This window comes from Tachysurus fulvidraco, chromosome 23 (genome assembly GCF_022655615.1).
Source record: "Tachysurus fulvidraco isolate hzauxx_2018 chromosome 23, HZAU_PFXX_2.0, whole genome shotgun sequence".
NCBI classification, from domain to species: Eukaryota; Metazoa; Chordata; class Actinopteri; order Siluriformes; family Bagridae; genus Tachysurus; species Tachysurus fulvidraco.
The window spans coordinates 17307608-17376283 of NC_062540.1; the positions used below are offsets into that span (position 1 = coordinate 17307608).

At 37.5% G+C, this 68676-nt stretch overlaps 4 protein-coding genes and 1 pseudogene across 10 annotated transcripts; 4 read left to right on the top strand and 1 right to left on the bottom strand.

Annotated features, from left to right (window-relative positions):
- Positions 1 to 784: 784 nt before the first annotated feature.
- LOC113658274 (polymeric immunoglobulin receptor-like) lies at positions 785 to 10939 on the top strand. Of its 5 annotated transcripts, XR_007139215.1 has the most exons (9): positions 785 to 934; positions 1048 to 1350; positions 1539 to 1868; positions 1975 to 2012; positions 8501 to 8597; positions 9903 to 9972; positions 10107 to 10202; positions 10400 to 10729; positions 10871 to 10939. XR_007139215.1 is itself a non-coding variant. In XM_047806830.1 (5 exons), the coding sequence occupies exons 1-5, from the start codon at positions 898 to 900 to the stop codon at positions 8501 to 8503; spliced, it is 711 nt and encodes a 236-aa protein (XP_047662786.1). In that variant the 5' UTR covers positions 785 to 897; the 3' UTR covers positions 8504 to 9212. The 5 variants fall into 5 exon arrangements, 2 of the variants coding, with proteins under 2 accessions (XP_047662786.1, XP_047662785.1); XR_007139213.1 differs by lacking the exons at positions 10107 to 10202; positions 10400 to 10729; positions 10871 to 10939 and having other exon boundaries at positions 9903 to 10075; XR_007139214.1 differs by lacking the exons at positions 9903 to 9972; positions 10107 to 10202; positions 10400 to 10729; positions 10871 to 10939 and adding an exon at positions 8921 to 9212.
- Positions 10940 to 21464: 10525 nt separating this feature from the next.
- Positions 21465 to 24387, top strand: LOC113658320 (polymeric immunoglobulin receptor-like). 3 transcript variants are annotated; one of them, XM_027170678.2, is made up of 7 exons: positions 21465 to 21625; positions 21739 to 22041; positions 22232 to 22561; positions 22703 to 22822; positions 23254 to 23361; positions 23490 to 23527; positions 23773 to 24387. In XM_027170678.2, the coding sequence occupies exons 1-7, from the start codon at positions 21586 to 21588 to the stop codon at positions 23836 to 23838; spliced, it is 1005 nt and encodes a 334-aa protein (XP_027026479.2). In that variant the 5' UTR covers positions 21465 to 21585; the 3' UTR covers positions 23839 to 24387. The 3 variants fall into 3 exon arrangements, with proteins under 3 accessions (XP_027026479.2, XP_027026480.2, XP_047662780.1); XM_027170679.2 differs by lacking the exon at positions 23490 to 23527; XM_047806824.1 differs by lacking the exon at positions 21739 to 22041 and having other exon boundaries at positions 21493 to 21625.
- Positions 24388 to 26755: 2368 nt separating this feature from the next.
- On the top strand, positions 26756 to 41879 carry LOC113658322 (annotated as a pseudogene).
- Positions 41880 to 49810: 7931 nt separating this feature from the next.
- On the bottom strand, positions 49811 to 54137 carry LOC113658272 (DNA fragmentation factor subunit alpha-like). Its single transcript, XM_027170613.2, is given in 6 exon segments — positions 49811 to 50239; positions 52090 to 52217; positions 52443 to 52629; positions 52992 to 53146; positions 53226 to 53381; positions 54131 to 54137. Coding segments are annotated over 6 exon segments (843 nt in total). The 3' UTR covers positions 49811 to 50029.
- Positions 54138 to 61730: 7593 nt separating this feature from the next.
- LOC113658321 lies at positions 61731 to 64999 on the top strand. The gene is made up of 7 exons (XM_027170680.2): positions 61731 to 61891; positions 62005 to 62307; positions 62571 to 62900; positions 63042 to 63149; positions 63567 to 63674; positions 63825 to 63862; positions 64428 to 64999. Exons 1-7 carry the CDS (start codon positions 61852 to 61854, stop codon positions 64491 to 64493), a joined length of 993 nt encoding a protein of 330 aa, XP_027026481.1. The 5' UTR covers positions 61731 to 61851; the 3' UTR covers positions 64494 to 64999.
- Positions 65000 to 68676: the final 3677 nt, after the last annotated feature.

Below are 68676 nucleotides of genomic sequence, written 5' to 3' on the forward strand. Positions count from 1 at the left end.
AGAACATCATAGTACACATTTGTCAGTTTTTAGTTGATATTGTCATCAGGCTCAGCTATCCAGACAAATACAGGAAAAACCAACAATACTAATAATAAATAAAAAAAAAAAACTCAAACAACAAAACAGTAACAAACAGCCCTTATATCAACTTAAACAATCCAAAAAGATCAAAATAATTTCAATCAAAACTGAAAAAAAATGGTGTTAACAATTAAGGCCACAGCTGCATCTGTGTGCTGGCTCATGGCTGCACTTTTTTATTATGAAGAATTTCATGTTCGGGGTTCGATTCCCGCCTCCGCCTTGTGTGTGTGGAGTTTGCATGTTCTCCCCGTGCCTTGGGGGTTTCCTCCAGGTACTCTAGTTTCCTCCCTCGGTCCAAAGACATGCATGGTAGGTTGATTGGCATCTCTGTAAAATTGTCCATAGTGTGTGATTGCGTGAGTGAATGAGAGTGTGTGTGTGCCCTGCGATTGGATGGCACTCCGTCCAGGGTGTATCCTGCCTTGATGCCCAAAGATGCCTGAGATAGGCACAGGCTCCTCGTGACCCGAGAAGTTCGGATAAAACGGTAGAAAATGAATGAATGAATGAATGAATGAATAAAGATATATTATAAAGATAAAGATTATAAAATATAGATTAGAGAAAGACAGATATGACCACCATTACATAATACAGTCATGTGTATAACAGGTCATTAAGAACTTTGGGTGGGTTTCATGCAGATCTGTGTGAAAAGAGGAAACGACTTACTGTAACAAGACAGAATTATAAAAGCAGAAAGACATCAGAGCACAAAGTAGAAGTGAGGATCAGTAGAACTTAACACAGTGACATAGACAGAGCAGAAGAAAAGAAGCAGAAGTGAAGTGAAGCTGAATTTTATCCAGGATGAAGATCCTCGTCATCATCCTCTACCTGATCTCAGGTCAGATATTCATCTGTAGTAAACTGTATGTGATGTTATTTATCCTGGATTATGAGATTATTAAAGGCTCAGTGAGGTTACTGTCATAAGTGTGATTTTTGTTTGATTGACAGGTCCAGTAGACTGCTCTGATGTGATTGGTTACTCAGGTGGAAGTGTCATTGTGTTCTCTGATATAAACAGGTACAAACACAATAGTAAATATATCTGCAAAGTGAATGAAAAAGACTGCACTGATATAATACGTGTTGACACCAAACGCCACAAAGTTCAAGAAGGAAGATTCCTGTTGTATTCAAACACAAACAACTTCTTCTTAGTATTGATCATAAAGCTGATGCCACAAGATGCTGGAATGTATAGATTTGGACTGGGGGATCAGAGCAACTTGACCATGAACCTAAACATTTATAATTGTGAGTAAAAACGTGTTTACTAGTAACTGTCTAACCACTCACACAAATTCAAAAGCATTAATATTAATTTATTTAGATATATAGAGCTACTGCTTTTATGAAATGTGCAGGATAATACACATCTATAAAGCTTTAAACTAAAAATTATGTATTTTTTTATACAGTATATGTTTTTGTTTAATTGACAGCTACATCTTCTGGGTTGCCAACAATAATAAACGCTTATCTTGGGCAGAATATTACCATCACCTGTAACTATCCAGGGGAGTATGAGAGAAACACCAAATTAGACAACACAGTGAATGATGACATTAAAATTAATCGAATTCTTAATACTAACACAAAATTTCAGAACGGCAGATTCTCCATTTCTGATGACAGAAGTGCTAAAGTTTTCAGTGTGAACATCAGCGACGTGAGAGAAACTGATGAAGTATTTTATTTATTTTGGGTGTGGAATGGACACGGATCAGTCAGATATTGGACCTACTTTACAGAGGTGTGGCTACATGTTACAGGTGAGCATTTTTTTTTTTGACAAATCACTCAGACTCAAACTCAACCTGTGTACAAACAGGCACACAGACACAGCTACTAAAATGTTATGTCTGTGTACAATTACAGATTATACACTTTCATTCAAGACTAAAGAGAACAAACAAGTGAGTAATTGTGTCTGTGTTTGTGAGTGAGTGAGTGAGTGAGTGAGTGAGTGAGTGAGTGAGTGAGTGAGTGAGTGATGTCTGTGTTTGTGAGTGAGTGAGTGAGTGATTGAGTGAGTGAGTGAGTGAGTGAGTGAGTGAGTGAGTGAGTGAGTGAGTGAGTGAGTGAGTGAGTGTAAATGTGTAGGAGTGTGAGTGTGAATGAGTGAGTGAGTGTGAGTGAGTGAGTGAGTGAGTATAGATGTGTGAGAGCGTGAGTGTGAATGAGTGAGTAAGTGTGAGTGAGTGAGTGAGTGAGTGAGTGAGTGAGTGAGTGAGTGAGTGAGTGAGTGAGTGAGTGAGTAAGTGTGAGTGTGAGTGAGTGAGTAAGTGTGAGTGAGTGAGAGTGAGTGAGTTAGTAAGTAAGTGTGAGTGAGTGAGAGTGAGTGTAAATGTGTGAGAGTGTGAGTGTGAGTGAGTGAGTGAGTGAGTGAGTAAGTAAGTAAGTAAAGGTTATTTATATAGCACCTTTCACAGATAAAATCACAAAGTGCTTTACAAAATATAACAATAAAACAAAAGTACAATAAAACAATCTTAGAAAGTAGAAAGAGAAATTTTTAGAGATAATAAAACACACTACACCAGAGATGAAACCATAAAAGCCCAGTCAGCTAAAAGCTTGTCTAAATAAGAGTGTCTTCAGTTGCTTTTTAAAGGAATCAGCAGATTCAGCCACACGCAGAGACAGGGGCAACACGTGCCACAGTCTGGGGGCCACAGACTGAAAAGAAAGATCCCCCCGAGTTTTAAAATGGGTTTTAGGGACCACAAGCAGATTTTGACCTATGACCTCAATGCTCTCGAAGAGCCATAAGGGGTCAACAGGTAAAAAATGTACCCAGGAGCCTTCCCATGAAGGGCTCTATAAGTGAGGACCAAAATTTTAAAATCAATTCTATATTTGATTGGTAACCAGTGAAGAGAGTATAAAACTGGTGTGATGTGAGATCTTCTGCTGGTTCCAGTTAAAAGCCTCGCTGCTGAATTCTGAACAATCTGAAGATGATTTAAAACACGTTTGCTAAGACAAGTAAAAAGTGAATTACAATAGTCCAAACGTGAAGAGATAAAAGCATGTATAATCATCTCTAGGTCTACAATGGACAACATTTTCCTCATTTTAGAAACATTCCGTAAGTGATAAAAACAGCTTTTAACCAACTGTCCTGAATGTTGATCTAAAGACATAGATTTATCAAATACAACACCGAGGTTCCTGAGGCTTGACTGAACAGAAGAGCCCAAAGAACCAAGATGTTGCCTGATCTGTGGAATTTTCTTATCTGGGGCAATGATCAAAGTTTCTGTCTTTTTCGGATTTAGTTAAAGGTAGTTACTGCCCAACCACTCCTTAATACAAGACAGCCACTCCAACAGGCTAGACAGCAAGTGAAACTCAGACTCCCTGAAAGAACAGTATAACTGAATATCATGAGCATATAAGTGATACGACACATGCTTAAAACACTGCATTTTCTGAGCAAGAGGTGTCATATACAGTAAAAACAGCAAAGGACCTAATACTGATCCCTGTGGTACTCCACATGAGAGAGGCACAGTGTCAGACATGATCTGATTTATCACAACAGAAAAAGTTCTATCAGTAAGATAAGAAGAAAACCACTGAAGTACAGACCCAGATAAATCAATAACATTTTGCAAACAATTTAGCAAAATTTTATGGTCAACTGTGTCAAACGCTGAGGTTAGATCCAGTAGAACCAACACTTTGTACTGGCCCGCGTCTGCTGCCATCAAAATGTCACTTGACACTTTAAGAAGAGCTGTCTCAGTTGAGTGCACTTATGTGGAAACCTGATTGAAACTTGTCCAAGATTTGATGGTAATGCAGATAAGTGGAAAGTTGATTAGCTACCACTTTTTCTAAAATTTTGGAGATGAACGGCAATTTAGATATGGGCCGGTAGTTTAAAGGGTCAGCAGGATCCAGGTTTGGCTTTTTTAAAGTGGGGTTCACTACAGCTTGTTTAAAAAAGGAGGGAACCGTGCCAGTAGAAAGAGACAAGTTTATCATATTTACCAGACAGGGAGCAAGCGTATCAGTAGCGTTTAACAGTAGAGTCGTTGGGACAATGTCAGCAGGGCTAGAAGAAGGTTTCATCTTTTTTAATAAAACCTTAATGTCCTGTAGACTGACAGGGGAAAAACAGTCCCAAGAGTGGAGAGTAGAACCTCTATTATAGGTGTGCGAGGAAGGAGAAATACTGTCCTTAATGACCTGCACTTTACTGACAAAGAAATGTAAAAATCTGTTACAGTCAGCTGATGAGTATACAGATACTTGTGGAGCTGGGGGTGAAACAATATTTTTAAAAGTGTCAAACAGGACTTTCGGATTTTACTTATCAACAGCAACTTGATTTATAATACGTCGTTGAGTGCTCACTTTAGATGGATTTGACTCCAAATAAAAAGAAAGATTAAAGAAAATACAACTGTGATCACTCACTTTAATATCGTTAATAGATATTTGATCCACACACAGGCCCAAACTAAAAACCAAGTCCAATGTATGGCCCTTTGTGTGTGTGGGAACAGAGACATGTCGTGTAAAGTTAAAAGACTCGGTCAAAGATAATAATTCTAATGTCGTGTTACAGGAAGCGTCATCTATGTGAATGTTAAAATCACCAACTATTAACATGGACTCCAATTTAATAATATTAGATAAAAACTCAGCAAACTCATCTAAAAACACATGCGCAGGGCCAGGAGGTCTGTGAATTAAAACACAATAGAAAGATTTTGTAGTGCCAACCTTAGACATTTGGTGTTCAAACGAGCTGAAGGAATCCTGACTCAGTTGCCTACAAGAGAAACAGTCACGGTGCACAATGGCAAGTCCACCTCCACGACCTGTTTTGCGGGCTGTACCAAACACAGAACAGTCCGGAGGACGGAGTTCATTCAGATGGACGTAATCCGACCCGCGCTGCCAGGTCTCGGTCAGGCACATAATGTCTAAACATTCCTTGATAAAAACATCATTCAATATAAACGCTTTATTCGCTATAGAGCGAGCGTTCAGCAAGGCAACCCGAATCCGGTTTCCGTTAACTCCAGCTAACTGGGGCGTATGGGCAATAGGTTCCGCTCCATTTCTTTCCCCACACAGAGACACGGGGCGCAGAACCCGCTCCCGTAAGCCCGGTATCTGGGCCTGTCGATTTGGAAAAGCTCGGCTATAGTGTGCATCGTAGAGAGGTGGCGTGACTACGACTACACCATATCCTGATGCGCTAATTGGAACCTGCAGCAGGCACCGCTCTACCTGTTCCAGTCCGGACCCACTCGGGGTAAACCTAGATGCCCGGTATCTCCTCAACCTCGTCTGAACACCCGCTCTGGAGCCTTGCTTTTTCCTCTGGCCACGTCCCTTAGACAGCAATAAATACTCCGGCGACGTCAACGAGCACTCAAAGACAGGCGAAAAAATCGGTTTGTACCGGGTCCAATTTCCATAGTCCTCCATAATAAGGTCTCTGATATGAAACAACGTGTGCCGATCATACTTAATAGCAGCCGACACACAATAGTTAGCTGACAGGGCTGATACAGCAACAAATAATACAAGTACAATCACAAATATACGAGAAAACAGAAACAAAAAAGGAGCGACAGCAGAAAACAGGCGCAATCTTGTCGTACGACATCTTGACAAGTGAGTGAGTGAGTGAGTAAGTGTGAGTGAGTGAGTGAGAGTGAGTGTAAATGTGTGAGAGTGTGTGTGAGTGAGTGTGTGAGTGAGTGAGTGAGTGAGTGTGTGAGAGTGAGTGAGTGAGTGAGAGTGTGAGTGAGTGAGTTAGTGAGTGAGAGTGAGTGTAAATGTGTGAGAGTGTGTGTGAGTGAGTGTGTGAGTGTGTGAGTGAGTGAGTGTGTGAGAGTGAGTGAGTGAGTGAGAGTGTGAGTGAGTGAGTTAGTGAGTGAGTGAGTGAGAGTGAGTGAGTGTGTGAGAGTGTGAGTGAGTGAGTTAGTGAGTGAGAGTGAGTGTAAATATGTGAGAGTGTGAGTGAGTGAGTGAGTGTAGCATTATTTTCTGAAGCTAGTTTTGTGAATATAATAGAATTCTATAATGTGATTTATTGACACATTTTATTGTGAATAGAACATAAATTTCCTCATTGATATAAAAACACATGACGATGTTAAAGTGAACACTGAAGTCATTACGGTGAGAGGATTTAAACGACTATCTTTTTTTTTCTGCTTTCAGCTTATGCCTGATTATAATGCTTATTCTGCATCTGGGTATGAAAACATTAAAACTAGCTCAATGTAAAACTGCTGAAGAGAAAGAATCAGTCAGAACTTGCTTGAGCTGCTAAAGGAAATTCTCCTTTACTGTATTTACAAATCTTTATCAATAAAAACACACTAACAACCTGTGTATTAAACACTGCATTCATTTCTCAACATTCGAAAAGATGTTTTTTCATTCTTGTTATATAAATACATTGTTTTTAATAAAAAGAGAACATATATTCAATGATAAACAATTATTAATGCATTAAGGTGACTTACGCTCTGTATTTTGGGTATTTATAAAGGTAGAGTTTGTCATTTATACCTCCATTAATCAGCTGTGCTGTGAAAATACGTGACAAATTATTTGTACTTGGGTAACCTGCGTACTCGGGTAACCTGCTTACTTGGGTAACCTGCGTTTTTTGTACAGCGTCTTGAAAAAGTATGAACTCTTTCTTAAATGGTTCCACATTTGTGTAGTTTAATGACCTGTGAAAGTAAAAAAAAGGGTATAAATATATTTGTTATGTTTGAATCTGCTTGTAAATTTAAATAAGTATGTTCTGCAAAAGCATTTAACACTCATCTGTATTAAAAGGCTAATGAGGCCATAATATTTATGCTTATGTATAGTAATGAAATCTAAACAAATAAGATAAAATAATCTGTTTCTGGATAATTGTCAGGTCGTCATCTCTACCTTTTGAACGTAAGAAAGTATGTTGGTGTTTGCTGTTTAATTCATACTTATGGGAATTCTGGTGTCTTTCAGTAAGTCAGATCTGTCGGTCAATAGTTTAAAAGTGAAGGGAGGGTGGGGGATGGAGGGGTGTAGCAGTCTATTACCACTACTTTACAGAGATTCAGCTTTGTATAACAGATATCACCTTTTAATTTTGCCATTTTACAACCTTTTGTCAGTTTACTTGAAAAACCTTCACTATTACGCACTTTAGCCTAATCCCCCATGAATATATATGTAAATATACACTGTAAATCTTTTCATTTTAAATTTACAGTAAAATACTAGCAGTACTGGTTTCCAGACACCTTTTTACACTTTATTTTTATCTGGGTTGCCAGATTTGTACAGGTTTCCTACTGAACAACATTTACAGTGCAGTACTGTTATTACCAAATACAGTATCCTAAATTTTTACTGTTTAAAACTGTGTTTGTCTACAGAAATAAAGAGTATTTGTCAGGACTTAGCCCAGTCTTTTGACCATGTGCTTCTGCTTATGTTCCGGGTCACGTGTCTGCCCCGCCCTTGTTTACTCCTCCCCGTCTCTGCACACCTGTTAATTACTATGTGTTAATTGTCAAGTCTATGTAATCGTGCACGTTCTTCCTCGTCCTTTGTCCTGTCTATTTTTAGCTCCATGTTCCTGTTTAGTGTATTTCAGTTATTAAACACCATTTATTTAAACTATCCTGCATCTTTCTCCTCCCGGTGTGACAGTATTTAAGTTGACATATATTTTTTCTTTTAGTTGTTGAATCAGGTTGCAAGAAATGCAACGATTATTCACATTTCTTGCCATTGTCTATCAAAATATACTGTAGAACTAATGTACCTCTATATCAGTTTCAGGATGCTCCCCAACACCCACAACTGGTTAGGGGTCATACTACCCTCTGTTCATATTGGGTGATAGTCTCAGGTGGTGCGAAAAAGGTTGAGATCATCACTAAATACATAGTGGTCACAGAACAGATGAGTCATGTCAGAAATATAAAGGGTGTCCGGCTTTTTCTGAATCATGCAGAACATCATAGTACACATTTGTCAGTTTTTAGTTGATATTGTCATCAGGCTCAGCTATCCAAACAAATACAGGAAAAACCAACAATAATAATAAAAAATATAAAAAAAAACTCAAACAACAAAACAGTAACAAACAGCACTTAAATCAACTTAAACAATCCAAAAAGATAAAAATAATTTCAATCAAAACTGAAAAAAAAAATGGTGTTAACAATTAAGGCCACAGCTGCATCTGTGTGCTGGCTCGTGGCTGCACTTTTTTATTATGAAGAATTTCATAATTTTTTTCCAGACAAAAATATCACAAATCTTGCAAACGCAGAGCTAACATGCAATTTACTGTCACAGTGAACAAAGACCATGGGTCAAAATGCGCTTGTCTATCAACATCACATGTTTCTGTCTTGTGCAGTAAATAAACAGCTCGAGAGTACTGGAAAGGTGATGATGCTGTTACATCTGACCTACCCAGAGCGAAGACATGTACAGTATACAAGGATCTCAGAGATGTAAGTTACCACCAATTAGATTTAATGACCACTTGGAAAATGGCAACAGATGAATCAGTACCACAAGAGGGAGGCAAATATACCAAACCTTGCTATATTTCCCCTAAGTGATATAATGTAAATAATGTATTCCCACTTCACACCCAGTGTTCCCAGTATAGGCTCCAGATCCACACATTCCTGAAGAGGATAAATCCTTTACTGAAGCAGGATTAATAAATTAGTAAATAAAATGAATTAATACAATAATGAAAGATAAAGATTTCAAACATACTGATGTGTAATTTTTTTCCAAAAATAAGTGGGCTTCCATTCCTAAACAGGAGGAACCTGCCTGGATTCAGACACGCTTGTGCAGCTTTTATTGCACATGAAGAAATGTTAAGTATAGAATAGAGAGACAGATATGACCGCCATTACATAATACAGTGAAGTGTATAACAGGTCATTAAGAACGTTGGGTGGGTTTCATGCAGATCTACATCTACAGATCTACCAGCTCCAGTTGGACTCTATAATACCAAGAGGAAAGCTGAACTCTATGTGATCTTTACACCAATTCAACACTTGTTTGACTGTATATTTGTAATCACACCCCCAGTGTCACCCATATGAGGATGGGTTCCCCTTTGAGTCTGGTTCCTTTTAGGGTTTCTTCCTTACCAATTTAAGGGAGTTTTTCCTTGCCACTGCTGCCAGAGTCACCTCAGACTTGCTCATTGAGGATAAATACATACATACATACATACATACATACATACATACATACATACATACATACATACATACATACATACATACACACACACTGTGAACTATATATATATCTTAATTTTTTACTATATTAATTCTTTTTTCTCCTCATGTTTAACTTCTGTTCTATGTTTATGTTCTGTAAAGCTGCTTTGAGACGAAGCCCATTGTAAAAAGCGCTATACAAATAAACTTGAATTGAATTGAATGCAGATCTGTATTGCTGATGAATAAAATATTGTGTGAAAAGAGGAAACCACTTACTGTAACAAGACAGAATTATAAAAGCAGAAAGACATCAGAGCACAAAGTAGAAGTGAGGATCAGTAGAACTTAACACAGTGAGATAGACAGAGCAGAAGAAAAGAAGCAGAAGTGAAGTGAAGCTAAATTTTATCCAGGATGAAGATCCTCGTCATCATCCTCTACCTGATCTCAGGTCAGATATTCATCTGTAGCAAACTGTATGTGGTGTTATTTATCCTGGATAATGAGATTATTAAAGGCTCAGTGAGGTTACTGACATAAGTGTGATTTTTGTTTGATTGACAGGTCCAGTAGACTGCTCTGATGTGATTGGTTACTCAGGTGGAAGTGTCCTTGTGTTCTCTGATATAAACAGGTACAAACACAATAGTAAATATATCTGCAAAGTGAATGAAAAAGACTGCACTGATATAATATGTGCTGACACCAAATGCCACAAAGTTCAAGAAGGAAGATTCCTGTTGTATTCAAACACAAACTTCTTCTTAGTATTGATTAGAAAGCTGAAGCCACAAGATGCTGGAATGTATAGATTTGGACTGGGGGATCAGAGCAACTTGACCATGAACCTAAACATTTATAATGGTGAGTAAAAACGTGTTTACTAGTAACTGTCTAAACACTCACACAAATTCAAAGCATTAATATTAATTAATTAAGATATATAGAGCTAGTGCTTTTATGAAATGTGCAGGATAATACACATCTATAATGCTTTAAACTAAAAATGATGTATTTTTGTTTATATATATTGTTTGTTTGTTTGTTTGTTTAATTGACAGATACATCTTCCGGGTTGCCCAAAATAATAAACGCTTATCTTGGGCAGAATATTACCATCACCTGTAACTATACTGGGGAGTATGAGAGAAACACCAAATTAGTCAACATAGTGGATGATGACATTAACATTAATCGAATTCTGGATACTAACACAAAATTTCAGAACGGCAGATTCTCCATTTCTGATGACAGAAGTGCTAAAGTTCTTAGTATGAACATCAGTGACGTGAGAGAAACTGATGAAGTATTTTATTTATTTGGTGTGTATTATGGAGACGGATCAGTCAGATATAGCTCCTACTTTACACAGGTGTGGCTACATGTTACAGGTGAGCATTTTATTTTTGACAAATCACGCAGTCTCGAACTAAACCTGTGTGTACAAAAAGCATTAGAGTCTTGTCTTAGTCATGGTCTTGTAAAAGTTATATAGCTAATGTTTCCATGATTTTATTCAATCTCATATTTAGAACTGAGCACAAAAATTTCCCCAACAACAATAACAACAAAAACGACAACAGACACCTACCTGATGACCTGAAAGTGGAAGAAATCACAACTTGATGCAGATCTTGATTTTTACCGAACACTTCTTGTCAAGTTCTCCTCAGATGTGACTTCTGCCAAGACTTCCTTCTACAAGGAATTCAATTCAATTCAATTCAAGTTTATTTGTATAGCGCTTTTTACAATAGACATTGTCTCAAAGCAGCTTTACAGAACATAAACATAGAGCAGAAGGTAAACATAATTAATGATAAAGGAATTAACGAATAATAAAAGATAAGAATTAACAGAATAAAAATTCTAGATTATTATTAGATGTATATAGTTCACAGTGTGTATGTATTTATTCCCCTATGAGCAAGTCTGAGATGACTCAGGCAGCAGTGGCAAGGAAAAACTCCCTTAAATTGGTAAAGGAAGAAACCTTGAGAGGAACCGGACTCAAGGGGGGACCCATCCTCATATGGGTGACACTGGGGGTGTGATTGTAATATACAGTCAAACAAATGTTGTATTGGTGTGAGGTTCAAGGACTTCTGATCTTCTGAGTACCACAGAGTCTAACTGGAGATGTCTCAGGATTCTTAGAGTCGGCCTCGGCTCAGTGGATGTCCAAAGGCTTCGTCCCACAAAGGACGATGGGAGCTGGTACAGTGTCTGGATGCCTCGGGATGGGTACAAAGAGAAAAGCAGTGGAAAGGGATTAACATATCTGCCGTTCATAAAAATGTGCTGGTCTGATGTACTGGTGCATGCTATTATGGGATGTATTATGTGTACGCCTGACTGAAGAGATGAGTTTTTAATCTACATTTAAACTGGGAAAGTGTGTCTGAGCCCCGAACACTATCAGGAAGACTATTCCAAAGTTTGGGAGCTAAATAAGAAAATGCTCTACCACCTTTAGTAGACTTAGATATTCTGGGAACTACCAAAAGCCCTGAGTTTTGTGATCTCAGAGAGCGTGAAGGATTGTAACGTGTTAGAAGACTAGTTAGATACATGGGAGCTAAACCATTAAGAGCCTTGTACGTAAGTAGCAGCAGTTTGTAGTCAATTCTATACCTAACAGGTAGCCAGTGTAGAGATGATAAAATTGGGGTTATATGGTCATACTTTCTTGTCCTAGTGAGAACTCTGGCAGCTGCATTTTGGACTAACTGTAACCTATTTATTAAAGATGCAGGACAACCACCTAGTAATGCATTGCAATAGTCCAGTCTAGAGGTCATGAACGCATGAACTAGCTTCTCAGCATCAGATACAGACAGGATGTTTCTCAGCTTGGCAATGTTTCTAAGGTGGAAGAAGGCTGTTTTGGTAGTATGGGTGATATGATTTTTAAAGGACAAGTTACTGTCTAGTATAACACCGAGGTCTTTCACTGTCGAGCTACTTGTAATAGTACATCCCTCTAAATGGGAGTTAAGTTGTGAGAGTTTATGTGCACTGGTTTTTGGACCTATGAGTAGTATTTCAGTCTTATCGGAGTTTAACAATAGAAGGTTGCAGCTCATCCAGTCTTTTATCTCTCTAAGGCACTGAGTTAATTTGGACACTGTGGCTATTTCATCTGGTTTTGATGAGATATATAACTGTGTGTCATCAGCATAACAATGGAAACTAATCCCATGTCTTCTAATAATGTTCCCTAATGGAAGCATGTATATAGAGAAAAGCAGAGGTCCTAGAACTGATCCTTGAGGGACCCCATAATTAACTGGTAGTAAACTGGAGGATTCACCATTTAATTCTACAAAATGGTATCGGTCAGACAGGTAGGATCTAAACCAGCTTAAAGCCTGACCATGAATACCTGTGTAATATTGTAAGCGATCTAGAAGAATGTTGTGATCTATAGTGTCGAATGCAGCACTAAGGTCAAGTAGAACTAATAGTGACATACAGTCTTGGTCCGAAGCTAAGAACAAGTCTTTTGTAACTTTAACAAGTGCAGTTTCTGTGCTATGATGGGGCCTGAAACCTGACTGAAACTCTTCAAGGAGAAAAGCTTGAAGCTTCCTCACATGACCCTTGGAAATTCCACAACATCATCTTTTCTCTGCTCAACCCCCCGGCTCCACCTTCTTCATCCTCCCTGACTGCAGAAGACTTTGCTTCTTTCTACCAGGAGAAGATTGAGGAAATCTGCCGGACCTTCACTTCAGCCCCGACTGCACTTACATCTCAGAGTATGCATTCCCCTACACCTTCGTTGTCACATTTCTCAACTGTGATAGCAGAAGAGATTTTACAACTCAGCCAGTCCTGCAATCCTACCACCTGCCCATTGGATCCGCTCCCTACCACTATGCTCCAGACCATCTCGCAAGACCTTTTGCCCTTCATTTCCACTATCGTCAATAGATCCATAGCATCTGGTCAAGTACCAAATACTTTCAAGAGAGCAAGGGTTATTCCCATCCTAAAGAAACCTGCTCTGGATCCATCAGACATCAGTGACTACAGACCGGTATCACTTCTCTCATTTCTTTCAAAAATTCTTGAACGCATTGTCTATAATCAACTGTCTGTCTATCTCTCACAGAACAACCTCCAAGACCCCAACCAGTCTGGCTTTAAAGCAGCTCACTCTACAGAGACAGCCCTTTTGGATGTCTCTGAGAAGCTACATGCTGCTAGATCAGCCAAACTGTCATCCATCCTTATCCTCCTTGACCTTTCAGCAGCGTTTGATACGGTCAACCACAAGACTCACTTATCCACTCTCAAGAGTCTTGGGATTTGTGGATCAGCTTGGGAATGGTTTGCTTCCTACCTGGAACTACGCTCATATCAGGTAACATGGAGGGGAGTGACATCTGCTCCACGCAGACTCTCCACTGGCGTCCCACAGGGCTCAGAAGAGACTTGGTCCTCTTCTTTTCTCCCTGTATACTCACTCTCTTGGTGAAGTTATTTCATCACATGGGTTCTCTTACCACTGCAATGCTGATGATACACAACTTATCTTTTCTTTCCCACCCTCAGATGCCACAACCTCTGACCAGATCTCAGCATGTTTGGCAGAAATTTCATCATGGATGACTGCTCATCAGTTAAAGCTCAATCCTAGCAAAACTGAACTGCTGTTCATCCCAGGTGATTCATCCCCAGGTCATGAGCTTGCTATATCCCTGCACTACGATCTGATTTCTCCTTCAGCCACAGCTCGCAACCTTGGGGTAACCATGGTATCAACTGTCCTTTTCCTCTCATGTTGCAAATGTGACTCGCTCTTGTCGGTTTCTTCTCTACAACATTAGAGGGATTCGGCCATTTTTGTCCACACAGACTGCTCAGGTACTTGTTCAGTCTCTTGTCATTTCTAGACTGGATTACTGCAAGGCACTGCTGGCAGGTCTACCTATGAACACAATCCGTCCTCTGCAAATGATCCAAAATGCAGCTGCCCGGTTTGTTTTCAACCTGCCAAAGTTCTCGCATACCACCCCGCTGCTGCGATCCCTCCACATACTTCCGGTAGCTGCACGTATCCGATTCAAAACACTGATGCTGGCCTACAAAGCCAAAAATGGACCAGCTCACTCTTACCTCAAAGCCCTCATCATTCCTCGCACTGCACCACGCAACCTCCGATCTACCAGCATTGCTCGACTGGTTCCACCATCTCTCAGGGTAAGAGGCAAGTATACTACAAAACTCTTCTCTGTTCTGGCACCAAGGTGGTGGAATGAACTTCCCCTAGAGGTCCGGACAGCTGAGTCACTGGCTAATTTCAAGCGGCGGTTGAAAACCTACTTATTCAGGAAACACTTCAACTAGCACTTCTTTCCTTATCTTTTGCATTAAAAAAAAAAAAAAAAAAAAAAAATTGACACTTTTTTTTTTTGACTCATTGTAACTTTGAACAAATGTTTTAAACTCATGGTATCTTAAGTATGTAACCTAGTGAACCAGCTTTAATGTATTCAATGTTAGAGATTTAAGCACTTATGTACGTCGCTCTGGATAAGGGAGTCTGCCAAATGCTGTAAATGTAAATTTAAATGAGTATCTGTTTTTCTGCTTTCAGCTTACTCCTGATTATAACGCTTCTTGTTATAATTATTCTGCTTCTGGGTATGAAAACATTAAAACCAGCTCAATGTAAAACTGCTGAAGAGAAAGAATCAGTCAGAACTTCCTGCTTGAGCTGCTGAGTTGTTGAAGGACTGCCGTATGTATGTGTATGTGTTTATGTATAAAGATGATGTATAAAGACAAATCATGATGTTTGTCATTTCTATATAAAGACAAAATCATGACGTTTCTCATCTACTGTACAATCAGCCACAGCCTCAAGTCTTCATACCATTTTACATATTTATTTTATGACCTTTGGTAATGCTACTGTACTTCATACCTCAAAAATCCAAAATAATCCACCTTAAGACATTTACCGACAAATTCAACATTCTTTTCTATTCAACATGTAATCTCTGTTTATATACAAAACACTGTTTTTTTTTATTCATTTGTGTTTTTTTATTGCTTTTTCTTTGTTTTCTGCTTGTGCTTAAGATTGATCCTTTTGGTTTGACATCATCATGACATAGATGACCTGACATCATTCAAACATGGAACTCAGTAAATTCTGCTACTTCTGCTGCTATAAAGTGTAGAGCATAAATATACATTATATATATATATATATATATATATATATATATATATATATATATATATATATATATATATATATATATATATATATATATATATATATATATAGTGTGTCACTCCTGATCCACATTAAGACATTAAGGACAAAAAAAATCATCTCAACATGCCAAAGTCGGATGACCTACAACGGCACACAGACTTCATTGGACACATTTCACTCCTGTTAGCTAAAATCTTCAATCTGAGGCTTCAGTTGGTCCACAAGCTCTTCTGATGCAGTTATTCTTCCTTTTTGTGCAAAAAGAGCTCTCTACACGGCTGTGGGGGGTCATTACTTTTGCACGTTTTGTGCTGCTACAGCATAGATATCATGAACTCATTTCAATATTCTTAAATTCTTAATAAAAATGCAAAAATAGATTTGTGTTAAAGATTCTTTTGATATTTATCTCTTATAACAAAATGATTTTTAAAGACCAAAAATGGCTATATCTGTATTTACCTGGCTGCAAGGTGTGAATTATCCACTAGGTGACAGGAGAGCCATTTAAATCAAAGAGCCTTGAGCATTTGGATTGAACAAGACCTTATATTTCTGAGTATTTCAAAACACTTAGTTAAGATCAAGAATTCAGGCCATCTAATGTTTAAACTTCTTGGTGATCCTGTTGCAGTGTCCTGCAACCTCATCACTGTGGGCTGGGTTCGATTCCCAAGCAGGAGGATAACCCAGCCACTGGAGAGCTAAATCGTGCTGGTCACAAGTCCAGGTAAAATTATAGGGTTGTGTCAGGAAGGACATCTGGGGTATAAACCTGTGATAAATCAAGTGCGTGAACCAGATGAACCACTGTGGTGACCCCAGAAATGGAGCAGACAAAAGAACAACAACTGTGTGATGCTTATTATATTAGAATATTCTATTTGTATTAGAAAGCATATGTTTAAAGACAATTAATCATTGGAGCTGGTTTAAAGACATTCATTCATTTAACAGGAGCAATACACCTTAAGACCTTTACTTTTAGACCTTCAGTGAGAAGAGGCCAACCATGTGAGGATCCAGAGGAATCTAGAGATGTACCAGCTCCAGTTGGATTCTGCTTCATAAGAATTCAAACATACAAAAGAGTACTGTAGAGTATCTGACTGCAAGGACATTATTCATAATAACACTCTCTGGTGTTTATAACAGTTTATAATCATACCCTCCAGAGTCAGCCATATGAGGATGAGGTTCACTTTTGAGTCTGGTTCCTCTCAAGGTTTCTTCCTCTTCCATCTAAGGGAGTTTTTCCTCACCACAGTCACCTTAGTCACCTAAGGCTTTTCATTAGGGATAAATACAAACACATTTAAATGTAAGACTATTATTAATCTTGGATTTTTGTATATTAATCTTTGTATAATAAACTTTCTGTACCATATTTCTTCTGTTTTTTTAAAGCTGCTTTGAGACAATATCCATTGTTAAAAGTGCTATACAAATAAAATTGATTTGATTTGAATAATTAATGTGTTATGGTGATGTATTATAATCACATCATGATGCAGGGCATAAACATGACATGATGTTATCAAATCTTATGATTTTTTGTTGATGTCAATTTTATTTTAATTGAAATGAACAACTCCAGGGTTGGGGGTTCGATTCCCGCATCCGCCTTGTGTGTGTGGAGTTTGCATGTTCTCCCTGTGCCTCGGGGGTTTCCTCCGGGTACTCCGGTTTCCTCCCCCTGTCCAAAGACATGCATGGTAGGTTGATTGGCATCTCTGGAAAATTGTCCGTAGTGTGTGTGTGCCCTGAAATGGGTTGGCACTCCGTCCAGGGTGTATCCTGCCTCGATGCCAGATGACGCCTGAGATAGGCACAGGCTCCCCGTGACACGAGAATTTCGGATAAATGGTAGAAAATGAAATGAATGTTTATATCCATCTAGGTTTAAATACATTAGCAAAGAAAATGTCTGTCAGATGTCATTTGCTCAGTGATAACAAATTAAATATGACGTGTTAAAGGGAAGAAAGTGAAAGAGTCAGTTGTCGGTTACAAACTAAATGCCATTCTTTTCCAGCTCTAATACATTTCTTCATGAGTGTTGATTTTGAATATTATAGTGGTCTGGGAAACACCAGCTGAAAAAAAGGCAAAAAATGTTGTTGTTTTTTTTTCATACTTGGAGTAAATCACCAGAATGATGTGTATATATTTTATTTAATTTTTCATCTTGCCTGTCATTCTATAAAGACCATGTTGGATATGGACAACAGATGTCAAACAGCTTGCCAGCTAAACATGATTTCTTCATGCACTGAACGTCAGGCTTTGATCAAGACGTAGGACATAAAGCCTGAATCAAATGAAGTGAAATGGGCCTAAGCCTGATCAGTTCAGTTAGTAATCACATACTGGCTGTTAACACGTCCGTGGTGCTTCTCATCCAGTCAGAATAAAACCTCAAAAGCAAATTTCTCCTTTTTCACTTGTGGGTGAAAATAAAATGCTTTACTTACGGTTAAGAAATATGTTAACAAATATAGCAGTGCAACAATACATCGAACAGTCATATTTCTGCATATTACAAGTATACACACATGGCTCCAAAGATCCTGAATCTGGAAGAACAGCATCAGCAGTATATATTCCCCAATTCAAAGTCAAAATATACAAACGCATTTCAGAACATGTATCGGTTTTTACTAACAGCAATATTTCTAGCACTCCAGTGGATAGAGGAAGTACAGCGAACAAAAACAGTCATTTGTACAGATTCCCTTTCAGTTTTGAATAGCTTGCTAAGTGGAACATCAACAGCCAGACAAGATATGATCATTGAAGTGATGCAGAGTCTATTTAGAATAAGACAATATGGAATTATGGTAAAATTTCTGTGGATACCATCACATATGGGTGTGGAAAGAAATGAGGAGGTAGACCATCTGGCTAAACAGGCCTTAAAGCATGCACAAATTGACATTAAAATGTCAATGAGTAAAACAGAGGTAAAAGGGATAATTGCAAAAGAAACAAGAAAGAAACGGCAGAAGGAGTGGGATAGTGGAACAAAAGGTAGACACCTTCATCATGTTCATGAGAACGTAGGGCTAGAAAGAAGAAAGTTTGGCAACAGGAAAGAAGATGTTTTAATGTCAAGAATGCGTCTCGGACATTGTGCATTAAATCAGGGTCTATATAAAATGGGTAAACATGAAAATGGAAATTGTGATAAGTGTGGTCAGGCAGAATCAGTAAAGCATGTACTTATAGAGTGTGATGCATATGCAGGAGCAAGAAATAAATTAATTCAAGCTCTACGATCGTTTGGTATAAATGATTTCTCCCTTCGGGTTCAATTAGGAAACGAATCAAAGCAGTTTAGGCTATTCCAGGAATTAGTTATTTTCTTAGAACAAACAAAACTGATCAATAGAATTTAACATACAGTTGTATTATTAATTTTTATTTTATTTCTTTATTTCTTTTTTTATCCAAACCATTATGCGCTCCACACTCCAGTCCAGTAGATGGCGGTAAATGCACCTAAAGTTGGTTTGCCATTCGCCAATAAAAATGAGAAGAAGAAGAAGAAGAAGAAGAAGAAGAAGAAGAAGATCGCCACCTGCTGCTTCTCCGCTTCACCAGCAGATGGCGCAAGCGGGGGGTTAACGAAGACCAAAGAACGGCAATGATGATAACAGATTAGCTAAAATGGAGCAACGTTTAAGTTAGGCTTTAAAAAAGCTCATTATAAGACGAAATCATAGTTACATTTATTGACGTGTATAAGCAGGTTACACCACTTATAAAACGTTTAATTTTATGAATTCATTTCACGATGTGTAATATTTGCTGCTGTGCGTAAATCTATAATATGCTGAGATAGAGTGTGTTGTTGTGTATGTTCTTGCGCCTTAGAATCGATTGAGTGTATGTAATAAACATATATACATAAATAAATGTAATCGTTTTGTGACTTCATAATTTCATTTCAGCAGACAAAGAGGCCAACCTCAGGGTCAATCACCTATTCATACAGAAATCACTGCCTTTATGGACTTTATGAAATTAATTATTCTTATGTTTTTGTTGTTGTTGTTTGTTTTACAATTTTGTACCCCTTTGAAACCTAATAGCATGGAATTCATTCTATCTATCTATCTATCTATCTATCTATCTATCTATCTATCTATCTATCTATCTATCTATCTATCTATCTATCTATCTATCTATCTATTAGAAATTTATGAGAGAAAATAATCAGTATCTTACAGTTGTCTCTTTTAAAGCCTTAACTTGCTCCCAGACCTCACAATCTATACTGTATACTATAGGGGTGAGGTTAAAGTAGGAACTGTAGGGGTGTTTAATGTTATTGCCCCTTAAAGCTATTGTCCCACTTTCACCTTTACTTTCATTCACTTATTTATTTATTATAATTTTTTCCTCTGTGAGTTGAGCATGTGTGTCCGTATGATCAGAAGATACTATATTGTAATTAGTCTTGCCCATTGTTGAGTCAAGTGGATTTTATATTATAAAAATGAGCACATCAGTGAATGAAAATTGATTTAAATTATCCGACTTCTCCACTCTGGGAATTTCACCCAGGGAATTAACATGCACAGGTTCGAATCACCAGTAATGGTGATGTGAGTAATGGTCAGAGACATTGGCCACCATAGAAAAATAGACAGACAATTCTCAAATAAAAGCACCATTAAAATAAATGAACACATGTTTCTTTCCCACCCGCCCGCTAAGAGTCAACAACAAAGAGAAGGAAGGGAACTTGATCCTACAAACAGAGGTGGAAGGACAGAATAAACTGTCCAAGCATAACTTCATTATACACACAAACACACACACACACACACACACACACACACACACACACACACACACACACACACACACACACACACACACACACACACACACAAAGACTTGTGAAAGTGAAGAGCACAACAGCACTAATGAAGGAGCAGTCTTCTATCCCCAGTGCTCAGACAACAACAAGCACATCAGGGAGAAGAACAATGGAATAAATTTTTAGTTGATATTGTGTTATCCAAACAAATACAGGAAAAACCCACAATACTAATAAAGAAAACAATAAGAAACAGCAGTTATATCAACTTAAACAATCCAAATCCTTAATCATTCATTCAGCTGTTGTAGTAAATATACAGCTCAGAGAGGACTGGATTGTGGTGATGCTGTTACATCTGACCTACCCAGAGCCAAAGACATGTATATTAGGAGCCCAGAGATGTAAGTTACCATCAATCAGATTTAATGACCACTTGGAAAATGGCAACAGACGAATCAGTACCAAAGTGGGAGGCAAATATACTTAACCTTGCTATATTTCCCCTAAGTGATATAATGTAAATAATGTATTCCCACTTCACACCCAGTGTTTCTAGTATAGGCTCCAGACCCACACAGACCTGACCAGGATAAATCCTTTACTGAAGCAGGATTAAGAAATAAATTCATTCATTCATTCATTTACTACCGCTTATCCAAACTTCTCGGGTCACGGGGAGCCTGTGCCTATCTCAGGCGTCATTGGGCATCGAGGCAGGATACACCCTGGACGGAGTGCCAACCTATCACAGGGCACACACACACTCTCATTCACTCACACACTATGGACAATTTTCCAGAGATGCCAATCAACCTACCATGCATGTCTTTGGACCGGGGGAGGAAAGACATTATATTAATATAATTAAATGAATAAAGATACATTATAAAGATAAAGATTATAAAGTATAGATTAGAAAGACAGATATGACCACCATTACATAATACAGTGAAGTGTATAACAGGTCATTAAGAACTTTGTGTGGGTTTCATGCAGATCTGTATTGCTGATGAATAGAATATTGTGTGAAAAGAGGAAATGACTTAACAAGACAGAATTATAAAAGCAGAAAAACATCAGAGCACAAAGTAGAAGTGAAGATCAGTAGAACTTAACACAGTGACATAGACAGAGCAGAAGAAAAGAAGCAGAAGTAAAGTGAAGCTGAATTTTATTCCAGGATGAAGATCCTCCTCCTCGTCATCCTCTACCTGATCTCAGGTGAGATATTCATCTTTAGTAAACTGTATGTGATGTTATTTATCCTGTATAATGAGAATATTAAAAGCTCAGTGAGGTTACTGATATGAGTGTGATTTTGATTTGATTGACAGGTCCAGTAGACTGCTTTGATGTGATTGGTTACTCAGGTGGAAGTGTCATTGTTATCTCTGATATAAACTGGTACAAACACAATAGTAAATATATCTGCAAAGTGAATGAAAAAGACTGCACTGATATAATACGTGTTGACACCAAACAAAACAAAGTTCAAGAAGGAAGATTCCTGTTGTATTCAAACTCAGACAAAAAATTCTTGGTATTGATCAGAAAGCTGAAGCCACAAGATGATGGAATGTATAGATTTGGACTGGGGGATCAGAGCAACTTGACCATGAACCTAAAAATTTATAATAGTGAGTAAAAACGTGTTTACTAGTAACTGTCTATCCACTCACACAAATTCAAAGCATTAATAATAATTAATTAAGATATATAGAGCTAGTGCTTTTATGAACTGTGCAGGATAATACACATCTATAAAGCTTTAAACTAAAAATGATGTATTTTTGTTTATATATATTATTTTGTTTGTTTAATTGACAGATACATCTTCTGGCTTGCCCAAAATAATAAACGCTTATCTTGGGCAGAATATTACCATCACCTGTAACTATACTGGGGAGTATGAGAGAAACACCAAATATATCAACACAGTGAATGATGACATTAACATTAATCGAATTCTGGATACTAACACAAAATTTCAGAACGGCAGATTCTCCATTTCTGATGACAGAAGTGCTAAAGTTCTCAGTGTGAACATCAGCGACGTGAGAGAAACTGATGAAGTATTTTATTTATTTGGTGTGTGGAATGGAGACGGATCAGTCAGATATTACACCTACTTTACACAGGTGTGGCTACATGTTACAGGTGAGCATTTTATTTTTGACAAATCACTCAGACTCGAACTAAACCTGTGTGTACAGACAGCATTAGAGTCTTGTCTTAGTCATGGTCTTGTAAAAGTTATATAGCTAATGTTTCCATGATTTTATTCAATCTCATATTTAGAACTGAGCACAAAAATTTCCCCAACAACAACAACAACAACAACAATAACAATAACAACAACAGACACTGACCTGATGACCTCAGCAGCACTGATAGAAACTCCATCTGCAGTGTGTTTCAGTAAGAACTCTTTACTCTTTATACATAACTCACTCTTTCATTGTGTTTTTGTCTTCTTTCGACTACTTTTGGGTTCTCTGATATTACGGCTTCTGTTGTCTTTTTCTGCAACATGACAGCGTTAGACCAGCTACTACTAATAATTGTTTCATTTATCTATCATATGCTCTGATGTTTAAAGTTTAAATATGAACCTAATGACAACACTAAACTAGGAACACACACACACACACACACACACACACGCACACACACACACACACACACACACACACACACACACACACACACACACACACACACACACTATATTGTAATATGTGTTTATACTCATGTATGAAGTTTATATGTTTGGTCTGTTCCTGTTCTGTATTGTGTCAGTATATGTGTATGTTCTGTATTGTGTCAGTATATATCTGTATTGTGTCCAGCTTCCTCTGTTATCATCATCATCATCAGTGTGTGTGTCTGTGTGACTCTGCTGCTGATCGGAGGATGTGGGCTAATGATCCACAAAGTGAGACAGAAGAGAACACAAGGTGAGTTTTACACACACACACACACACACACACACACACACACACACACACACACACACACACACACACACACACACACACACACACACACACAGCTACTAAAATGTTATGTCTGTGTACAATTACAGATTATACACTTTCATTCAAGAGTAAAGAGAATAAACAAGTGAGTAATTGTGTGTGAGTGAGTGAGTGAGTGAGTGAGTGAGTGAGAGTGTGTTAAAGTGAGTGTAGCATTATTTTCTGAAGCTTGTTGTGTGAATATAATAGAATTCTATAATGTGATTTATTGACACATTTTATTGTGAATAGAACAGAAATTGATATAAAAACACATGACGGTGTTAAAGTGAACACCGAAGTCATTACTGTGAGAGGATTTAAATGACTATATTTTTTTTCTGCTTTCAGCTTATGCCTGATTATAACGCTTATTCTGCTTCTGGGTATGAAAACATTAAAACCAGCTCAATGTAAAACTGCTGAAGAGAAAGAATCAGTCAGAACTTCCTGCTTGAGCTGCTGAGTTTTTGAAGGACTGCTAGCCAGATGTGTGTGTATGTGTTTAGTGTTAGTTTTGTTTAATATAAAGTTAGAAATACAAATTATCTGTATGATGTATAATGACAAATCATTATGATGATGATGATGATGATGAAGATAAATTGCTTCTAATTTTATAGAGATTAATTAATTGTTTCTTATCCATGTATCCATCTTATGCTCTGATGTTACTGTGCTTAATTCTGCTTTGTGCTCTGATTAATAGAAGTAATATTAACACAGTTTAAATATGAACCTGTGTCATGAATCTAGCTGATAACAGGAAAGACCTTTGTCATATCATCTCATTCACATCGAACATTTTCTTTTGGTTATGCTGTTGATGCTTGAGAAGCAGATCTACAGTCTATATAATCGTGTATCCTTGCTACATGTCAAGGAAATTCTCCTTTACTGTATTTACAAATCTTTATCAATAAAAACACACTAACAACCTGTGCATTAAACACTGCATTCATTTTACTAAGCATTCGAAAAGAAGTTTTTTCATTCTTGTTATATAAATCCATTGTTTATAATAAAAAGAGAACATATATTCAATGATAAACAATTATTAATGCATTAAGGTGACTGATGCTCTGTATATTGGGTATTTATAAAAGGTAGAGTTTGTCATTTATACCTTCATTAATCAGCTGTGCTGTGAAAAAACGTGACAAATTATTTGTACTTGGGTAATCTGCGTACTCGGGTAACTTGCGTTGTGTACAGCGTCTTGAAAAAGTATGAACTCTTTCTTAAATGGTTCCACATTTGTGTGGTTTAATGACCTGTGAAAGTAAAAAAAAAGGGAATAAATATATCTGTTATGTTTAAATCTGCTTGTAAATTTAATTAAGCATGTTCTGCAAAAGCATTTAACACTCATCTGTATTAAAAGGCTAATGAGGCCATAATAATTATGCTTATGTATAGCAATGAAATCTAAAGAAATAGGATAAAATAATCTGTTTCTGGATAATTGTCAGGTCGTCAGCTCTACCTTTTGAACGTAAGAAAGTATGTTGGTGTTTGCTGTTTAATTCATACTTATGGGAATTCTGGTGTCTTTCAGTAAGTCAGATCTGTTGGGTCAATAGTTTAAAAGTGGAGAGAGGGTGGGGGATGGAGAGGTGTAGCAGTCTATTACCACTTTACAGAGATTCAGCTTTGTATAACAGATATCACCTTTTAATTTTGCCATTTTACAACCTTTTGTCAGTTTACTTGAAAAACCTTCACTATTACGCACTTTAGCCTAATCCCCCATGAATATATATGTAAATATACACTGTAAATCTTTTCATTTTAAATTTACAGTAAAATGCTAGCAGTACTGGTTTCTAGACACCTTTTTACACTTTATTTTTATCTGGGTTGCCAGATTTGTACAGGTTTCCTACTGAACAACATTTACAGTGCAGTACTGTTATTACCAAATACAGTATCCTAAATTTTTACTGTTTAAAACTGTGTTTGTCTACAGAAATAAAGAGTATTTGTCAGGACTTAGCCCAGACTTTTGACCATGTGCTTCTGCTTATGTTCCGGGTCACGTGTCTGCCCCGCCCTTGTTTACTCCTCCCCGTCTCTGCACACCTGTTAATTACTATGTGTTAATTGTCAAGTCTATGTAATCGTGCACGTTCTTCCTCGTCCTTTGTCCTGTCTATTTTTAGCTCCATGTTCCTGTTTAGTGTATTTCAGTTATTAAACACCATTTATTTAAACTATCCTGCATCTTTCTCCTCCCGGTGTGACAGAATTTAAGTTGACATTCAGGTTGCAAGAAATGCAACGATTATTAACATTTCTTGCCATTGTCTATCAAAATATACTGTAGAACTAATGTACCTCTATATCAGTTTCAGGATGCTCCCCAACACCCACAACTGGTTAGGGGTCATACTACCCTCTGTTCATATTGGGTGATAGTCTCAGGCGGTGCGAAAAAGGTTGAGATCATCACTAAATACATAGTGGTCACAGAACAGATGAGTCAGGTCAGAAATATAAAGGGTGTCCGGCTTTTTCCGAATCATGCAGAACACCATAGTACACATTTGTCAGTTTTTAGTTGATATTGTCATCGGGCTCAGCTATCCAAACAAATACAGGAAAAACACACAATACTAATAAAAAAACTCAAACAACAAAACAGTAACAAACAGCCCTTATATCAACTTAACAAAAAGATCAAAATAATTTCAATCAAAACTGAAAAAAAAATGGTGTTAACAATTAAGGCCACAGCTGCATCTGTGTGCTGGCTCGTGGCTGCACTTTTTTATTATGAAGAATTTCATGTTCGGGGTTCGATTCCCGCCTCCGCCTTGAGTGTGTGGAGTTTGCATGTACTCCCCGTGCCTCGGGGGTTTCCTCCGGGTACTCTAGTTTCCTCCCCCGGTCGAAAGACATGCATGGTAGGTTGATTGGCATCTCTGTAAAATTGTCCATAGTGTGTGTGTGTGTGAGTGAATGAGAGTGTGTGTGCCCTGCGATTGGTTGGCACTCCGTCCAGGGTGTATCCTGCCTTGATGCCCAAAGATGCCTGAGATAGGCACAGGCTCCCCGTGACCCGAGAAGTTCGGATAAAATGGTAGAAAATGAATGAATGAATGAATTAAATGAATAAAGATATATTATAAAGATAAAGATTATAAAGTATGGATTAGAGAAAGACAGATATGACCGCCATTACATAATACAGTCATGTGTATAACAGGTCATTAAGAACTATGTGTGGGTTTCATGCAGATCTGTATTTCTGATGAATAAAATATTGTGTGAAAAGAGGAAATGACTTACTGTAACAAGACAGAATTATAAAAGCAGAAAGACATCAGAGCACAAAGTAGAAGTGAGGATCAGTATAACTTAACACAGTGACATAGACAGAGCAGAAAAAAAGAAGCAGAAGTGAAGTGAAGCTGAATTTTATCCAGGATGAAGATCCTCGTCATCATCCTCTACCTGATCTCAGGTCAGATATTCATCTGTAGCAAACTGTATGTGATGTTATTTATCCTGGATTATGAGATTATTAAAGGCTCAGTGAGGTTACTGACATAAGTGTGATTTTTGTTTGATTGACAGGTCCAGTAGTCTGCTCTGATGTGATTGGTTACTCAGGTGGAAGTGTCCTTGTGTTCTCTGATATAAACTGGTACAAACACAATAGTAAATATATCTGCAAAGTGAATGAAAAAGACTGCACTGATATAATACGTGTTGACACCAAACGCCACCAAGTTCAAGAAGGAATATTCCTGTTGTATGCAAACACAAACAACAACTTCTTAGTTGATCAGAAAGCTGAAGCCACAAGATTCTGGAATGTATAGATTTGGACTGGGTGATCAGAGCAACTTCACCATGAGCCTAGAAATTTGTAATAGTGAGTAAAAACATGTTTACTGTCTATCCACTCACACAAATTCAAAGCATAATAATAATTAATAAAATATATAGAGCTAGTGCTTTTATGAAATGTGCAGGATAATACACATCTATAATGCTTTTAACTAAAAATTATGTATTTTGTTTCATTGACAGATACATCTTCCGGGTTGCCAACAATAATAAACGCTTATCTTGGGCAGAATATTACCATCACCTGTAACTATCCAGGGGAGTATGAGAGAAACACCAAATTAGTCAACACAGTGGATGATGACATTAAAATTAATCGAATTCTTGATACTAACACAAAATTTCAGAACGGCAGATTCTCCATTTCTGATGACAGAAGTGCTAAAGTTTTCAGTGTGAACATCAGCGACGTGAGAGAAACTGATGAAGTATTTTATTTATTTGGTGTGTGGAATGGAGACGGATCAGTCAGATATTGGACCTACTTTACAGAGGTGTGGCTACATGTTACATGTGAGCATTTTATTTTTGACAAATCACTCAGACTCAAAGTCAACCTGTGTACAATTAGAGTCTTGTCTCAGTCATGGTCTTGTAAAAGTTATATTTTATTCAATCTCTTATTTAGAACTGAGTACAAAAACTCCTCCCACAACAACAACAACAACGACAACAGACACCTACCTGATGACCCCAGCAGCACTGATAGAAACTCCATCTGCAGTGTGTTTCAGTAAGAACTCTTTAGTCTTTATACATAAGTCACTTTTTCATTGTGTTTTTGTCTTCTTTCAACTAATTTTTGGTTCTCTGATGTTACGGCTTCTGTTGTCTTTTTCTGCAACATGACAGCGTTAGACCAGCTACTACTAATAATTGTAATTGTTTCATTTAAGTTTAAATATGAATCTAATGACAACACTAAACTATGAACACACACACACACACACACACACACACACACACACACACACACACACACACACACACACACACACACACACACACACACACACACATACACAGCTACTATATTGTAATATGTGTTTATACTCATGTATGAAGTTCATATGTTCGGTGTGTTCCTGTTCTGTATTGTGTCAGTATATGTGTATGTTCTGTATTGTGTCCAGCTTCCTCTGTTATCATCATCATCATCATCATCATCATCAATGTGTGTATCTGTTTGACTTTGCTGCTGATCGGACGATGTGGGCTAATGATCTACAAAGTGAGACAGAAGAGAACACAAGGTGAGTTTTACACACACACGCACACACACACACACTGTCAGGCACACAGACACATGTAGCGATTTGGCTCGCGAAGCCACTTAAATATTTATAAGCAACTATAACGTGTTATAGTGACCTCTAAATATTTTAACCTAAGTTGAAATTAACGGTACTGGAATTAAAGTTACGCTATTTGGTCTGTTCGTCCGCCGAACAGGACGTGTAATCTTTATTAATTATGTGTAGTTCAGACCAGATATTGCAGGTACCTTAATTTGTGAGCGATACTCAGAGACAAATCACCTGTGGCTCAAAATTATGACATTTAATGAATGAGACAAACACAACATAAAACTAACTACACAAACAAACAAAAAGAAATAGGGAAAACGAAAATGAAATAAAATAAAACAAAAGAAATTAAAATTGGTGAAAGGGAGGGAAGAGACTGGAAAGAAGAAACTAGAGAAAGGAAGGAAAGGAATGGCAAGCTTAGACTCAAAAAATTAATCACACCCTAACCGGGAAATTGTCACAGAAACTTAAATTCACCTTATGATTCAATGAAAGATTCCTACTTAAAATTACGCATCTAAATTGGTTGGTAAAGGAAACGGTTACTTGCATTGGCTTACTGCACAAGAGTCCGGATGCAACAGAGAAATCTCTGAAGAGTCAGTTAGGGTGGGGCCAGACGTTCTTCCAAGTTCTCCTGAAGATCAGAGCAGTTGTCGTTCTTGGAAGTGAAGCTTGCTGGAACTTCTTTGAAGATAGATGGAGTCGTCTTGTAGCTGTTCCGAAAGTCTGACCACGGATTAGTGGTGTTTGTGACAATTTAAAGGTCGCGAACTCCACCCATCTTTGGGGAGATGACCAATACTTCGGTCAGGATTTTGGCGGGAAAAACTCCCTTTGTTTCAGGTGTCTGTGGGTGTGGTTTAACTATCAAACTTTTAGATGACTTTAAAGTTTGATCCAGGGTGTATTAAGACGGTATGGCGCCTTTCGTGCTCAAATAAAATACACTAGTGCTTGAAAAAATGAGTAACCGATAATTTTGTGGTCATTTGGATACTAAACATGAAGGGTAATGACGGTATAAAGGCAGCAGTACATTATATACACAGATCAGTAATTAGAGTATAACTTATTTTAAAATACAATGTTGTTTTCTGACACATGAATAAAATACACCTTTGTCAGGAAATTAAGGAGCAAATAATTTTAAGTCAGGCAAGCCTTAAAAGAAGAACACATTACAAAAAGGGTTATAAGAATGAGAACCTTAGAGTACATTATCATCGGGTTTTATTAGTAAAAGGAATGTCTCATTGTGTGTGTGTGTGTGTGTGTGTGTGTGTGTGTGTGTGTGTGTGTGTGTGTGTGTGTGTGTGTGTGTGTGTGTGTGTGTGTATGTGTGTGTTCTGGTTTAGGGCCCCTATGAGTAGTTTAGGGCCGCATGGGGTTATCTGGTCTTTGTGTAGGTTCCAGATATTCTGGAGCCAGTTGTGGATATAGCCCTCAATAAAATCGTGAAACTGAGTGGTCATCGGTTTATTGAGGAGTAGATGTTGAAATTTAGGGTGCCTGGGACATGAAATCTAAAATGACCGGTGCCAGATGCTACACACAGCTACTAAAATGTTATGTCTGTGTACAATTACAGATTATACACTTTCATTCAAGACTAAAGAGAACAAACAAGTGAGTAATTGTGTCTGTGTAAGTGAGTGAGTGAGTGAGTGAGTGAGTGAGTGAGTGAGTGAGTGTAAATGTGTGAGAGTGTGAGTAAGTGTGAGTGAGTGAGAGTGAGTGAGTTAGTGAGTGAGAGTGAGTGTAAATGTGTGAGAGTGTGAGTGTGAATGAGTGAGTAAGTGTGAGTGAGTGAGTAAGTGAGTGTAAATGTGTGAGAGTGTGAGTGAGTGAGTAAATGTGAGTGATTGAGTGAGTGAGTGAGTGAGTGAGTGAGTGAGTGAGTGAGTGTGAGTGAGTGAGTGAGAGTGAGTTAGTGAATGAGAGTGAGTGTAAATATGTGAGAGTGTGAGTGTGAATGAGTGAGTGAGTGAGTGAGTGAGTGAGTGAGTGAAAATGTGTGAGTGAGTGAGTGAGTGAGTAAGTGTGAGTGAGTAAGTGAGAGTGAGTGAGTTAGTGAGTGAGAGTAAATGTGTGAGAGTGTGAATGAGTAAGTGTGAGTGAGTGAGTGAGTGAGTGAGTGAGTGAGTGAGTGAGTGAGTGAGTGAGTGTAAATGTGTGAGAGTGTGAGTGTGAATGAGTGAGTAAGTGTGAGTGAGTAAGAGTGAGTGAGTGAGAGTGAGTGAGTGAGTGAGTTAGTGAGTGAGAGTGAGTGTAAATGTGTGAGTGTGAATGAGTGAGTAAGTGTGAGTGACTGTGTGAGAGTGTGATTGAGTGAGTAAGTGTGAGTGAGTGAGTAAGTGTGAGTGAGTGAGAGTGAGTGAGTGAGTTAGTGAGTAAGTGTGAGTGAGTGAGAGTGAGTTAGTGAGTAAGTGTGAGTGTGAGTGAGTAAGTGTGAGTGAGTGAGTTAGTGAGTAAGTGTGAGTGAGTGAGTAAGTGTGAGTGAGTAAGTGTGAGTGAGTGAGTGAGTGAGTGAGTGAGTGAGTGAGTGAGTGTAAATGTGTGAGTGTGAATGAGTGAGTAAGAGTGAGTGAGTAAGTGTGAGTGAGTAAGTGTGAGTGAGTGAGTAAGTGTGAGTGAGTGAGAGTGAGTGAGTGAGTTAGTGAGTGAGAGTTAGTGTAAATGTGAGTGTGAGTGTGAATGAGTGAGTAAGTGTGAGTGAGTGAGTGAGTGAGTGAGTGAGTGAGTGAGTGAGTGTAAATGTGTGAGTGTGAATTAGTGAGTAAGTGTGAGTGAGTGAGTGAGTGAGTAAGTGTGAGTGAGTGAGTGAGTGTAAATGTGTGAGTGTGAATGAGTGAGTAAGAGTGAGTGAGTAAGTGTGAGTTAGTAAGTGTGAGTGAGTGATTAAGTGTGATTGAGTGAGAGTGAGTGAGTGAGTGAGTTAGTGAGTGAGAGTGAGTGTAAATGTGAGTGTGAATGAGTGAGTAAGTGTGAGTGAGTGAGTGAGTGAGTGAGTGAGTGAGTGAGTGAGTGAGTGAGTGAGTGAGTGTAAATGTGTGAGTGTGAATGAGTGAGTAAGTGTGAGTGAGTGAGTGAGTGAGTGAGTGAGTGAGTGAGTGAGTGAGTGAGTGAGTGAGTGAGTAAGTGTGAGTGAGTAAGTGTGAGTGAGTGAGAGTGAGTGAGTGAGTGAGTTAGTGAGTGAGAGTGAGTGTAAATGTGTGAGTGTGAATGAGTGAGTAAGTGTGTGTGAGTGAGTGAGTGAGTGAGTGTAAATGTGTGAGAGTGTGAGTGAGTGAGTAAGTGTGAGTGAGTGAGTGAGTGAGTAAGTGTGAGTGAGTGAGAGTGAGTAAGTGTGAGTGAGTGAGAGTGAGTTAGTGAGTAAGTGTGAGTGAGTGAGAGTGAGTGTAAATGTGTGAGAGTGTGAGTGAGTGAGTAAGTAAGTAAGTAAGTAAAGGTTATTTATATAGCACCTTTCACAGATAAAATCACAAAGTGCTTTACAAAATATAACAATAAAACAAAAGTACAATAAAACAATCTTACAAAGTAAAAAAAGATTTTTTTAGAGATGATAAAGCTTCAATTTTAAAATAATAAAACACAAGACAACAAAGATGAAACCATAAAAGCCCAGTGAGCTAAAAGCTTGTCTAAATAAGAGTGTCTTCAGTTGCTTTTTAAAGGAATCAGCAGATTCAGCCACACGCAGAGACAGGGGCAACACGTGCCACAGTCTGGGGGCCACAGACTGAAAAGAAAGATCCCCCCGAGTTTTAAAATGGGTTTTAGGGACCACAAGCAGATTTTGACCTGATGACCTCAATGCTCTCGAAGAGCCATAAGGGGTCAACAGGTCAAAAATATACCCAGGAGCCTTCCCATGAAGGGCTCTATAAGTGAGGACCAAATTTTTAAAATCAATTCTATATTTGATTGGTAACCAGTGAAGAGAGTATAAAACTGGTGTGATGTGAGATCTTCTGCTGGTTCCAGTTAAAAGCCTCGCTGCTGAATTCTGAACAATCTGAAGACGATTTAAAACATGTTTGCTAAGACAAGTAAAAAGTGAATTACAATAGTCCAAACGTGAAGAGATAAAAGCATGTATAATCATCTCTAGGTCTACATTGGACAACATTTTCCTCATTTTAGAAACATTCCTTAAGTGATAAAAACAGCTTTTAACCAACTGTCCTGAATGTTGATCTAAAGACATGGATTTATCAAATACAACACCGAGGTTCCTGAGGCTTGACTGAACAGAAGAGCCCAAAGAACCAAGATGTTGCCTGATCTGTGGAATTTTCTTATCTGGGGCAATGATCAAAGTTTCTGTCTTTTTCGGATTTAGTTGAAGGTAGTTACTGCCTTAATACAAGACAGCCACTCCAACAGGCTAGACAGCAAGTGAAACTCAGACTCCCTGAAAGAACAGTATAACTGAATATCATCAGCATATAAGTGATAGGACACATGCTTAAAACACTGCATTTTCTGAGCAAGAGGTGTCATATACAGTAAAAACAGCAAAGGACCTAATACTGATCCCTGTGGTACTCCACATGAGAGAGGCACAGTGTCAGACATGATCTGATTTATCACAACAGAAAAAGTTCTATCAGTAAGATAAGAAGAAAACCACTGAAGTACAGACCCAGATAAACCAATAACATTTTGCAAACAATTTAGCAAAATTTTATGGTCAACTGTATCAAACGCTGAGGTTAGATCCAGTAGAACCAACACTGTTTACTTACACTTTAAGAAGAGCTGTCTCAGTTGAGTGCACTTTGTGGAAACCTGATTGAAACTTGTCCAAGATTTGATGGTAATGCAGATAAGTGGAAAGTTGATTAGCTACCACTTTTTCTAAAATTTGGGAGATGAACGGCAATTTAGATATGGGCCGGTAGTTTAAAGGGTCAGCAGGATCCAGGTTTGGCTTTTTTAAAGTGGGGTTCACTACAGCTTGTTTAAAAAAGGAGGGAACCATGCCAGTAGAAAGAGACAAGTTTATCATATTTACCAGACAGGGAGCAAGCGTATCAGTAGCATTTAACAGTAGAGTCGTTGGGACAATGTCAGCAGGGCTAGAAGAAGGTTTCATCTTTTTTAATAAAACCTTAATGTCCTTTAGACTGACAGGGGAAAAAACAGTCCCAAGAGTGGAGAGAACCTCTATTATAGGTGTGCGAGGAAGGAGAAATACTGTCCTTAATGTCCTGCACTTTACTGACAAAGAAATGTAAAAATCTGTTACAGTCAGCTGATGAGTATACAGATACTTGTGGACTGATACTACAGCTGCACTGTAAAAAATTCAACTTGCAAATTGTTAACTCAATTAATAAGTTAGGTGGACAAATTTTTGAGCACAGTGTCGAGTTTACTCATAAAAGAGAGTTTACTGCATGTTTAGTACTATTTTGTCCAATGAAAATAAACTATTAAGTTGGGAAAACGTAATATTTTGATTTATTAATTCAAGTGTTTAACTTCCTGTCATTGCGCATGCGCAGTCTGTTTCCGTAGCATTTTGCACAGGGTTTCCCCTCATCAGCCGCATTTTAGAAGGGGCTGAATGTGCTCTGGTTCAGGTAAGTTTTAATTTAGTTTTATTATCGAAAATAACCTAAATAAATTACACAAATGCTTAACGTATAATGTAAAGTTGTGTTTTAGAAAGGTTTTTTTAAGGAATGTAGTGATACTTTCCAATGAGCTCAGACATGTTCAGGTCACTTTGTAAAAATTTAATGAAATGTATCAAATAACACGATTTTATTGTGTAAGTTGTAGTTATTACAATAAACTGTATTTAAATGGATTGTGTGTCGTGGACGGAGTTAATTGAATTTCTAGTATTTCAGTCAGAGAAGCATACGAAAGCCATATGAAACACAGTCATACGACTAATACCAATTACAAATGCTAAATTGAGAATGAATCTTTCTTTTTGGATACATCTTTGCTTGATTTGCGTTAGAGGAAGGCTTTAGGATCCTCTGCCACCTGGTCAGTTTCATGAACAGTCCGTGTTTTGCTTTGTTTAAATCAGTTTAGGCTAACATTAAGGCTAAACACGTGATTATTGATCATCCAGCTACGCCACGAAACAGAGCACTACGTGAAAAATGCGATCTACCAGATTTACACGATCAACAAGGAAAGGAACTATCTTTAATACACTTATTCAACATAAACTAAGTTTTTTTTCATAAACTTAAAAAGATGAGTTTTTTGAACAACGCTTTGCAAGTTCATCCAAAAAACGTTTGCCAACTTATTAATTTGAGTTACGTCAATCTCATTTAGGAACTTCCCTCCCAGATGAAAATGCTAATTTTGTTTATGGGACAGTGAAGAGAAATGGTTGTTTATTGATTTTTAATGTAACTTAAATGTGCCTAATGTACAACTGTAACATTTATTGTAAATTGTTTTTATTATTATCATCATCATATATCAAAACATGTTTACTTCATTTATTATACAACAGTAATACAATTATTATAAGTAGTGTTAGTAGTAGTAGTGTGCACAACATATATTATGAAACAATTAATTTACCGGAGGAAAACTTTTACTGTGTAATTTCGTTAACAAGAGTGGGCACCAATGATCTCCTCTCACTAGTTTGCATAATATCCTACAGACAAAACAGAACATGATTAGCATGTGTAGATTATTATCTGTAGGCCTTAATTGTGCATATAACTTCTGTTGCTTTGTTAGCTAACGTTAAGTTGGATGACCAGGCACTCCGTCTGTTACTGTATGCTAATATAGCTGAGAATTCCGACTAATTGCCCTAACAGTAGTAGATTGATTTATGGAAATATCTGAGGAGGAAATTATTATTGAAAGGGGTGTGTCATAGCTGTGCAGCTGTTGATGTTCACTAAAAAAAGTATACTATATGAATAAAATTCATTGTCGGTTCCATTGTTTATCAATTTATGACTCTAATCATTCACTTTGTGTTTTTTCTTAAACAGATCTACCTTGAGAGCACACTTCATGCAGTGCAGATACTGTAAATACACCTGCACCAGTCAAAATCTGCTGCTGAGACACTACAGGCTCAAGCACTGGCACCCAGGCCAACGTGTATCATTGTTGTGTCTTTACCCTGAGTGTGTCTGCACTTTCAATACACCAGGTGCGTTGAAAAGTCATCTATATAGGGTCCACACAAATTCTGATAAAAGGACAGTGCAAGCTACATTTAACTGTGACCTATGTGATTATAACAATGTTTGTACTGAAAAAATCTTTATCAGACATCTGGGTACACATCTGAAAAGGCATGAGACTGTGCAATGCCCATTTTTGCACTGTGATTTTAAAACTAATGTTTATGTAACATTTCATAGCCACAAGTCCAAACATCACCCAAAATGCAAAATAAGTGATTATAGGTCATCAGCTGTAACTTTCAATCGCACAGACACTGAAAATTGGTCGGATTCTGCTTCACAATGCTTTGAGGATAGTTCAGATATACATGCAGAAACTGCTGATGTTGAGGATATTGACAAAATTCTTGAGAAGAAGTTGGCTTCTTTGTTCCTTTCTATGCAGACAGAACTAGGTGTATCTAGAAGTGCTACACAGCAAATTTTTCAAAGTCTTAATGAAATACTATCCCTGTCTAAACCATCTACAGAAAAGGTGATTGAAGATATTTTATAACCACTACAACTGTCAAGCTGACCAATCTTTAATCACAGAAATCACTGAAGCTGTTCATAGAGCAAATCCTCTTTACGCTACCACTGACAAAGGAACCTTATCTACTGATCATAAACGCAAAGTATATTACAAACAAAACTTTGATGTTGTTGAACCTGTATTTATGTTGATATATGTTGAATTTGTATTCAGTAGACCAAAAAAACAAACGTTTGTTTATGTTCCTATTCTTGAAGTCTTAAAAAGATTTCTGTCATAGTGAGGCTGCTGAAAAGACTTTTTCTAATGCTACCAAAGATGACTTCTATGCATCTTGTTTTGATGGCCAGCATTTCAAAGAGCACCCTCTGCTTTCTAATGAGAATGTAGCTATTGCAATTGGTCTATATATTGATGACTTCGAAGTCGCCAATCCTTTGGGAACGTCACGTAAAAAGCACAAGATTACAGCAGTCTACTGGGTGATCTTGAACTGGCCCTCCCAATTCAGAGCAAATTTGCACACGATTCAACTAGCCTTGTTGGGGAAGAGTAGTGACGTATGAGAATTTGGCTATGACATGTTTTTTGAGACATTAATGAGGGATGTGCAGACACTTGAAAGAGAGGGTTTGTATGTAGATCACTTTGGAGAAAATATCAAAGGAACTCTTGTTACCGTCTCTGCAGACAATCTAGGTGCACATGGCCTTGCAGGATTCCAGGAAAGTTTTCATGTTGACAAGTTCTGTAGGTTTTATCTTGCTTCTATCAAGGACATACAGACCACTGATGTGAGCAAGGGACTTTTTCCCTTAAGAAGCATAGAACAACACAATCAATTTATTGAGGAGCTGAAAGCAAACCAAACTCTGACAAATGTGCAGGGTGTAAAAGGAGAATGTGTCCTACAAACTCATCTTGCTTGCTTTCACCCAGTAACTGGATTTCCACCAGATGCGTTGCATGATTTGTTTGAAGGAATTGTGCCATATGAGTTGTCTTTATGTCTCGAGAAGTTAATAGTTAATAAGTTCTTTACCCTTGACGAGTTGAATAGTGTAGTTCAGTCTTTCCCTTACTGCTTCTCTGACAAGGTGAACCGCCCTCAAAAAATCCCCAAAACATTCTTCTCCAAGAAAACCATTGGTGGAAATGGCCATGAAAATTGGACACTCATTAGGCTCATACCGCTTATGATTGGCCACATCATTCCAGAAACCAATAGAGCATGGCAGCTGTTGATGGACCTTAAAGATATAGTGGAGCTTGTTGTTTCACCCAAGTTTTCAGAGGACAGTCTTTTTGAAGACTAAAATATCTGACCATCGCAGCCTTTTTATTGATATGTTTCCAAATGTAGAATTGAAACCAAAACACCACTTCTTGTAACACTACCCAAGCCTCATACGCCATTTTTGTCCTTGTGTTGAGTTCTGGACAATGCGCTTTGAGGCAAAGCACAGTTTCTTCAAACGGGTTGTCCATAACATGCACAATTTCAAAAACATATTACAGACATTGTCTACTCAGCACCAACTTATGGTTGCACATGTCTTGCAGTCTCCCAGCTTTTTCAAACAATCCATTCATGTTGACAGAGTAAAAGTTGTGAATGTGTCTTCTCTAGAAAGAAGGGTGAAAACAGCTGTTGAGAGAAAATATTCTCACCTCAACACCGTATCACTTGCATCAAATGCTGAATTGCATGGGACCTTATACTCCAAAGGTATGATGGTGTCTGTTAGACACTGTGGTGGCTTGCCAGAATTTGCAAAGATCCAATGCATTTTGTTAGTTGACAGTGAGGCTTCTTTTGTGCTGGAGAGATTTTATACCTGGTATGCTGAACATCTTTGGGCCTTTAAGGTTGAAGAACTTTCATACGAAGATCTGATTGTTACTGAGCTGAAGGATTTAAATGACTTCTACCCAGTAGCAGCCTACAGTGTTGGAAGAAATCTCATGATGTCACCTAAACATTTTAGGTTACATTAAAGCGTGTTCCCCTCTCTCCCCAGATTTCTAGCAGCATTAACATGAGTACACAGGTTAGCTAGATCATTTTGAACTTAATCACTAAATGGTATATTTTGTTTCAGAAAACCATAATGTTGCTGCGAGTGATTGTGACTCCAGAGTGCATAAAAAAGCTGACACTCCCCAAAGTGCCATCATCAGTAGATGAGCTCAAAGAAATTCTTTGTGACAAACTGAAAATTGATCAAAACTTTGTGATCCAGTATGAGGACCCTGATTTTGGTGGTCAGCTTTGCAATTTGAGTAACATAGAAGAACTTCCATCTGATAAGGTCACACTGAAGATTATCTGGGAAATGTTCAAAATAGCATCAGTAACCCCCAAGAAACGAAAGCACAGGGTCTGACACTGATTTTACACTAGACACAGCAAGCATCCCATCCAATCTGTCCAGTCCATCTTCCACAGTCTGCGTTGGCCACCCGTTTTCCAAATTCCAAATTTCTCTTATGATGTAGAGTTCAGACTGAGGAAAGCTAATGAAGTCTATGAAAAACAGAACACTACCATGGATGTTACAAGAGATGTCATCAGAAATACTGGAGAAGTTGGCAGAAACAATATACTCTTTTAAAGCTTACCCAAGTGACTCTGAAATTGAGCAAGTAGCAGCTGCGTTAGTTTTCAGACATCCATGTTTAAGGGAACTTGGCTGTGACACAGGATGCAAGGGCTGGAAGATGAGCTTAAAATTTAAAATGGGGAATTACAGACAAAAATTACGCAATGCTGGATGTAGTGAGCTTGATAATAAAAGAGATGATGGTTCAAGAGTTCCCCAGAAGAAACCACGAAGATCAGAAGTCAACTTTCTTCCAGACAATTCTGTTGGTTTGGATGATGATGCATTGGAACATGAAAGGGAACAGCTTGAGCTTGAAGTCAAGATGAGGAACATGGACATGACAATACTAAACTCTTCCTCTCAGGAGGAAAGAAATAGTCAGTGAGCAGCCTTTGGTCTCTGTCATCAAAGAAAGATGGCCTGGCCTCTTTTTGGAAGAGCAAGTATGTTAAATTCTTTTACATTTTCTGTACATTATTTTGTCCTGTTTGTTTATAGATTTTAATGTTGACAGATTTTTTTTTCTTCTTTCCCTTCCTCAGGTTTGCACAGAGTTCCAAAGGATCACTTGTGTGGACCTTAAAACAGCGTTCATGACGGCTCTTAACAAACATAGCAACACCCTCATCAAAATGTTTCGAGCAAAGAGTAAAGACCTTGGAGATGAGTTGAAAATTTTACTGGACCATTTTGACGAGCAGGTATGACTCCTATACTTATTCTTACGAATCCTTTTATAATGAGTAGTTATATTTTTCTAATTAATTATTTAATGTGACACACTTTTGTGACAATTACTTTGTGTTTTTGAGTATCTATATATATCTATCTATCTATATATATATATATATATATATATATATAATATATATATCTATATATATCTATCTATCTATATATATATATATATATATATATATATCATACGCACAAACACACATACATACATACATAATGTCAACATTTGAAGTGGATCAAAACCTTTTATCAAAGTTGTCCTAAAATCTTCTTCTTGGGCCAAAGTTGAACTTTTTTGTTCCACTTCAATTGTTGACTACTGTATATACACTACCAGTCAAAAGTTTGGACATGGTAAGATTTTAATGTTTGGAAAAAAAAGTTTTGTCTCTCACCAAGGCTGCATTTATTTAATAAAAAATATAGTAAAAACAGTAATATTGTGAAATATTAATAAAATTTAACTATTAACTGTTTTCTTTTAGAAAATACTTTAAAATGTAATTCATTCTTGTGTTGGCAAAATGAATTTTCAGAACCATTACTCCATTCTTCCGTGTCACATGATCTTTCAGATATCACTCTAATATGATGATTTGATAATCAAGAAACATTTATCGTATACAATTGTACAAAATATTTGTGTACAATATTTATTTTTCAGGATTCTTTGATGAATAGAAAATTCAAAAGAAAAGTGTTTAGAAAAGTGTTGAAATACAAAGCTTTTGTAACATTATATACTACTGTTCAAAAGTTTGGGGTCAGTAAGAATTTGAATTTACACAATTTTTACACAAATTTACACAAAGATAGATATTTGGAAGAATGTTTGTAACAAAGCAGATCTCGCCCCCATTGACTACCACAGTATTTGTTTCCCCTATGGTAGTCAATGTGGGGCGAGATCTGCTTTGTTACAAACATTCTTCCAAATATCTATCTTTGTGTAAATTTGTCCAAATATCTATCTACAGCAGAACAAAAAACTCAACAGAACAAATAAATTTATACAGGTTTGGAACAACTAGAGGGTGAGTAAAAGATGATAGATTTTTTTTTTTTTTTTGGTGAACTAACCCTTAAAGGAATCATGCAGAAGTGAATCATAATTAAAATGATATTTCCCTTGTACAGACAACAGACATCCTATCACACAGACACACTACGGCTCTACAGGGACTCCCCTTGTACCTCAGGGAACGTGACGTAATATCAGAGACTTGTCTGGTAGGTTTTCAGCATTTAATCATCTCATATTTTCATTTGATCATAGTTATTTTATTAAATGCAATATTTAATAAAGGTGCTGACATGGTTTCCATGTGGCTTGTTTTCATCAAGTGTTTGTCAAGTTAGCACATAATGTGCCATGTTTTGTTTGCAATAGTTTAAAATTTTATTTTTATAATTATACTTAAGCACAACTATTGAACCATTCATGAAATATATGTAATTCTTAGGACACGGATTTAGAGGAAACCTACACAAGAGGAGTCAAACTGGCCATTCTCACAGTCATGGAGGATGATCTCTCACAGGCAACAAAGAGATGTCTAAACTTCGGCATCATCCTGGAGGAAACCGTGGTCATGGAGGACCTACCTGACTTTCCCACTGCTTTCATGGTACTCTTTGGACTTCTATATGCGCTGAATATTGAATATCCAAAAGGACTAAAATACACATTTGAGGCAGTGCAGAACATCTTTGTGGGATTGGGAGAAAAGTGCACCAACAGAGTTCAGTCCCTGAAGAATAAGCTTTTTATTGTATAGGGAGTTTAAGATGCATTGAGTTTTTTCAGATGCTCTTATTGTTGCTGTGTACCTTTTGGTATAGTAATGTTTGTTTAGATGTTACTGTATATTGTATAATGGTGAATGTTGAGTTTTAAGTTTTAAGACGTGCAGAGTTAAATTATCTTAAGTGAAATGTTTATTCATTTAACTGATATTTGTTGATATAGGCCTACTGTTCATTCATACTAAATGTTTCATATTTAGGTGAGTCTGTGCTTTGTAGATGGATGGACTATTTTATAGATCCTTAAAATTTTGACCGTGTGCTGCTGCTTAGTCACATGTTTCATATTCAGTGGCAGTGTTTTGTACAACTCTTAACTGCAGTGTTTAATTTTAGTTGTAGAGTTGCAGTATTTTAATTTGAGAAATTGTAATTGTCATGATGATGGCTATACATTTATTTGCATTCAACATGCTTGTGAAAAGTGTTTTAAAACAAATTGCTGTTCGGAATAAATGTTTTGTTGCATTGACACACAGTTTTCAGTTTTTGACTTGGGCGATGTTATTCTAGTTTCCAGTCATAACGTATTATTACTTAGTACTAATTTCCAATAGCATTTTTTTGTTCACTCAACTTCACTAGACATTGAGTTCTACAGACTAAAAATGTTGAGTTGGTGCAACTTAAAAAGGTTTGTTATAGAACAGTTTTACCTCTCCAGAAAACAATCAATCATAAGTTCACTCAACTAAACATTTTTTGTATAACTGACAACTGTATTTGAGTCAGTGTAACTGTTATTAAAAGTTGAGTAAACAAGAAAGAGCTAGGGGAAATTAGTACTAAGATTTTTTTAGTTGAACTGGCTTAAAATTTTTTACAGTGTGGGGGCGAAACAATATTTTTAAAAGTGTCAAGCAGGACTTTCGGATTTTTCTTATTTGCAACAATAAGATTTGTGAAATAATCAGATCTGGCCTGTTTAATCATAACATTAAGAGCTGTGATCAGCTCCTTAAAATGTAATCTGTGTACTTCAAGATTAGAGGTTTTCCATAAATGCTCCACTTTACGACAATTTCTCCTGAGACTAAAGATGCTTTCATTCAGCCAAGGACAGTGTTTTTGTGGGGAAATAAGACTGTGTTTAAGCGGTGCCACATTATTTAAAACAGACACACAATGATTATTAAATGACTGAACTAATGACTCAGCATCAGTACACTCATTAAAAGAACTAGGATAAAAAAAACTTATCAACAGCAACTTGATTTATAATTCACCGTTGAGTGCTCACCTTAGATGGATTTGACTCCAAATAAAAAGAAAGATTAAAGAAAATACAACTGTGATCACTCACTTGAATATCGTTAATAGATATTTGATCCACACACAGGCCCAAACTAAAAACCAAGTCCAATGTATGGCCCTTTGTGTGTGTGGGAACAGAGACATGTTGTGTAAAGTTAAAAGACTCGATCAAAGATAATAATTCTAATGTCCTGTTACAGGAAGCGTCATCTATACGAATGTTAAAATCACCAACTATTAACATGGACTCCAATTTAATAATATTAGATAAAAACTCAGCAAACTCATCTAAAAGCACATGCGCAGGGCCAGGAGGTCTGTGAATTAAAACACAATAGAAAGATTTTGTAGTGCCAACCTTAGACATTTGGTGTTCAAACGAGCTGAAGGAATCCTGACTCAGTTGCCTACGAGAGAAACAGTCACGGTGCACAATGGCAAGTCCACCTCCACGACCTGTTTTGCGGGCTGTACCAAACACAGAACAGTCCGGAGGACGGAGTTCATTCAGATGGACGTAATCCGACTCGCGCTGCCAGGTCTTGGTCAGGCACATAATGTCTAAACATTCCTTGATAAAAACATCATTCAATATAAACGCTTTATTCGCTATAGAGTGAGCGTTCAGCAAGGCAACCCGAATCCGGTTTACGTTAACTCCAGCTAACTGGGGCGTATGGGCAATAGGTTCCGCTCCATTTTTTTCCCACACAGAGACACGGGACGCAGGACCCGCTCCCGTAAGCCCGGTATCTGGGCCTGTCGATTTGGAAAAGCTCGGCTATAGTGTGCATCGTAGAGAGGTGGCGTGACTACGACTACACCATATCCTGATGCGCTAATTGGAACCTGCAGCAGGCACCGCTCTACCTGTTCCAGTCCGGACCCACTCGGGGTAAACGTAGATGCCCGGTATCTCCTCAACCTCGTCTGAACACCCGCTCTGGAGCCTTGCTTTTTCCTCTGGCCACGTCCCTTAGACAGCAATAAATACTCCGGCGACGTCAACGAGCACTCAAAGACAGGCGAAAAAATCGGTTTGTACCGGGTCCAATTTCCATAGTCCTCCATAATAAGGTCTCTGATATGAAACAACGTGTGCCGATCATACTTAATAGCAGCCGACACACAATAGTTAGCTGACAGGGCTGATACAGCAACAAATAATACAAGTACAATCACAAATATACGAGAAAACAGAAACAAAAAAGGAGCGACAGCAAAGCCGAACACAGGCGCAATCTTGTCGTACGACATCTTGACAAGTGAGTGAGTGAGTGAGTGTGAGTGAGTGAGTTAGTGAGTAAGTGTGAGTGAGTGAGAGTGAGTGTAAATGTGTGAGAGTGTGAGTGTGTGAGTGAGTGTGTGAGTGAGTGAGTGAGTGAGTGTGTGAGAGTGTGAGTGAGTAAGTGTGAGTGAGTGAGAGTGTGAGTGAGTGAGTTAGTGAGTGAGTGAGTGAGAGTGAGTGAGTGTGTGAGAGTGTGAGTGAGTGAGTTAGTGAGTGAGAGTGAGTGTAAATATGTGAGAGTGTGAGTGAGTGAGTGAGTGTAGCATTATTTTCTGAAGCTAGTTTTGTGAATATAATAGAATTCTATAATGTGATTTATTGACACATTTTATTGTGAATAGAACAGAAATTTCCTCATTGATATAAAAACACATGACGATGTTAAAGTGAACACTGAAGTCATTACGGTGAGAGGATTTAAATGACTATCTATTTTTTCTGCTTTCAGCTTATGCCTGATTATAATGCTTATTCTGCATCTGGGTATGAAAACATTAAAACCAGCTCAATGTAAAACTGCTGAAGAGAAAGAATGAGTCAGAACTTCCTGCTTGAGCTGCTGAGTTGTTGAAGGACTGCTAGCCAGATATGTGTGTATGTGTTCAGCAATAGTTTTGTTTAATATAAAGTTGATTATTAGAAATGCAAATTATCTGTATGATGTATAAAGACAAATCATTATGATGATGATGATGATGAATTGCTTCTAATTTTATAGAGCTTAATTAATTGTTTCTTATCCATGTGAAAAATTATTTGTACTTGCGTAAACTGCGTACTCGGGTAACCTGCGTACTCGGGTAAACTGCGTACTCTGGTAGCCTGCGTACTCTGGTAAACTGCGTACTCGGGTAACCTGCGTACTCGGGTAACCTGCGTACTCGGGTAAACTGCGTACTCGGGTAACCTGCGTACTCGGGTAACCTGCGTACTCGGGTAACCTGCGTACTCGGGTAACCTGCGTACTCGGGTAAACTGCGTACTCGGGTAAACTGCGTACTCGGGTAACCTGCGTACTCGGGTAACCTGCGTACTCGGGTAACCTGCGTACTCGAGTAAACTGCGTACTCGGGTAACCTGCATACTCGGGTAACCTGCGTACTCGGGTAACCTGCGTACTCGAGTAACCTGCGTACTCGGGTAACCTGCGGACTCGGGTAACCTGCGTACTCGAGTAAACTGCGTACTCGGGTAACCTGCATACTCGGGTAACCTGCGCACTCGGGTAACTTGCGCACTCGGGTAACCTGCGTACTCGGGTAAACTGCGTAATCAGGTAAACTGCGTAATCAGGTAAACTGCGTACTCAGTTAATCTGCGTTTTTTTGTACTTTGTCTTGAAAAAGTATGAACTCTTACTTAAATGGTTCCACATTAGATAAAGATTAGATAAACTATAAAGTTTCTACACGTCATTACTCAAATTAACAGAACAGTGATCTTTATCGTGCTGGCATCATGTATTTATTGGTTTCACACCAGTTTTACTGAACTGTTTGGGAACTGAAAGAACTGACCAAACAGATTTGACTTCCTGAACTGAGAAGAGTTTATTGTTCTGATGGACTGGATAGGTTTACTTTTACATTCATTACAAAATTGATGAAACTGAAAAAAAAAAAGAAAAAAGATTGCAAATTAAAAGCTGTTAGTTTTAGTAATAGTAATGAAATTTAAAGTTCAGGAAGTCAAATCTGTTTCTTTCAGTTCCCAAACAGTTCTTTCAGTTCCCAAACAGTTCAGGAGAACTGGTGTAAAAACTATAAATACATGACGCCAGCATGAGAAAGAGCACTTTTCTGTTAATTTGAGTAATGACATGTAGAAACTTCATTTAACCAGGAGAAAAACTCAATGAAATTAAATATCTTTTATAAGAGTGACCTGGCTAAGCAGGCAACAGTGGAAGACACAATAAACATTAAAGACAACAACATTTAGAGATTAGATAGGCGTATTCCTAATCCATCTACTTTCTCCTCTAAAGGCATTTCAGAGGAAAAAAAGGTTAGAGTCTCATCTACTGTACAATCAGCCACAGCCTCAAGTCTTCATACCATTTTACATATTTATTTTATGACCTTTGGTGATGCTACTGTACTTCATACCTTAAAAATCCAAAATAATCCACCGTAAGTCATTTACAAACAAATTAAACATTTTTCTCTATTCAACATGTAATCCCTTTTATATAAAAAAACACTGTTTTTTTATTCATTTGTGTTTTTTATTGCTTTTTCTTTGTTTTCTGCTTGTGCTTCTTATTGATCCTATTGGTTTGACATCATGACATAGATGACCTGACATCATTCAAATATGGAACTTGGTAAATTCTGCTGCTTCTGCTGCTATAAAGTGTAAAGCATACATATAAATTATATTTATATATATATTGTGTAGCTCCTGATCCACATTAAGGCATTAAGGACAAAAAAATCATCTCAACATGCCAAACCTTGAGTCGGATGACCTACAACGGCACACAGACTTCATTGGACACATTTCACTCCTGTTAGCTAAAATCTTTAATCTGAGGCTTCAGTTGGTCCACAAGCTCTTCTGATGCAGTTATTCTTCCTTTTTTTGCAAAAAAAGCTCTCTCTACACGCGTGCGGGGGGGGGGATTACTTTGCACGTTTTGTGCAGCTACAGCATAGATATCACAAACTCATCTCAATATTCTTAAAATCTTAGTAAAAATGCAAAAATAGATTTGTGTTAAAGATTCTTTTGATTTGTATCTCATTTATCTCTTATAACAAAATGATTTTTAGAGAACAAAAATGGCTATATCTGTATTTACCTGGCTGCAAGGTGTGAATTATCCACTAGGTGACAGGAGAGCCATTTAAATCAAAGAGCCTTGAGCATTTCGATTGAACAAGACCTTATATTTCTGAGTATTTCAAAACACTTAGTTAAGATCAAGAATTCAGGCTATCTAATGTTTATACTTCCTGGTGATCCTGTTGCAGCATCCTGCAACCTCATCACTGTGGGCTGGGTTCGATTCCCAAGCAGGAGGGTAACCCAGCCACTGGAGAGCTCAGTGCTGGTCAAATTATCCAGGTAAAAAAGGGTATAAAGTCCAGGTAAAATTATAGGGTTGTGTCAGGAAGGACATCTGGGGTATAAACCCTTGTTAAATCAAGTGTTTGGACCAGATGAACCACTGTGGTGACCCCAGAAATGGAGCAGACAAAAGAACAACAACTGTGTAATGCTAATGTGGTAGCTCAGTGGTTGTGTTGTGCTAATGATCGGAAGGTCATGGGTTTGAACCCCACATCCACCCTGAGCAAGGCCCTTAACCCTCAGTTGCTCAGTTGTAAGTCACTCTGGATAAGGGTGTCTGCTAAATGCTGTAAATGTAATTATATTAGAATATTCTATATGTATTAAAAAGCATATGTTTAAAGACAATTAATCATTGTAGCTGGTTTAAAGACATTCATTCATTCTACAGGAGCAATACACCTTAAGACCTTTACTTTTAGACCTTCAGTGAGAAGAGGCCAACCATGTGAGGATCCTGAGGAATCTAGAGATGTACCAGCTCCAGTTGGATTCTGCTTCATAAGAATTCAAACATACAAAAGAGTACTGTAGAGTATCTGACTGCAGAAAGGACATTATTCATAATAACACTCTCTGGTGTTTCTAACAGTTTTTATAATCATACCCTCCAGAGTCAGCCATATGAGGATGATGTTCACTTTTGAGTCTGGTTCCTCTCAAGGTTTCTTCCTCTTCCATCTAAGGGAGTTTTTCCTCACCACAGTCACCTTAGTCACCTAAGGCTTTTCATTAGGGATAAATACAAACACATTTAAATTTAAGACTATTATTAATCTTGGATTTTTGTATATTAATCTTTGTATAATAAACTTTCTGTACCATATTTCTTCTGTTTTTTAAAGCTGCTTTGAGACAATATCCATTGTTAAAAGTGCTATACAAATAAAATTGATTTGATTTGAATAATTAATGTTATGTTGATGTATTATAATCACATCATGATGCAGGGCATAAACATGACATGATGTTATCAAATCTTATGATTTTTTGTTGATGTCAATTTTATTTTAATTGAAATTAACACCTCCATGGTTGGGGGTTCGATTCCCGCCTCCACCTTGTGTGTGTGGAGTTTGCATGTTCTCCCAGTGCCTCCGGGTACTCCGGTTTCCTCCCCCGGTCCAAAGACATGCATGGTAGGTTGATTGGCATCTCTGGAAAATTGTCTGTAGTGTGTGAGTGAATGAGAGTGTGTGTGTGCCCTGTGATGGGTTGGCACTCCGTCCAGGGTGTATCCTGCCTCGATGCCAGATGACGCCTGGCACAGGCTCACCGTGACACGAGAAGTTCGGATAAGCGGTAGAAAATGAATGAATGAATGTTTATATCCATCTAGGTTTAAATACATTAGCAAAGAAAATGTCTGTCAGATGTCATTTGCTCAGTGATAATAAATTAAATATGACGTGTTAAAGGAAAGAAAGTGAAAGAGTCAGTTTTCGGTTACAAACTAAATGCCATTCTTTTCCAGTTCCAGCATTTCTTCATGAGTGATGGTTTTGAATATTATAGTGGTCTGGGAAACACCAGCTGAAAAAAAGGCAAATGTTTTTTTTTTTTTCATACTTGGAGTAAATTACCAGAATGATGTGTATATATTTTATTTCATTTTTCATCTTGCCTGTCATTCTATAAAGACCATGTTGGATATGGACTACAGATGTCAAACAGCTTGCCAGCTAAACATGATTTCTTCATGCACTGAACGTCAGGCTTTGATCAAGACGTAGGACATAAAGCCTGAATCAAATGAAGTGAAATGGGCCTAAGCCTGATCAGTTCAGTTAGTAATCACATACTGGCTGTTAACACGTCCGTGGTGCTTCTCATCCAGTCAGAATAAAACCTCAAAAGCAAATTTCTCCTTTTTCACTTGTGGGTGAAAATAAAATGCTTTACTTATGGTTAAGATGCATGAGAAAAGAAAAACAGATTTCACTTCATGAAAGCCTATAGTTTTGTGATCTATTTAACAAAGAAGAATGAATTTTAACCGTGTAAAAGGTACTCCAAGCTGATGGACATACAGAACAAGACTCCTGCTATATTCAGGTCTAAATGAATGCCATATTTCGTTTGGTACGGTCACTAAATCACAAAGCTTTTTATTTTTATTCTTTTATTATTTTTTCTTTTTATAAAATCTTTCCAAATGCCTGAAACTTTATGATAAAGTTCTTTATGGTAAAGTGCCACAATGCAATTGACTAGCTTTTACTAATCAGGTCATAATGAGTAAATCTGCTCCCGTTAGGCAGAAGTTAGAGACGAAGAGTCGATTAAATTCCATATAATTTGTTTGAAATCTCTGATGTCCACACTCCTGTGCTTTCAGTCGCTGTGGTTAAACACAGACCCGAAGCAATGACATTATATTGCTATGAGACAAAGTATATTGTAAATCACTCAGTAAGTCATGTGGTAGTTGTAACTAATGAGGTTCAGTGGAATCAATGCTTAATTAGCTCACCTTTAACACCTGTTATTTTTTTATTCTTCCTTGGAGTCTTGGTGCCGCTGTGCCATATAAGGGATAATATTCTGAGTGAACTTCTCCAGCTTTTAAACTAATTCCATACTGTATACAATGATATTCAAGAATTCACATAAAAAAGTTAAGATTGATATGTTTTATTATATTTTTTTAGCATTGTGGTAAAGTAGATATATAAAATGTCACAGTTAAAATAACAGATTTTCATTTTGCTTGTAAATCTTAGACATAAAAATTGTATTTTCTTTATGTGCATCAAAGCAGTGGAATATACACCAGTGGTGCAAACATCACGTCACATTTTTGCAGGTAAATAAACTACGAGCTTTAAACTGAACCGAATACAAAGCTACTTTATGTGAGAAATTTGTCTGAGCAGATAATAAGCCAATTCTTAACACATATGATCTTAAAAATTATATCCAATTTTTTAAGTATCAAAATGAATATAACTAGACAAAACAATATACACATGTGTATCTCCAGAGAAGTTAAAACTGTGCTTCGGTTATTTTCGACGTTTAGCTCTGGTCTCCTCTTTCTGTGGTTGTGTTGTGGAATCGGTGCACTGTGAGTGAGCGCTGAGCGACTGCATGACTTGGACCTGCTGCAGACGTTTACTCAGCTCTTCTTCACAGGCCTGTAGTAACACCATAGTCCTGCCTCTGTCCCAGCCCAGCTCGTCCATCATCGTCTCCACTCCCTGCCTAAGCACCATCTACACAAGTTTAGCACATAGTAAAAAGATTCACTCACTGTGTATGTACTGGAGCAAGTGTGTTATGAGCAGTTTCCCCTGTTAAAAGATCGATCTTCATTTCCATGCTTCAATGCAGAGTTTTGATTCTGATCAATTGTGTGAATTACAGTGACTAAAAACTGAAAAACAAAGTAAGCAGGGTTGTAAAATAGGCTGCGTTGGTGTGATTTGTTTAAAATAATCCTGATGCTTCATACTATTATTAATGAATTCATGTGAGCAAAATAACGAAAACATTGCAGCAATGACTTCAGCTTATTTGCTGACACTAATAAGGAATAATGTTGTACACTATTTTTACCTCAACCAATGCACATCTGTCTCGTACTTGTCTCAACAAGCCTATAGCCTGAGTGACTTTTTTCTTTTTTGAATTTCCGTATTCCAGATAAAGAGTGTGAACATGAACCGCAGTTTGACGCATACCTTTTACGGGTCTTACGAAGTCAAAGTGGCCACTAGGGGATGACCCAGAAACAAGCTTCAATTCAACTTTAAAGCATCAAATCCTCCAAAAACACGAAAAAACCTATTTACCTATTAAAGTTTATACTCTCAATATTTTTTTAAGCCCACACACAAAGCATAATATGATTCACAGCCTTCATACAATTAGAAAAAAAAATTGGACAAAACTGACCTAGGTGGCGCTAGACCTGTTTTTCCCTTACCTTTAGACGCGTCTCTTTCTTCACTGGGGTAATATATTCCAAAACAAATGATCCACAAAAATCCACACAGGTCCAAGGAATTGAAGCCTTTTAATCCAAAACGCTCTGGTCGCGCCGCAAATATTCCGTTAGTGTTCTGAAAACTGGAAACAGAAGTGCGCCATTATCTCGTTTTGCCGCTCTAACTTCTAATTGGGATATTCAAAAATTCAAAGTCATATTTACATTAAATTACATTTACATTAAATACGTCATATTTATAGCCCAGGTCCTAACGAATCAAATAAGCCCTCATTTGAGCCAATCGGTGCTTGTATGGCAGAGATAGACGGCTGAGAAGCCAATGATGGCATGACCTCATTTTTGGGAACCCGCCTTTGACTGACAATTACTCCTTCCAATAGCAATGAAATGGGCTGGGACCTATACAGCTGTTTAGCCAATAAGCAGACGATTCCAGCGCTATGCGGCATGCCGTATGTTCTTTGCCTGTGTCTGCGTGAACTGGATGCGCAGAAGAATTCTTGCGTAATCCCTGAACTTTTGTCCCTCTCACAGCTCAGGGTGTCAAGTTACAGGCCTTTTATCACACCAGAGTGATAGAGAAATAGTCTAGGCTTGTTTATGGCCTTTCAGACTGAGCATGCAGCCTTTTATTTCAAAGTTATATAGTAAACAAGTACACAAAAATGCTGCACCAGACGACCATGTCCGTAGAAAAATATTTTTATTGAAGCCATTTTTGGGTCTTTTGACTTTTTTGGTGAAAGCCAAGACATGTGGCTATGACCCTCAGTTGTTATTTGGTCCCTAGCATGTTCCAGAAAAATAAGATTAATCAATTTATCAGGTAAACAACCCAGGCGGAAATGAAAAACTTCCATTCTAGCCCCTGTAACTTTGTGCCAGTAAGGCCTAGAATCAATCTAGTTTCTGAAACTAGAGAATCTCTTCTTTCAAATGAGACCAGGCTCACCCTTGTGTGTCAAAGTATGTGGGAGCTGTACCACTTTTTGTTGGGTAGGTCATGTAGGCGAAAAACCTGCAAAAGGGGGGCAATGCTTAAAGGTGTTCAAAATGTAGATATTTAACTAGTGTAAAAAAGCTTGTGAAGAGACACCTTTGAAGGTCCCGTACCTGCAGTTCCTCGTTGGAGAGTCTCGTTTCAGGGCTTGTTTTGCCCTTCAAAACCAGCAGTGTCCTAGAGTTAAACCCTACAGCTGAGTCCACCTCAATGCAATCCACCTCATCCTGTGCTGTTTCACCTGCAACACATCAGACCTATTAAAATATTGGAATACTGTTGGGTTGTATAAAAGCTTCCTGCATTGTCACCAACATCTGAGGTATATTCTGAATACACTATAGTGCACTTCATTGTTCAGGAACAGTTTGCACTTTCACAGCACAATGGCACCACCTCTAGGTTTCTATAAGACATTAATTATATTTCCAGTCAATGTCACTAATAATAGCGTCTCTCATTCTACCTTGTTGCAAATCTTGACTGCGCTCTTTCTCCACAACCTTCAGATAGAGCTGCAGCAGCTCTTTGGACTGTCGTTCCTATTCTCTGGGGCCCAGCACTCTCTGCAAGGTGTCTTGTAAATCACGGGTTTTCTGTTCTGTGAAAGTGAGCGCTGAGGCCAGGACTGCACAGGGTACAGCCACCAGACTCTGTAACAAACCCACACATGAAAGCACACACTTACAGTGCTGTGAAACTCGCAACTCAGAAAGTGTGGATTCATTGTCTTTAACAGCGGAACTAAGACCAGTCCCTCTGCTATGCTGCAGACTGTATTGTATTGTATTGTGTATGTGTTCACAGCAACTTTGACGCTTCCTCATAATCTATGGTGGTGTTATTTATTAATAAAAATGAATGTCGTTGTAAGAGGATTCAACTGCATCACACGACCCTGTCATTGATTATGTTCTTATAAGGAGTTATGTAAGGGAGGAAACATGACTGCGTGCCCACTCTTGTTGTATTCTTTACATAACCGACTCTTTCTTGAAAAAAAGGTTCAACACACCTCTAGATCAGCCTCAGACATGAGAACGATGCTGGCCAGGTCCTGTCTCAGTTGATCAGCTAAACTGTGCCAGGGTTCTACATCTCCATGCGTGCCGTCTACTGCGTCAGTGCCCGTGTCAAACGATCGCATGAGCCATGCCGTGCCTCCATCAACTACAGAGAACAACAATCCCAATCAGGGTTTGAAATTGAGATTGGCATCATAGAAAAACTTTTCACCCAAAGACATTACATCGCTTTGCAGGCTTCCACATCTCTTTATCTTGCAAGAACATGAATTTGGTATTCGGGGGAAGACACAAGAAGTAAGCATCATCTTCCACAACGGTTCCATCATCGTCGAGCACCACGGACACAACGGTTGAGTTGTAGTCCAATGCTTCACTACCTTCAGGAAAACACACAAAAAAGATTAATACTACAAATTAGAGCAGAACTTTTAGAAGAAGAAAAAACTGAAGAAATTATCAGAATCACCAGAATGATCATCATCATTATCATCAGAAGAAGAACAATAAGCAGAAGTGGAAAGATTATCTGAAGTTAACAAACCTTAACAAAGACCTGCTTTACTCAGACAAGCAGCTACTAGCATCAGACATTCCCTCTCTTTTTTCCCCCAAGCGTCAGATCATATGGATCATATTACAAATAAGAACCAACTCTTTTGGACTCTTTTCCATTTTTCTCTAAATGATTTTATTAGAAACGAATAATGAATAAAATAAATGAATCAGGAAAAAGATACCATTTATTTATAATTTAAAAACGACTTATATAAATTAAATACAGTACATTAACAATCATATACAGGGAAAAAGATAGAGAGGAATTAAAAACAGGCAGAAAGAAAGAAAGAAAGAAGGAAAGAAAGAAAGAAAGAAAGAAAGAAAGAAAGAAAGAAAGAAAGAAAGAAAGAAAGAAAGAAAATAAAAATAAAGAATGAATCAAGAGTCGATTCAATGAGCCGCATCGATGGCAGAAAACGACACATCAGTAGAAGCAAATTTCTCGTACAATGAAAACGCGTTATGGATTTATATTTAATATTGCATTTATATTTAATATTATATTTAATACTTCCTTGAATCCCAATTTACTTTATACTTTATTGGTATTACACTACATAGGACAAACCCGCCATTATATTTAACCCTCTGTAGTGTGCTTGTATAGGGCAGTACATTGGAACCATAGACATATACACTAGATGTCGCCTTGTATAGGGCAGTACATTGGAACGAATGCGTCAATTGAGCCGCCATCTTGGTACGGGGGACCCCCTCCTCTTAATGCATTAGCGTCAATGTAGGCAAAGACATAAAATCACCATAAAACGTCATGAATGCGATTTCTAGTTCTTTTTTGGTTCATTCCAACGGCCAGACATGTATTTATCATTAAGTCCAGAGAAAATTTAAGGTTTTGATATTAAGATAATCTACTTTTTCACAATATAATGCATAGTGCTAGTAAGTTTATTACTTACATTCTTCCACTTGAGTAAACTTCATATAATCAATCACTACTTACCTTATAGCCTACTGCATGCAACACTGCTACAATGGTGTGACTATACATGTTCATTTAGATATTTAAATTGTATCGGTTTATTAAATATGATACACAAAGCAATTTGCAGGTGGAAGCAAATCACAAATTCAAGAGGAACATGATGTGAAAGTTAGAGTTGAGGTGCCAAAACTGTTCAATCTTATATTTATTCCTTTCCCGCAATACTTTTGCCACATTAAATGAGGTTGTTGACTATTGCCCCTAACTGTGTACGAAAGTGTGCGTTTGTATGGACTACTGCATTTATACTACGAAGATAGGTAGTAACTTCCAATTCTTCATATAGTGAAGCAGAGATTGAGTTGTATCTGAAACCATCTGAAATATGTAGTGCACTAGTTTCTGTTCTCTTTTATAATGTACTATGTAATGCATCCGCTGATTCATCACAAAACATCCCCAGCCTTTTTTACATTACTCTAGTATACATACTGTATATAGTAGGCAGCAAAAAACATCCGTCTTATTTTTAATGCTTGGTTGACTGAAATAGAGTTCATAGAGAAATGGTGCCTGTCAGTGTAGGTGACAGTGTATCTGTATGGCATCTGGCTGCAAAACCTACACAAAAACCAAAACACAAAATTCCACTTAAAAAAAATGTCCCTTGATTCAAGCCAAGGTAAAAAAACTAACAAAACTAACATGGAAGTGTTATTTCTTTTGATTCTTTCACCACATGCTTAGATTCTTCACAACTGAGTAATATTTAACAGTTTCCTGTTGGTCAAACAAAAGTACGTTGTTGCACAATGGGCAAAGAGAACTCATTGTATTCTACATTATTGTTCTTTGATGACTGATAAAAGCCGATCTTAGTGTTAAAGTGTTACTAATATTAATATTTATATTCTATATTGTGTGTGTGTGTGTGTGTGTCTGTGTTTCTTATATATTATATATATGAAAATTTTAGAAACAACTAAAAAACAAACAAAAAACAAAGCTAGCAACCAAAACCAAAGAGCAAAAACTACTACTACAAACTACTACTAATCTAAAAAGAATAATCACGCAGATGAATATATCATTGTGAGAAAGAGGAAACAACAGAACTACAAATGGGAATGGAATGTTAGACCTACAGTATATAGGAATGGAATAACCAACTGTTGTCCCCCTTAAAAACTTAAAAAAGTGAGGAAATATATGTGTTTATTATTATTATTATTATTATTATTATTATTATTATTATTATTATTATTATTATTATAATTTTATGCAAACACTGCAATGAAAACACCAACACCCTGTTGATAAAACCAGAGGCGGATGTTGACTTCAGGAGAACACAGAGCGACCACGCTGAACATCAACGGATCCTCTGTAGAGATCGTCAAGAACACCAAATTTCTTGGCATTCATCTAATGGATAACTTCACCTGGTCACTCAACACCAGCTCAATCACCAAGAAGCACCAGAAGCGTCTCTACTTCTTACAAAGACTGGGGAAAGATATAACTTTACCTCATATAACTGCTGCTACTAAATTATGTGCTCATTCTAGTATTTCTGAATGTGTACTATAGAACATACAGTATGTACACTGGTCTGTGCTGCTTTTGTGTAATGTCTTGCACTGTTTGCACCAGATTTTACACTTTATGTGGCTAGGACTAACTTGCTTAAATCCTTGGCTCCATCTTTGTTTTATGTAGCACCATGGTCCTAGAGAAACATTGTCTTATTTCACTGTGTACGGCATCAGATATATATGGTTGAAATGACAATAAAAGCTTCTTGATTTGACTGGAATTTTGAAAATACATCTGTTTGAGTAGGTGTGTGCCGCTTTCCCCACTACTGCTCGGTTAGTCCACCGGTAACATGGCAGTTACCTAGATTATTTTGAGCAAAGTTCACAACTGGGTGAGTACAAAAGACATAATCATATTAAAAATTGTTACTATGCTAGTTAAAATACAATAGTATTAAGAAAGACATGCCTGTTGGATAGAGATTTACGCTGGTCAAAGAGATTGACAGCATGCAACATATGGAAATGTATCCCACTGAGCTCCTCAGTCCACACTAGAAATAAAGCTTAAACCCTGTGTCACCAAGGAGTTAGTCATATAAACCAAAAAACAGCTCTTACCTCGTGGCCATTCACACAGCACAGCGGAAATGAGGCACTGCTAAGTAGGGGAGCTCTCCTATGATGTCACTGACACCATTTTTATAGTCTCAGAACAATATTGCTACATCTGTTAATAACATAACGCAAGGTTCTTAAATTATCTAAACTACACTACAAATATTTTTATGTTAGACAAATAAATATGTAAACAAATAGAGATAAATAAGTAATTGTAAGTGTTTTAAGTGATTTTGTTGTTTGCTACATGTTGCTAGTTGCTGTAATATTAAATGAAAAGTAAATTGTTAGGCATGATTGGTAGTCAAGTGATGGACAATGTAAATTATGTGCAAAGTACAGACAGGAACTCTGGCAAGACTAGCTATGACAGCATAACTAAAAGGCTAGAGCCAGTAAGTAAGGGCTTCCTGGGATGTAAAGAGTCCACAGTCTGCAAACTTGAGCGAATTGCGAAGGTGGAAACCAACAGCATCCAGACATTCCAAACTCTCTATGCCCATGTACCCTCCAGATCTGCTCCTTTACCTAAGAAAAGGTATTTATAAAAAAGTAGATTAAACAAATGTGTTTTTAGCCTGGACTTAAACACTGAGACTGTGTCTGAGTCCCAAACACTAATTGAAAGTCCGTTCCATAACTGTGGGGCTCTGTAAGAAAAAGCTCTGCCCCCTGCTGTAGCCTTTTGTACTTGAGGTGCTACCAAAAAGCCTGTACCTTTTGATCAAAATAGACGTGACAGATCATAAAAAAACAAAAATATCATTCATTTACTCTGGCGCGAGACCATTAAGTGCTTTATAAGTTAATAAGAGTATTTTATAATCATTGCAAAACTTGCCTGAGAGCCAATGCAATGAGGATAAGATGGGGTGATATGTTCATATCTTCTGGTTCTTGTAGGACTGCTGCTTTCTGGACTAACTGGAGCTTGTTTATGACCCTACTGGAACATCCAGACAGTAAAGCAATACAATAATCAAACCTAGTGGTAACATGCAATATTTCTGAGATGAAAAAAGGCAACACGTGATATTTATGTGAGCTTCAAATTATAGACTGGTATAAATAATCACACCAAGGCCTAAATCCTGAATGATACATTTCATGAATATCATTAATTTTATTATTATCAGGTTTTTTTAATCGAAGATTTGAAAACTGCTTGCCTAAAAGTTTAGAATGAGTTGGATAGCTACTGGTAGTATCTGTTTAAAGAAACATGTGTGTAAGGGATCCAGTATGCAGGTTGATAATTTTGAAGAAGAATTATTACATCAGGTAATATATAAATAATGAACTCTTGAAGTCTAAATACTGATCAAAAACAGAAATATTATCTACGGCATTATCTATCAATTTGTTTGGTATTAAATTAATGGTCTGAATTTTCCACCTGATATCAATATTTCCATTTAAATAATTCATAAAGTCATTATGACCTTCTACAAATAGATGGTGTGTGCATTTCGACTGTGTTTTTATTCCTAATTAATTTTGCTACAGTATTAAATAAAATAAAAATTTTTATTAAAATTATTATTAAAATTAAATTTTGGATTATTTTTGACATCTTGAATAAGGCTGGAGAAATACACCGATCTAGCAGAACTGAGAGATTTTCTGTAGCTATGAAGACTCTCCTTCCATGCTAATCAAAATACTGCTAATTTAGTTTGACGATATTTACGGTCTAATTTCCTAGCTGATTGTTTTAAAAGTTTGTGTGTTGTCATTGTACCAGGGTGCAAGTTTTTTCTTTCCTTTTAAGTGGAGCTACAATATCAAATGTGTAGCAAAACACTGACTCTAAAACCTGAACAAGTCTAAAACCTAAACAAGTTCTGTGGGGTCGGATGGCGATCCAATCATGGATGATAATTCTGGGAGACTGTTTGTGAAGCTCTCTGCAGTAGTAGATATTAATGTACTATAAAGTTTGCTAGTAGGTGTTCCAGCTACTGTTTGTTATAGTAACGTGGTTGGTGCAAATAGCATTTCACTTTTGACACCATATTAGTTTTCTTGCCGATAAAACATGGGAGACTGACTGACTATATAAAATTCACTAGTGTATATCTGCATCATATCATATGAGAGATAAAGGAGAAGCAATGTGTGCTCTTTTCCATTGTTATGATTCATCTGTGGAGAAAGCAAAAACTCCAGTTAGCTTAGCAGTTTATCGCCCTAGCAGCTATAAAGCAAAATAATATTATTAATAATAAGAAACACACTCACTTAATGTTACAACCCCTATCAGTAACTGAGTGTCACTTAATCTCGAGAGGGGCTAGACTGGGATTCTGCTCGATTTCATTAAAAAGTGAATGTTATGAAGATGATGATGATGATGATGATAATAATATTGAATGAATATTGAAGTCCATCACAAGTTTGTATCAACTTCAGTATATGAGGCATGATATTAGCCCATTTTAACTAATGACTTTTCATTGAATATTAGTGTCATTTATTTATCTTTACATTTTCTGAAAGCAGAAAGGCCGTATATTTTAGGGGCGCGGCCTTTAGATGCTTAGCGGTAATAGCGGTGAAAACAGAACGTAAGCATGCGCGAGCTCCTACAGTTAATCTATATATCATATGTGTTAAATCTACATCATACATCCGGGAAAGCACAGGAGAAGCAGTCGAACACCGATGCAGGATCGCCACCTGCTGCTTCTCCGCTTCACCAGCAGATGGCGCAAGTGGGGGGTTAACGAAGACCAAAAAACGGCAATGATGATAACAGATTAGCTAAAATGGAGCAAGCTTTAAGTTATGTTTTAAAAAAGCTCATTATATGAGACGAAATCATAGTTACTTTTATTGACGTGTATAAGCAGGTTACACCACTTATAAAACGTTTAATTTTATGAATTCATTTCACGATGTGTAATATTTGCTTCTGTGCGTAAATCTATAATATGCTGAGATAGAGTGTGTTGTTGTGTATGTTCTTGCACCTTAGAATCGATTGAGTGTATGTAATAAACATATATACATAAATAAATGTAATCGTTTTGTGACTTCATAATTTCATTTCAGCAGACAAAGAGGCCAACCTCAGGGTCAATCACCTATTCATACAGAAATCACTGCCTTTATGGACTTTATGAAATTAATTATTCTTATGTTTGTTTTGTTGTTGTTGTTTGTTTTACAATTTTGTACCCCTTTGAAACCTAATAGCATGGAATTCATTATCTGATCATTAAAACAGTCTTTATAACTTTCTATCTATCTATCTATCTATCTATCTATCTATCTATCTATCTATCTATCTATCTATCTATCTATCTATCTATCTATCTATCTATTTATTTATTAGAAATTTATGAGAGAAAATAATCAGTATCTTACAGTTGTCTCTTTTAAAGCCTTAACTTGCTCCCAGACCTCACAATCTATACTGTATACTATAGGGGTGAGGTTAAAGTAGGAACTGTAGGGGTGTTTAATGTTATTGCCCCTTAAAGCTATTGTCCCACTTTCACCTTTACTTTCATTCACTTATTTATTTATTATAATTTTTTTCCTCTGTGAGTTGAGCATGTGTGTCCGTATGATCAGAAGATACTATATTGTAATTAGTCTTGCCCATTGTTGAGTCAAGTGGATTTTATATTATAAAAATGAGCACATCAGTGAATGAAAATTGATTTAAATTATCTGACTTCTCCACTCTGGGAATTTCACCCAGGGAATTAACATGCACAGGTTCGAATCACCAGTAATGGTGATGTGAGTAATGGTCAGAGACATTGGCCACCATAGAAAAATAGACAGACAATTCTCAAATAAAAGCACCATTAAAATAAATGAACACATGTTTCTTTCCTACACGCCCGCTAAGAGTCAACAACAAAGACGAGGAAGGGAACTTGATCCTACAGAGGTGGAAGGACAGAATAAACTGTCCAAGCATACCTTCATTATACACACAAACACACACACACACACACACACACACACACACACACACACACACACACACACACACACACACACACACACACACACACACACACACGCACAAAGACTTGTGAAAGTGAAGAGCACAACAGCACTAATGAAGGAGCAGTCTTCTATCCCCAGTGCTCAGACAACAACAAGCACATCAGGGAGAAGAACAATGGAATAAATTTTTAGTTGATATTGTGTTCAGGCTCAGCTATCCAAACAAATACAGGAAAACCCACAATACTAATAATGAACACAATAACAAACAGCAATTATATCAACTTAAACAATCCAAATCCTTAATCATTCATTCAGCTGTTGCAGTAAATAATCAGCTCAGAGAGGACTGGAAAGGTGGTGATGCTGTTACGTCTGACCTACCCAGAGCCAAAGACATGTATATTAGGAGCCCAGAGATGTAAGTTACCATCAATCAGATTTAATGACCACTTGGAAAATGGCAACAGACGAATCAGTACCAAAGTGTGAAGCAAATATACTTAACCTTGCTATATTTCCTCTAAGTGATATAATGTAAATAATGTATTCCCACTTCACACCCAGTGATTCTAGTATAGGCTCCAGACCCACACGGACCTGACCAGGATAAATCCTTTACTGAAGCAGGATTAAGAAATAAATTCATTCATTCATTCATTCATTCATTCATTCATTCATTCATTTTCTACCGCTTATCCAAACTTTTCGGGTGACGGGGAGCCTGTGCCTATCTCAGGCGTCATTGGGCATCGAGGCAGGATACACCCTGGAGGGAGTGCCAACCTATCACAGGGCACACACACACTCTCATTCACTCACACACTATGGACAATTTTCCAGAGATGCCAATCAACCTACCATGCATGTCTTTGGACCGGGGAAGGAAAGACATTATATTAATATAATTAAATGAATAAAGATACATTATAAAAATGAAGATTATAAAGTATACATTAGAGAAAGACAGATATGACCACCACTGTATTCATAATACAGTGAAGTGTGAGAACTTTGTGTGGGTTTCATGCAGATCTGTATTTCTGATGAATAAAATATTGTGTGAAAAGAGGAAATGACTTAACAAGACAGAATTATAAAAGCAGAAAGACATCAGAGCACAAAGTAGAAGTGAAGCTCAGTAGAACTTAACACAGTGAGATAGACAGAGCAGAAGAAAAGAAGCAGAAGTGAAGTGAAGCTGAATTTTATTCCAGGATGAAGATCCTCCTCCTCCTCATCCTTTACCTGATCTCAGGTGAGATATTCATCTGTAGTAAACTGTATGTGATGTTATTTATCCTGTATAATGAGAATATTAAAAGCTCAGTGAGGTTACTGACATGAGTGTGATTTTTGTTTGATTGACAGGTCCAGTAGACTGCTCTGATGTGATTGGTTACTCAGGTGGAAGTGTCATTGTTATCTCTGATATAAACTGGTACAAAGACAATAGTAAATATATCTGCAAAGTGAATGAAAAGAACTGCACTGATATAATACGTGCTGACACCAAACGCCACCAGGTGCAAGAAGGAAGATTCAAGTTGTATTCAAACGCAGACAACAAATTGTTAGTATTGATCAGAAAGCTGAAGCCACAAGATCATGGAAAGTATAGATTTGGACTGGGGGATCAGAGCAACCTGACCATGAACCTAAACATTTATAATAGTGAGTAAAAACGTGTTTACTAGTAACTGTCTAAACACTCACACAAATTCAAAGCATTAATATTAATTAATTAAGATATATAGAGCTAGTGCTTTTATGAACTGTGCAGGATAATACACATCTATAAAGCTTTAAACTAAAAATGATGTATTTTTGTATATATATATGTATATATATATATATATATATATATATATATATATATATATATATATATATATATATATATATATATATATATATTTTGTTTGTTTAATTTACAGAAACATTTTCTGGGCTGCCAAAAATAATAAAGGCTTATCTTGGGCAGAATATTACCATCACCTGTAACTATCCAGAGGAGTATGAGAGAAACAATAAATATGTCGACACAGTGAATGATGAAATTAAAATTGAACCAATTCTGGATACTAACACAAAATTTCAGAACGGCAGATTCTCCATTTCTGATGACAGAAGTGCTAAAGTTCTCAGTGTGAACATCAGCGACGTGAGAGAAACTGATGAAGTATTTTATTTATTTGGTGTGTATTATGGAGACGGATCAGTCAAATATTGGACCTACTTTACACAGGTGTGGCTACATGTTACAGGTGAGCATTTTATTTTTGACAAATCACTCAGACTCGAACTAAACCTGTGTGTACAGACAGCATTAGAGTCTTGTCTTAGTCATGGTCTTGTAAAAGTTATATAGCTAATATTTCCATGATTTTATTCAATCTCATATTTAGAACTGAGCACAAAAATTTCCCCAACAACAAAAACAACAAAAACAACAACAGACACCTACCTGATGACCTCAGCAGCACTGATAGAAACTCCATCTGCAGTGTGTTTCAGTAAGAACTCTTTACTCTTTATACATACAGTAACTCACTCTTTCATTGTGTTTTTGTCTTCTTTCCACTACTTTTTGGTTCTCTGATTTTACAGCTTCTGTTGTCCTTTTCTGCAACATGACAGCGTTAGACCAGCTACTACTAATAATTGTTTCATTTATCTATCATATGCTCTGATGTTTAAAGTTTAAATATGAACCTAATGACAACACTAAACTAGGAACTCACACATACACACACACACACACACACACACACACACACACACACACACACACACACACACACACACACACACACACACACACATACACTATATTGTAGTATGTGTTTATACTCATGTATGAAGTTGATATGTTTGGTCTGTTCCTGTTCTGTATTGTGTCAGTATATGTGTATGTTCTGTATTGTGTCCAGCTTCCTCTGTTATCATCATCATCATCAGTGTGTGTGTCTGTGTGATTCTGCTGCTGATCGGAGGATGTGGGCTAATGATCTACAAAGTGAGACCGAAGAGAAAACAAGGTGAGTTTTACACACACACACACACACACACACACACACACACACACACACACACACACACACACACACACACACACACACACACACACACACACACATACACACACACACACACAGCTACTAAAATGTTATGTCTGTGTACAATTACAGATTATACACTTTCATTCAAGAGTAAAGAGAATAAACAAGTGAGTAATTGTGTCTGTGTAAGTGTCAGTGTGAGTTAGTAAGTGTGTGTGTGTGTGTGAGTGTAAATGTGTGAGTGTGTGTGAGTGAGTGAGTATGTGTGTGTGTGTAAGTGTATGAGTGTGTGTGAGTGTGTGTGAGTGAGTTAGTGAGTGAGTGTGGAGTGTGTGTGTGTGTGTGTGTGTGTGTGTGTGTGTGTGTGTGTGTGTGTGTGTGTGTGTGTGTGTGTGTGTGTGTGTGTGTGTGAGTGAGTTAGTGAGTGTGTGTGTGTGTGTGATTGAGTGTAAATGTGTAAGTGAGTGAGTTAGTGAGTGAGTGAGTGTGTGTGAGTGAGTGAGTGAGTGAGTGTGTGTGAGTGTGTGTGTGAGTGTGAGTGTGTGAGTGAGTGAGTGAGTGTGTGAGTGTAGCATTATTTTCTGAAGCTTGTTTTGTGAATATAATAGAATTCTATAATGTGATTTATTGACACATTTTATTGTGAATAAAAACACATGACGATGTTAAAGTGAACACTGAAGTCATTACTGTGAGAGGATTTAAATGACTATCTTTTTTTTCTGCTTTCAGCTTACGCCTGATAACAACGCTTATTCTGCTTCTGGGTATGAAAACATTAAAACTAGCTCAATGTAAAACTGCTGAAGAGAAAGAATGAGTCAGAACTTCCTGCTTGAGCTGCTGAGTTGTTGAAGGACTGCTAGCTGTATTTGTGTGTATGTGTTTAGCATTAGTTTTGTTTAATATAAAGTTGATTGTTAGAAATACAAATTATCTGTATGATGTATAAAGACTAATCATTATGATGATGATGATGATGAATTGCTTCTAATTTTGTAGAGCTTAACTAATTGTTTCTTAACCATGTATCTATATTATGCTCTGATGTTGCTGTGCTTAATTCTGCTCTGTTAATATAAGTAATTTTATTACAGTATAAATATGAGCCTGTGTCATTAGTCCAGCTGATAACAGGAAAGACCTTTGTCATATCATCTCATTCACATCGAACATTTTCTTTTGGTTATGCTGTTGATGCTTGAGAAGCAGATCTACAGTCTATATAATCGTGTATCCTTGCTACATGTCAAGGAAATTCTCCTTTACTGTATTTACAAATCTTTATCAATAAAAACACACTATCAACCTGTGCATTAAACACTGCATTCATTTTTCTCAGCATTCGAAATGAAGTTTTTTCATTCTTGTTGTAACTCCTTCCAAGCACACACACAAGCAGTTCTCCAAATACTGATTTATTTGAAGACTGGTCCCCAAATCCACCGTGAAAACTAAACAATATTAACAACAAAATAATTTCTGTCAGGTAGTTCATTTTGCCAAAGGAACGGTGGTCCTGTGAACCAATTTAAGGTCCTAATTTGCTCTGCATGACCACATGATATATCATCCATGAATTTTACATAGTCCTCGAAGTACCTTTTGATCTTTCTTAAATCTTCTCTCAAGACATTTCAGGCGGTGTATTGCACATGTTTTGTTATTAGGGAGTTTGGGGTTTTCCCTTTTGAATGGGTAATGGCATTTCATAATGACCATTGCTCTTTTGTGAGATGTTTTCTCTTAAAATCATCAAGAACTGGTTTAAATCACTAGATTCAATTGTCACTAAATTCTATTGGAAAAATAAGACTCCAAGAATTAAATTGACTACACTACAGAAACCAAAAACACAAGGAGGACTGGAAGCACCACATTTCTACCACTCATGTCCTCATGCAAACATGTCGGATGCATTTTATGGCACATATCACAAATACTCCTACTGTTACAGTTCTTTGAGAAGTGACCAGACTTAAGACAACCAAAGCACAGCTTCTTAGCTTGAACAAATTAGCTTGATTCGGTCTGGAATTGATTTTTCGATGAGTTTCCTGCATTTGTGCAAAGCATGCCCAGTCTTTAGGCAGAAAATGCGTTATGACGGACCTCTCACTGGAATTTGTGGCCAGTGTTTTTGCTCCAAAGCTTTGGCGTTTTGGCTTTTCAGCTTCACCTAGTTTAAGTGCCTGTAATGATGTGACAGGGTTACAAGCAATTTTTACCTCCCTTGTCAGAAATTTAACAAACTGGCTGAAGGAGGGAAACTGATTGCTCTCCTCTTCGACTTCAATAACCTTCCGGTTCCATCTCATTGCAAGCCAATCTGGTAACTTTGAAAGAATCTTTCGGTTTTCATTACAGTCATTCAAGATTTCCAATGATTTGATATGAACCATGGCAGCCTCACACCTCTGCAGAAAGTCAACAAACTCTCTAAGCTCGAAGCTGTCTCTAGATCCCATCTTAGGCCACTCCTGGAGCTTGTCTCTGAATGATTTTGCAATTGTAAATGGGTTTCCGTATCTCTCTTCTAAAATCTCCCATGCAGCAGCATAGGCAGATTCAGTTCCAAGTAGGAAATATCCTTCAAGTGCTTTCTTCGCTTGTCCACTTACTGTACATACCTACGGAGGTAGTATATCTTTTCCTTATGTGGCAGGTGGAGGTCGGTAAGTGATTATTAGGCATTAGGTTATTCATTGGTTGGTGCTGATAGAGGAGGTTGGATTATGTCTATATAAACAACATGCATGTGTGACCTAAACGAGCGTCACTTCCCGGGATCCCGTTTCGCTTCCGGTTTATGGATTGAGGGCTGTTGTGATTTTGCTTCGCAGGACGATCGCAGCAACTGTAGTCATCTCCGTGGCTGCAGATATCGTGGCTTTGACGTATTGTTCGTGGTGTGTGTCTCACATCTGTTTATGCGACCATATTCAGTCAATACAATGCCATGTAAGAGCGTTTGCCATTGTTCTTCGTTGAACGTTCGTGAATGCCGTTTTAATGCGGTTGTGAATCCGCTAATGGTGTGGGAGTGCTCTTTGCACTTAAATGGTCCAGTTGTGTTTTTATTTAATTGATTTATTAGTTATTTTTGGTTAATCTCTGTATCTTTGCCAACGTACTGGTGAGATTATTTGTTTTCTCTGTTGTTCCAGTGACGATTGGTTTTGTGTTCTTTATTCTTTAATTTGATTTAATTCTGTTAATTTGTTATTGTGTGTTTGGCAGGCATTAGGTGTCAGCTGTGTTGCCTGCCTAAACCTTGTTAAACATTTTTGTTTGTGTGTGTGTGAGAGTGTGTTCTGTTATTCTGTTTTACAGGAGCTGCAGACCTTTTCTGAAGTGCAGGGCTGAAGTCTTTAGGTGGTGATGGTGTTTCCTCACGGACTGCTGTGATTTACCGCGTGCACTGGGGCTTTTGGGAGTGGTGTAAGTTTGCAGTGTACGTAGAGTAAAGGCCTGTACGGCCGGTCATTTAGCCCAGGCTGCAGCTCCTTGTGTTGTCTTTTCTGGACCATTTGTGTGATTGTGGTTTTACCAGTGAATGCATTTTAGATTTCCTTTGTCATTACATTCAATAAACAGTGTTCCATTTTTATACCAGTACCTCTGTCTCCATTGTCAATTTGCCACAAAGTCGGGAACTTGTGCACAGTATTTTCAATTAATTCCTTGGGTGAGATTCCCAGGGTGGCATAGTCGGGCATTGTTGACCCTTTAGGGTTCTTAAATCATTTAAATTCATTTAATTCATACCCTCCCTCTGCCATCCGGCCACACTTATCTTGAATGTTCTTTTGGTCGATCAATGTTTCAAAAGAGAGTCTCCAGTCATTGTACTTCAGTGGATCCCCAATAAATACTGAAGGTTCAGGAACAGGAATTCTGTTTACATTTAAAACACCTACCAAAACCTTTACAAGTTCTGCTGTACTTTCATTTGAAGAAGCAATTACAGCTTGTGGCACAGGAGATATTTCTGAGAAGTCCTTATGATCTTTACCTATGACCTTCTCGTCATCGAACACCTTCAATTTTGCTCGTGCTGCATTTAGACCTTTCATTGCTTCCAAATGTTGTATCTTTCTCCATTTTTCTTCAGGAGTCTTTTGTAGAGCTATATGTTCTTCTTCCAACTGAGCATTACTTTTAGCTTCCTCTTCCTCTCTTTTTATTCTTCTTCTCACCTCTTCTGCTTCTTGCTCTAAATGATACTTTGCAGCTGCTGCCTCTTGATCAGCTAACTTCCTTTTAACTTGTGCTTCCAGCAGCTGTATTTCCAGTTTTTCTTTATTTTGTTCTTGTAACACTTCAAGAACAGCTTCACTTGCAGCAGCTTCAGCCGCCGCTTCTCATCATTTTACAGAAGACCTACTTGAATGTTCTGAAGCTCCATCCAAGATAGAGGAGAATAAACCTGATTTACAAGTACTTGAATTGAAGAGGGAGCCTGCTTCTGTCCAGTCTTGCTCTTCTCCTTCTGGAATTTTTCCCTTCAGTCGACTTGAGGCTCTGGATACAACAAAGTTAGAAATCTCTACACACAAATCCACTCTTCGAAGTATGTCTTGATCTGGAGTTACGATTTTGCATAGGTCATCATAAACACGCTGGACATCTAAACAAAGACCTCAGACATCACCAATGAAAACTACAGTTAAAGTCAGAACATTTACAACACACACAGTAACTTCTTTGATTTGCAGCAAAAACCTTTAGGAAAACCGAAAAATTCTTTATGACTTAATCCGTCACTTCTTATAACTTTATGTTGCTTCTTATATCTTTGTGTGTGTGTGTGTGTGTGTGTGTGTGTGTGTGTGTGTGTGTGTGTGTGTGTGTGTGTGTGTGTGTGTGTGTGTGTGTGTGTAATGCGTGTTTTCGCCTCATCTGCTAATCCTTTGGTGATTTTTCACATGCTACGAACGTGCGGTTCTCAACAAATAAATAATAATAAATATCAAGGTAC

What these genes read in the sequence shown, in the direction of transcription:
- LOC113658274 (XM_047806829.1), top strand. Translation starts at nt 898, where the DNA reads ATGAAGATCCTCGTCATCATCCTCTACCTGATCTCAG. An exon ending in GAACCTAAACATTTATAATT is followed by an intron (nt 1,351 to 1,538) that starts GTGAGTAAAAAC and finishes TTTAATTGACAG; the next exon opens with CTACATCTTCTGGGTTGCCA. An exon ending in GGTGTGGCTACATGTTACAG is followed by an intron (nt 1,869 to 1,974) that starts GTGAGCATTTTT and finishes GTACAATTACAG; the next exon opens with ATTATACACTTTCATTCAAG.
- LOC113658320 (XM_027170678.2), top strand. Translation starts at nt 21,586, where the DNA reads ATGAAGATCCTCCTCCTCGTCATCCTCTACCTGATCTCAG. An exon ending in CATCCTCTACCTGATCTCAG is followed by an intron (nt 21,626 to 21,738) that starts GTGAGATATTCA and finishes TTTGATTGACAG; the next exon opens with GTCCAGTAGACTGCTTTGAT. An exon ending in GAGACAGAAGAGAACACAAG is followed by an intron (nt 23,362 to 23,489) that starts GTGAGTTTTACA and finishes GTACAATTACAG; the next exon opens with ATTATACACTTTCATTCAAG.
- LOC113658321 (XM_027170680.2), top strand. Translation starts at nt 61,852, where the DNA reads ATGAAGATCCTCCTCCTCCTCATCCTTTACCTGATCTCAG. An exon ending in CATCCTTTACCTGATCTCAG is followed by an intron (nt 61,892 to 62,004) that starts GTGAGATATTCA and finishes TTTGATTGACAG; the next exon opens with GTCCAGTAGACTGCTCTGAT. An exon ending in TCCATCTGCAGTGTGTTTCA is followed by an intron (nt 63,150 to 63,566) that starts GTAAGAACTCTT and finishes TATTGTGTCCAG; the next exon opens with CTTCCTCTGTTATCATCATC.